The sequence below is a fragment of the Hylobates moloch genome, unplaced genomic scaffold (assembly GCF_009828535.3).
Source record: "Hylobates moloch isolate HMO894 unplaced genomic scaffold, HMol_V3 SCAFFOLD_5, whole genome shotgun sequence".
NCBI lineage: Eukaryota > Metazoa > Chordata > Mammalia > Primates > Hylobatidae > Hylobates > Hylobates moloch.
Window position 1 is genome coordinate 86,164,125 of NW_026652280.1, and position 68,989 is coordinate 86,233,113.

At 53.9% G+C, this 68,989-nt stretch overlaps 2 protein-coding genes across 7 annotated transcripts; both read left to right on the forward strand.

Annotated features, from left to right (window-relative positions):
- Positions 1–17,538: 17,538 nt before the first annotated feature.
- On the forward strand, positions 17,539–45,124 carry SYT12 (synaptotagmin 12). 6 transcript variants are annotated; one of them, XM_032153596.2, is made up of 9 exons: positions 17,539–17,892; positions 19,713–19,729; positions 24,508–24,558; positions 28,981–29,174; positions 34,028–34,420; positions 38,186–38,401; positions 39,128–39,248; positions 40,279–40,412; positions 40,815–41,045. In XM_032153596.2, the coding sequence occupies exons 3-9, from the start codon at positions 24,525–24,527 to the stop codon at positions 40,989–40,991; spliced, it is 1,269 nt and encodes a 422-aa protein (XP_032009487.1). In that variant the 5' UTR covers positions 17,539–17,892; positions 19,713–19,729; positions 24,508–24,524; the 3' UTR covers positions 40,992–41,045. The 6 variants fall into 6 exon arrangements, with proteins under 6 accessions (XP_032009487.1, XP_032009490.1, XP_032009486.1 ...); XM_032153599.2 differs by lacking the exons at positions 19,713–19,729; positions 40,815–41,045 and adding an exon at positions 42,826–45,124; XM_032153595.2 differs by lacking the exon at positions 19,713–19,729.
- Positions 45,125–50,633: 5,509 nt separating this feature from the next.
- Positions 50,634–65,357, forward strand: RHOD (ras homolog family member D). Its single transcript, XM_032153601.2, has 5 exons — positions 50,634–51,310; positions 59,914–60,001; positions 60,758–60,867; positions 63,746–63,880; positions 64,776–65,357. The coding sequence occupies exons 1-5, from the start codon at positions 51,179–51,181 to the stop codon at positions 64,941–64,943; spliced, it is 633 nt and encodes a 210-aa protein (XP_032009492.1). The 5' UTR covers positions 50,634–51,178; the 3' UTR covers positions 64,944–65,357.
- Positions 65,358–68,989: the final 3,632 nt, after the last annotated feature.

Below are 68,989 nucleotides of genomic sequence, written 5' to 3' on the forward strand. Positions count from 1 at the left end.
CTCAAGGAGAGAGGCAGGACCAGGCATGTAATTTGCAGGGCCTTGTGCCAAATGAAAACGCTGGACTCCCCTTTCAAAAATTATTGAGAATTTCAAGGCTGGGCACGGTGGTTCATGCCTGTAATCGTAGCACTTTGGGAAGCTGAGGCAGGAGGATCGCTTGAGCCTAGGAGTTTGAGACCAGCCTGAATAACATAGTGAGATCTCATCTCTACAAAAAATTTTTTAATTAGCAGGGTGTGGTGACACACACCTGTTGTCCCAGCTACTCAGGAGGCTGAGGCAGGAGGATCCCTTGAACCCAGGAGGTTGAGACTGCAATTGTCAGAGGTGTTTGAACCAGAGCAACTCTATCTTGAGTAGGGGTTTGGTAAAATAAGGCTGAGATCTACTGGGCTGCATTTGCAGGAGGTTAAGGCATTCTTAGTCACAGAATGAGACAGGAGGTCAGAAGGAGATACAGGTCATAAAGACCTTGCTGATAAAACAGGTTTCAGTAAAGAAGCCAGCGGAAACCCACCAAAACCAAGATGGCGATGAGAGCGGCCTCTGGTCGTCCTCACTGCTACACTCCCATCAGCGCCGTGACAGTTTACAAATGCCATGGCAATGCCAGGAAGTTACCCTATATGGTCTAAAAAGGGAAGCCATGAGTAATCCACCTCTTGTTTAGCATGTAATCAAGAAATAATCTCATGCCTGTAATCTCAGCACTTTGGGAGGCCGAGGCAGCCAGATCACTTGAGATCAGGAGTTCAAGACTAGCCTGGCCAACATGGTGAAACCCTGTTGCTACTGAAAATACAAGAAATTGGCCAGGTATGGTGGTGCACACCTGTAATCCAGCTACTCAGGAGGCTGAGACAGGAGAATTGCTTGAACCCGGGAGGCGGAGGTTGCAGTGAGCCGAGATCGTGACACTGCATTCTAGCCTGGAAGACATAGTGAGACTGCTTCTCCAAAAAAAAAAAAAAAAAAGGACCATAAAAATGGGCCACCAGCAGCCCTTGGGGCTGCTCTGCATATGAAGTAGCCATGCTTTTTTTCTTTACTTTCTTAATAAACTTGCTTTAACTTTATAGATTCGTCCCAAATTTTTTCTTGTGCAAGATCCAAGAGTGTTCTCTTGGGGTCTGGACTGGGACCCATTTCCGGTAACATCATGGGCAGTGATTGCGCCACTCAACTCTAGCCTAGAGCAACAAAGCTGGACCCTGTCTCGGAAAAAAAAAAAACAAAAAAGAGAGAGAGAGAGAATTTTAAGACAGCAACAGCAGAGCATTAACCATGTACTGGGCCCTGTATGCAAGCTCAGGTTTTACACCTGTGAAGCCAACCCTAAAGAGAGGTTCTGGATGGAGGCGTTGAACTAGATACGGAGGTCAGAGGTCTGTGCCTAATGCAAGCTGGAGTCCTCATGTGTGCTCATGCACAGAGGTAGGCACGCATACAACCAGTTCAAACAGCAAGCAGAATACAAGCAGAGAGGAAATCGAGTTGCAAAGGCAGAGAGATTACTTCCACAGGAAAAGTAAAGTGAAGAATGAGCAGCCATCAGAGATGCATTCTTAGCTGTCAATATCTCTCACTCTTCCCCTTGTCAAGGGGAGGTTTCGGCAGCCATGTTCATATGTATCACCTGACCCCCACTCTCTTGGGCATTGTGGGTTGGAGGAGGGCTGATCACCTGACCCAAGTCAGCCAATCAGAGCTCTCTCCTGACACTGGCTCAGGTTGAAGTTCTAGAAAATGTTAATTGGGGGAGCTGTGGCTGGCAGAGAAGGAAAAAGGAAGCTGAAGGGCACTTGGGCTCATAATGGTCTCTCCAACTCTGATCCTGCCCTTTATGGACATTTGGCAGCGCTGCTGCCTTGAGGTGCCTTGCAATGCTGGATCTTTTTGTTAAAGCCATCTCTGTTGCTTCAGCCAGCTTGAGTGGGTTTCTGTTACTTGCTAGGGGTTGGGAAGGCTTCACTGACGAGGGGAAAATGAGTCAGGTCCTGAAGGATGAGCAAGATACGGGAGTGGACCGCATGGTGAGGGAGTGGACTTCCTGGTGGGGTTAAGGGCGCCTGAACACCTGGGAGGCAAGTTGAGGCCAAGACCTGGGGTGATCGAGAGGCAGGGTAGGCTACCCAGTGAGTAGGCCAAAGGAACCACAGTAGGGCTCCAGATCTCCTGACCCAGAGGGGCTGGGATGGGAAGCCCAGAAGACACTCATCCCTAAGGGGAGCCTGACACTGAGGAACTCTCATGCCCTGCGTCAGGCTCACAGGCGAAGGGCCTTCTCAGGGACTGCACCATGGCCTGTCCCCAGCCTTACCCAGGGGCGTCTCAGGGTCTGCAGGACCCAGGGGTCACAGCTGTGTGGGGTGCTCCACTGAGCACTTCCTTCAAACTCCTTCAGGTTTGCTATTTTTATCTGCGGAGTTCTCAGTTCCTGAGTGGGAGGCAATAATAAAAGAGAGTGGGTGGGGAGGAGGAATTCGTATATTTCTTTTCTTTTTTTTTAATTTTTAAATTTATTTTTTGAGGCAGAGTTTCACTGTTGTTGCCCGGCGTTGGAGTGCAACAGGGCGGCCTCGGCTCACTGCAACCTCCGCCTCCCGGGTTCAAGCGATTCTCCTGCCTCAGCCTCCAGAGTAGCTGGGCTTACAGGCATGCGCCACCGTGCCCGGCTAATTTTGTATTTTTAGTAGAAATGGGGTTTCCCTACATTGGCCAGCCTGGTCTTGAACTCCTGAACTCAGGTCATCTGCCTGCCTCAGCCTCCCAAAGTGCTGGGATTACAGGTGTGAGCCACTGCACCCCGGCCTATTTTTTAAAAAGTGGATTTGGAAAGAGGGTTTTTTCCTTTTCATTTTTGACAAGAAGCACTTCCTTCCTGATCCTGAGGAAGCCCTTCCTTTTTTTTTTTTTTTTTTTTTTTTTTTAAGACAGAGTCTCGCCCTGTCACCCAGGCTGGAGTGCAATGGCCTGATCTCGGCTCAGTGCAACCTCCGCCTCCCGGGTTCAAGCGGTTCTCCTGCCTCAGCATCCCGAGTAGCTGGGACTAGAGGCACGTGCCACCACGCCCGGCTAATTTTTGTATTTTTGGTAGAGACGGGGTTTCGCCATGTTTGCCAGCCTGGTCTTGAGCTCCTGAACTCACGTGATCCGCCCACCTCAGCATCCCAAAGTGCTGAGATTGCAGGCTTGAGCCATCGCACCCGGCCAGGAAGCCCTTCTTAATCTGATTTTTCCTCCTTTCAGTTATTTTATTCACTGCTTATTCATCAACTCTTTACTATTACTTGTTACTATTGGTTTGAATCCCACCTCTGCCACCTGCTGGTGTTTATTCTTGGCTACATTTCTTCTTTTTTTTAGAGACAAGTTCTTGCTCTGTTGCCCAGGCTAAGTGCAGTGTCGTGCTCATAGCTCATTGCAGCCTCAACCTACCGTGCTCAAGTGATCCTCCCACCTTGGCCTCCAGAGTATCTAGGACTACAGGTGTGAGGTGGCTACATCTCTCTTTTTTTTTTCTTTTTGAGACAGAGTCTCTCCCTGTTGCCCAGGCTAGAGTGCAATGGCATGAGCTCGGCTCACTGCAACCTCCACCTCCTGGGTTCAAGCGATTCTCCCACCTCAGCCTCCCGAGTAGCTGGAATTACAGGCATGCGGCATCATGCCCGGCTAATTTTTGTATTTTTGTAGAGACAGGGTTTCAACCATGTTGGTCATGAACTCCTGACCTCAGGTGATCCGCCTGCCTCAGCCTCTCAAAGTGCTGGGATTGCAGGCATGAGCCACTGCACCCAGCCTGGCTACATTTCTTAACCTCTCTGTACCTCAGGTTCCAAATGTGTAACCTGTGGGCTGATAAAGGAACCTTGGTGATAAGAGTCCTGGGAGGATTGAATGAGCCAATATGTGTAATGCACTGAGAATGGTGCCAGGTATATAAGGACTTCATGCATGTGGGTTCTTGGGGCTTTTGTTGTTGTTGTTGTTGTTGTTGTTGTTGTTGTTGTTTTGAGACAAGGTCTGGCTCTGTCGCCCAGGCTAGAGTACAGTACATCTTGGCTCCCTGCAACCTCGCCCTCCCAGGCCCAAGTGATCCTCCACCTCAGCCTCCTGAGTAGCTGAGACCATAGGCGTGTGCTACCACGCCTAGCTAATTGCTGTATTTTTTGTAGAAATGGGGTCTCACTTTGTTGTCTAGGCTGGTCCCGAACTCCTGTGCTTAAGTGATCCCCTTGCTTTGGCCTCCTGAAGTGCTGGGGTTACAGGCGTGAGCCACTGTGCCCCGACCTTGATTGATTTTTTTTTTTTATAAAGGCTGGAGGGCAGTGGCTCGATCTTGGCTCTGCAACCTCTACCTCCCAGGCTCAAGCAATTCTCATGCCTCAGCCTCCCAAGTAGCTGGGACTACAGGTGTGCGCCCCCACACCTGGCTAATTTTTGTATTTTTAGTAGAGACTAGGTTTCGCCATGTTGGCCAGGCTGGTCTCGAACTCCTGGCCTAAAGCGATCCACCCACCTCAGCCTCCCAAAGTGCTGGGATTATAGGCGTGAGCCATTGTGCCCGGCCCCAGCCCTTGATTTTTAAATACTGACAAAACACCTGCTATATGCTGGGCCCGAAGGCTAGAGAGATGAATAAGACACCTCATCTCTGCTTCAAGTTCCCAGCATCTAGTAGGAACAGGCACAGGAACAAATAATTCCAGGACAGACACTATAAATGTTTTAGAGGGAGAGTCCAGCTGTTGTGGGAAAGGGGAGTGAGCGGCTTGCTGGAGCATTGTGGAAGTCTTCATGGGACAGAGTTTTTTTTTTGTTTTTTTTTTTTTTGAGACGGAGTCTTGCTCTGTCGCCCAGGCTGGAGTGCAGTGGCGCAATCTCGGCTCCATGGGAGAGAGTTTTAAAGGATGAAGAGTTTACATCCTCTGGAAAGAAGCAAATAGAAGGCATTCCAGGCAAAAGGAACTGCATTGAGTAAAAGCATGGAGGCAAGAAAGGGCTTGGTGTGTTTGAGAAACAGTGAGTAGGGCATGGTGGTGGCCGAATCTTAAAGTGTGTGGCCCATGGACAGTGACAGCAGGACAAGAAACTGAAGTGACAGGTGAGAAAACACTGAAACCATCTGACCTTTGATTTCTGGCTTTACGGAGACATGTAGAGAAAAGGTTTTGTCTCTCCCAGGCTAGAAGAAGGCAGAACTGAGTCCTAGGGATTACCCTGAAGCAGCATCTCCACTCATCCACTCTGCCCCACAGCAACATCTGTGCCATTTCTCTCCCAGACTCCCTCATGGTGAGGCGGGTGGTGACAATGTGACTTCTGGAGCTAGCCACCTTGCCCAGGTCCAGGCTCCAGCTCTAACATGCTGGGCCCCAAGGGCCGGGCAGGAGAGATTGCAGCCGAGACGGGTAGTGTCCAGACAGTGGACAGCATGATGTAGCCAAGCCCCAGTAGCCCTTGGGTCCCCCCCACCCCTCCCTGGGCTCTGTGCCCAACCCTGAGCTCATGCCTCTTCATCTTGCCAGGCCTGTTCCGGCTCCGTGTTAACTGGCTGCCCAGTACCCTGCTGGTGACACCTGCCACCACCTCCAAATGCCTTCTGTGGCTGCCCCGTATCCTGCTTATGCCAGTGAGGCCCTGGGACCTGTCGCTAGGCAGCCTGGGAAAGGGCAGCTTCCAGCTGTGGCTCAGAGCCTGGGGAGGGGTCAGGAGATGCGTTCCTGTGGTTCTTCTGGTTGTCCTGTGTTAACAGGCATATGTCGGTGATGGTGCCCACATCTTTTTTTGTCTCGACTCCTAGAACAAGTTGAACCAAAGGAATTCCAGACCTGGGAAAGCGGAGAAAGAATTTTGGGGTCAGAGCCATTTAAGACTTTGCCTAGGGCCTGGGTCTTCTTTCTCCTAAAGGCCTCATCCCACAGCACGCCACACAAACGTCACATAACACACAAACACACGTCGTATTTCACAGTAAGTAGAATTCTTTATCAGACTATGTTCAGGTGCAGTATTCTAGTTGACAACATATTTGTGCACGGTCAATATTAACTTTAGCTAGGTGCAGTAGAACCTACCTGTAGCCCCAGCTTCTTGGGAGGCTGAAGGGGAGGGTCATCTGAGCTCAAGAGTTTGAATCCAGCCTGGGCAACATAATGAGACCCCCATCTCTAACAAAATGAAATGAAATAATAAAGTGTATGTATATTAACTTTGATTTTCTTTTCTTTTTTTTTTTTGAGACGTACTTTTGGTCTTGTCACCCAGACTGGAATGCAATGGCACGATCTTGGCTCACTGCAATCTCCACCTCCTGGGTTCAAGCAATTCTCCTACCTCAACCTCTTGAGCAGCTGGGATTACAGGCACGTGCCACCATGTCTGGCTAATTTTTGTATTTTTAGTAGAGATGAGGTCTCACCATGTTGGCCAGGTTGATCTCGAACTCCTGACCTCAGGTGATCCTCCTGCCTGGGCCTCCCAAAGTGCTGGGATTATAGGCGTGAGCCACTGCGCCTGGCCTGATTTTCTTTTCTTATTTGGAAGCCAATCATTTTCCCCAGATGTCAGGCATTGTCGGCTCTTTCCACACTGGGTCTGAGGCAGCAGGCTATGGAAACTCTTCCACAGAGGCTCTTGGTATCTGCCCAGTTTCCTTTGCTTGGACTGTCTTTTCCCACCCATCTTGCCTGGCTGATGCCTGATCATCTTTCAGGTCTTGGTTTTGTTTTTTGTTTGTTGTTTGTTTTTTGGTTTTTTTTTTGAGACAGAGTCTTGCTCTTTCGCCCAGACTGGAGTGCAGTGGCACAATCTCAGTTCACTGCAACCTCTGCCTCCCGGGTTCAAGCGATTCTCCTGTCTCAGCCTCCCGAGTAGGTGGGATTAATGGCGCCCACCACCACGTCCAGCTAATTTTTGTATTTTTAGTAGAGACGGGGTTTCAACATGTTGGCCAGGCTGGTCTCAAACTCCTGACCTCATGATCCGCCCACCTCGGCCTCCCAAAGTGCTGGGATTACAGGCGTGAGCCACTGCGCCCAGGCCAGGTCTTGTTTTAAAAGTCACCTCCAGCCAGGCATGGTGTCTCACGCCTGTAATCCCAGCACTTTGGGAGGCCGAGGCGGGCGGATCACCTGAGGTCAGGAATTCGAGACCAGCCTGGCCAACGTGGCGAAACCTCGTCTCTACTAAAAATACAAAAATTAGCTAAGCGTGGTGGTGCGTGCCTGTAATCCCAGCTACTGGGGAGGCTGAGGCAGGAGAATCACTTGAACCTGGGAGGCGGAGGTTGCAGTGAGCTGAGATTGCACCACTGCACTCCAGCCTGGGTGACAGAGCGAGGCTCCGTCTCAAAAAATTTAAAATAAATAAATAAATAAATAAAAGTCACCTCCTCCAAGAAACCCTCTCTGAAGCCCTCCCACCTCAGACTGACTGAGCTACCCCATCTTTGTGCTGCCACATCACACTGCCTTGTAACTTCTTGGCTACGAGTTGGCCTCTTCATCAGATTATGAGTCCAAGAGGGTAGGGTCTGTCTCATTCATTGGCCCTCAGACCAGCATCCCTCTGAAAATGTAAGTGCTTATAAATATCAGCAGGGAAACAAGGCAAAAGGGCCTTGAAGTCAGCACTGGGGCTGGTTCTCTATCAACCTTAAAATGCTAAGAGCTGTCACTTTTCAGGGTCTCATTTCAGGGTCTCACTCATCTAGGAGGTTGGCACGGTTATTAACTACATTTTGCAGTTGAGGAAACTGAGGCACAGAGAAGGTAAGAAACTAATCCAAGACCACACAGTGACTAGTGTTCTTAATCACACGTGCTGTGTCAGAGATTTAGCGTGAAGTAACCACACACTGAAAGAGGGCTGTCGTGTTTCTTCCTTCAAACGGAGGGGACTGTGAAGAGAGAAGGCTTTTGAGACCTGGGGGGTCATCCTTTCCTTTGGGAGGAGGTTGGGAATCTGCCCATCATTCCTGAGTTCCGGGTCTCCAGGGGGTGAGTCCCTGTCCTCACAGGTGCAGGCCCCAGAGTCCAGAAGGAAAGTGGGTATAAGTGGCTTGAGCCGGATCAATTCAGTGTAATTGACACGCAGAGTGGGGAGGAGCAGCCCAGCCAGCCAATATGTAGTGTCTCAGGTTGCAAAGGGGTCTTCAGGGACCACCCATAACATAACTTAGTTGGGGCTAGGATCCCTACCAGGCACCTTTATTTACATATCTTCCTTGATGATGGGGAGCTTGCCCCAGCTCGGGGTCATTTTCACTGTGGGGGCCCTGGCCACGTAAGCTCTTGTGTCTGCCGAGCTGATACCTGCCTCCCTGCAGCTTCCTCAGGGTGCTGGTCCTCAGGGCGCTGGTGCTCAGGGCCTGGCAGGGTTGCACCTTCTCCCCTTTCTCCCTGCAGCCCTTCCAGGAGCTGAGTGAGCGTCTGGGCCTTTCTGGTCTTCAGCCAGGGCTCCTGCCTCTCTCCTCTTTGTCCCAGCCCCCAACCCTGACAGTCAAGGCCTCAGTCCTGGAGCCCATCCCATTCACCCTTTGAGGCTCCTGGCCCACAAGCCCCCTCCCTGGGCCTGGGTCCACAGCCAGTTACCTCGTTACTGAATGGATCCTCCCGTCTGTGTGTCTTCTCAGGAGGTTACAGGTCCCTGTCGAATGTGGCCCCCGGGGCAGGGCCTCCCTGCCCTCCACTCAGCTGCAGTCTGCTCAGCACCCTTAGCACAGGCTGGGGCTAATGCCATCTGCATTCCTTTCCTGGGGCTGCCATGACAAATTACTGCAAACTTGGCAGCTTACAAAACCAGAAATTAATTCTCTCACAGTTCTGGAGGCCAGAGCCCAGACTCAAGGTGTTGGCAGGGCTGGTTCCCTCCAGAGGCTGTCCGGGAGAATCCATCCCAGGCCTCTCCCAGCTTCTGGGGGCTGCCACCAACCCTTGATATTCCTTGGCTGAGAGTTTCATAACTCCAGCCCCTGCCTCCGTCTCCACGTGGACTTCTTCTCTCTGTGCCTTCGTGACTGAGATGTCCCTGTTTTCTTTCTTATAAGGACACCACCCAACGCATGTAGGACCCACTGTAAATCTAGAGTGATTACAGCTTGAGATCCTTCACTTAATTACATCTGCAAAGACCTTATTTTCAAAAAAGATGACATTCACAAGTGCTAGGTGTTAGGACTCAGATGTATCTTTTTGGGGGGTCACAAGTCAACTCGCTGCAACCATCGTATCAGCCTAGATGTGTATAGATGTGTCCGGGATCAGGGAGGGTGTTCCCTTCACCTCCACATCCCATGGAAAGTGCTCATTGGAAGGAGTGAAGATCTTGTTAATGGATTTGATTGGTAACCCAAGCAGTACGCCTGGGGAGCTGAATATGGGGGTGGGGAACAGGTGAGGACCCACCTTGGGCCCACAGATCCAAGGGCTGGCTTCCCTGACGCACCCAGCACCAGCTTCTCTGGAGAGGGTTGGAGAAGCGGCTCCTGCCAGGCTGCCCTCTGCCAGGCACTGAGGCCAGCCTGTGAGCCAGGCAGGGGACCCAGCAACTGGGAGCTCATGGGAGCTTGGGGCCTTGTGGGTGAGACCCAGACTGGACAATAAGGGGCTGAGGGATCATAGTGGGGGTGGGACTAGGGGTGGGGGTGGGGGTAGCAGGCAGGCCTCCAGGCTGTTTTGACTCATATGGAGGCAGCATTGAGGCATGGCATGGGGGTCTGAGAACCCAGAGGGGCCTAGGTGCCCTGGCTGGCTGTCCGTGGCCCGCAAACCTGGCTAGGTTCCCTGTCCTGCCCTCCAGGGCAGCGGGGATCTTCGTGGCCTCCTCACTGCCACTCTCGACGCTCCCTGGAGGCTGGTGGCAGTCAGGCTGCCTTGGGTGTATGCAGGGTGGCTAGAATGAAGTAAAAAAATAAATTATTTTTCACTGTAAAATATTCCTGTGTCACGTAGCTCCCGCCACAAACTACTTAAAAGACAGCTGCTTTCGTTGTCTAGTGCCAAACTTTCTAGATGCAAGTCCACTGAACCGGTGTACACCTTAAATAAACTCCCTACACCCCATTCGGTCTCTCTGGCCCCTTACTTTCCCGCAACAATGGGAGATCCCTGCCTTGCATCCAGAGCTGCGGCTCCTTCTTAAGCTTCCCCCAACCAAGGGGATCCCGGTGACAGGTGGAAAGGCAGCTCAGGTGTCTTGTGGAAGTAAAGACCAGTAGTCCCTGGGCAGGGGGTCGCAACAGGAGGGCAGGGCGGCCAAGGCCAGTGCTGGGAGAGCAAGTCCCTGCCACCCCTGCTGGCCTCAGCCTGGCCCCAGGAGTGCTGGCCCCCAATGCAGGCCCAGCTCCTCAGCATCCTCTCTGCACCCCACGGGCTGCTCTCCAGTGATCTGTGCTACGGACAGCTGCTTCCAGGGGCCACATCCTTACCCTGGCATGGAGGCAAGGGGGCCATCAGGCAGGTTGTGGCGTGATGACAGTCCCAGCTGCGAACAAAGGGAAGGGAAAGGGAAGCGCTTTCTCTCCTCGGGAGAGAAAGCGCTCAGGACTTGGAGCCAGGACTCATGGGCTACACATGGCCAGGCCCAGGGATTTTCACTGTCCTGGACGTGGATTCCTCCTTAGCAATAAGAGTTAAAGAAACAGCATCGCCTTCATGGCATCAAGGAGATAATAAATATGGAGAGGGTTTGGGACATGTGTGACACTTCCCAGCTGTTGTGGCTTTCACTGCTAAAATCCCTTCATATGGTAAACGCTGGGATCTTCGTAAAGCCAGAACCCATGTGAGTGCAGGAGGGTCCACAGCCTCTCCCTCCTCCCTTGCTGGAAAGGAGGACTCTGGATCTCAGGAGGCTGGGAGCAGGAGGAAGGGGGTTAGAGAAGCCAGAGGCCTGGCCAGGTCACACTGGGAAGGCCAGTGGGCTCATGCTAGAGAAAAATATCATACACGAAAAGATGATGGCAGGGCCAGGTGCGGTGGCTCACGCCTGTAATTCCAGCACTTTGGGAGGCTGAGGCGGGCAGATCACCTGAGGTCAGGAGTTCGAGACCAGCCTGACCAACATGGTGAAACCCCATCTTTACTAAAAATACAAAAATTAGCCGGGAGTGGTGGCACACACCTGTAATCCCAGCTACTTGGGAGGCTGAGGCATGAGAATAGCTTGAATCCAGGAGATGGAGGTTGCAGTGAGCCAAGCTCGCACCACTGCACTCCAGCCTGGGCGACAGAGTGAGATTTCTGTCTCATTAAAAAAAAAAAAAAATAAATAGAAGATGATGGGGGAGGGAAGTGGGCTGCTGAGAAGGCCTGAACTGAGGGCCTGGGAAGGAGCTTGGAGCTGGGGCAGAGAGAAATTTGGGGGGCAGCAGACATGGGTAAGAGACTATGGGAAGAAAGGATTCTTGCCAGGGGTTACGAATGCACTTCTTTGGCATTTTCTAGAGAGGCTTCAGAAAGATGTAAATCGCTTTTCAGCCAGTTTACATGCTAGACTGGTGTTTCTGTAAATATGCTAAAATAGAGCCTGAAAGTAGTGTATATTATCCAAAAAAAGAGTTTCCCAAAAACTTTCCAAGGTTGGCTTGTTCTGAAACCGTACGCCCTATTCTGTGAGCCTAGGAGTTGGCATGATGGGACACGGTGCTGCAAGACCCAGCTCTGGAACTGTGGGTCTCAGCTGAGGGTGTCTGGGAGCTATGCTCGTGTCCATGCAGCCATTCCCAAGAGGCCCTCAGCTATTCACACTTCCCCCTAGAAGCCAGCACTGCCCCAGAGGAACCTTCAGCTCTGCCTGGGAGCTCAAGAAAGTTCTCTGTGCCCAGCCTCAGTCGTCTCATAAAGTGGGATCATCTGCCCCAACAGCACCAGTGCTGTGAGGATTACATGAGGTCGTAAATAAGAAAGCACTTTGCACAATGTCAAATATTACATAAATTCTGTAATTATTGTTATTTCAAAGAAAAGATGTGAGGAGGGTCATAGCTGCAGCTCTCATTTGCTGATGACTTGCTATACACCAGGCATGAGCTCCTTTAATGGTCCTCCAACCTCATGAGTGAGAACAGCTTCATCCCCATTTTACAGATGAAAGGCATTTAGCTCAGGGAAGGAAAGCCATTGGTCCAGAATGGTAATTCAAGTTCATGTCTTCCTGACCCCATAGCATTAGGCTGAGCCTCTCTAAAAGTGAAAGAGTTGAGGCCAGGTATGGTGGCTCACACCTGTAATCCATATACTTTGGGAGGCAGAGGCAGAAAGATCATTTGAGCCCAGGAGTTCAAGACCAGCCCGGGTAACATAGGGAGACCCCATTTCTACAATTTTTTTTTTTTTTTTTTTTTTTTTGAGATGGAGTCTTGCTCTGTCGCCCAGGCTGGAGTGCAGTGGCGTGAACTAGGCTCACTGCAACCTCCGCCTCCTGGGTTCAAGTGATTCTTCTGTCTCAGCCTCCTGAGTAGCTGAGATTACAGATGCCTGCCACCACGCCCGGCTAATTTTTCATATTTTCAGTAGAGATGGGGTTTCCCCATGTTGGCCAGGCTGGTCTCGAACTCCTGACCTTGTGATCCACCTGCCTCAGCCTCCCAGAGTGCTGGGATTACAGGGGTGAGCCACCTTGCCCAGCCACAACAAAAAATTTTAAAGGCCAGGCGCAGTGGCTGACGCCTGTAATCCTAGCACTTTCGGAGGCCGAGGCGGGTGGATCACCTGAGGTCAGGAGTTCGAGACCAGCCTGGCCAACATGGTGAAACCCCGTCTCTACTAAAAATACAAAAATTAGCTGGGTGTGGTGGCAGGCGCCTGTAATCCCAGCTACTCCGGAGGCTGAGGCAGGAGAATCACTTGAACCCAGGAGGTGGAGGTTGCAGTGAGCTGAGATCACACCATTGCACTCCAGCCTGGGGTACAAGAGTGAGGCTACATTTCAAAAAAAAAAAAAAAAAATTTAAAAGACTGGGCACGGTGGCTCACACATGTAATCCTGGTGCTTTGGGAGGCTGAGGCGGGTGGATCACTTAAGGTCAGGAGTTCGAGACCAGCCTGGCCAACATGGTGAAACCCTGTCTCTACTAAAAAATACAAAAATTAGCCAGGCATGGTGGCACGTGCCTGTAATCCCAACTACTCGGGAGACTGAGGCAGGAGAATCTCTTGAATTTGGGAGGCAGAGGTTGCAGTGAGCCGAGATCATGCCACTGCACTCCAGCCTGGGGGACAAGAGCGAAACCACCAGCCTGGGCATGGTGACATGTGCCTGTAGTCCCAGCTATTTAGGAGGCTGAGGTGGAAGGATGGCTTGAGCCCTGTAATTCAAGTCTGCAATGAGCCATGATCTTACCACTACATTCCAGCCTGGGTGATGGAGCAAGACTCTATTTCTTGAAAAAGAAAACAAAAGTGAAAGAGTTGGGCCTGTGGGATGCACAGGGCAGACAAGTGGCTGCTGCCTCATGAGCTGAGCCAGGGCCTGGAAAGTGGAGAACTGAGGCCGAGTGCAGTGGCTCAACGCCTACCGTTCCAACTGTATTCATCCATTTTCATGCTGCTGATAAAGACATACCCAAGACTGGGCGATTTATAAAGAAAGAGAGGTTTAAAGGACTCACAGTTCCACATGGCTGGGGAGGCTTCACAATCATGGCAGAAGGTGAAAAGCACGTCTTACATGGTGGCAGACAAGAGAGAAAATGAGAGCCAAGCGAAAGGGGTTTCCCCTTATAAAATCATCAGATCGCCGGGCGTGGTGACTCATGCCTGTAATCCCAGCACTTTGGGAGGCTGAGGTGGGTGGATCACCTGAGGTCCGAAGCTTGAGACCAGCCTGATCAACATGGAGAAACCCCGCCTCTGCTAAAAATACAGAATTAGCCGGGTGTGGTGGTGCATACCTGTAATCCCAGCTACTTGGGAGATTCAGGCAGGAGAATCGCTTGAACCTGGGAGGCGGAGGTTGTAGTGAGCCAAGATCGTGCCATTGCACTCAGCCTGGGCAACAAGAGCGAAACTCCATCTAAAAAAAAAAAAAAAAAAAAAAATCAGATCTCATGAGTCTTACTACCACGAGAACAGTATGGGGGAAACCACCCCGCACAATTCAGTTATCTCCCACTGGGTCCCTCCTACAACACGTGGGAATTATGGGAACTACAATCCAAGATGAGATTTGGGTGAGGACACAGCCAAACCATATCACCAACATTTTGGGAGGCCGAGGAGGGGGGATCACTTGAGCCCAGGAGTTCATGACCAACCTGGGCAACGTGGCGAAACCCCGTCTCTACAAAAATACAAAAAATTAGCCATGCATGGTGGTGCGAGCCTGTAACCCGGCTACTCAGGAGGCTGAGGTGGGAGGATCACCTGAGCCTGGGTGGTCAAGGCTGCAGTAAGCCGTCTTTGTGCCACTGCACTCCAGCCTGGGTGACAGAGTGAGACCCTGTCTCAAAAAAAAAAGTGGCGAGCCGCTTGCTGGAGCACTGGTCTTGGGGCCCAGCTGTGTGGCCTTGGGCGCCTTTTCTTTCTAGTCTCTTCACCTTTAAGTGTCACTGACTCCATGCACAGCGTCTCTGTGGTGCTCAGACGGAGCATCCTTCAGGCCAGACCTCAGGGTGGGGCCTCCCCTGAGGTGCCCTGCTCTTCAGGAACTGGTCCCAAGGGTCCCAGAGGCCAAGGAAGAATGAGTAGGGGCTTTGCTCGGAGGAGGTGACCTCTGTAGGGTGTGATGCACAGAAGATGGAGGAAGCCGTTGGTGAGAGCAGGGAAAACACTCCAAGCACAGGGACCAGCAAGGGAGAGTGTCTGAGGCGGAAAATGGCTTGGCAGGCGTCAGGAAGGCCAGAAGGCCCAGGAGGCAGGAGCTCAGCAGGTGACAGGGATGGTGGCATGAAAGTTCAGAGAAGCCAGCAGGGTCTGTAGGCCCCAGAAAGGAGTTTGGCTTCCATTTCCAGTGCAGCATGCAGCCACGTGAGATGTTTTTGTTTTTGTAAATTGTACAGAAGCATATCACACATGCACAAAAGTGTACAAATCATCAGTGTACAATGCCATGAATTTTCACAAAGTGAACACACCCAGGAGATGGGCACTGAGATCAAAACCAGAATGTGACCAGCACCCCAGCATCCTCCCGTAGGCCCCTCTAGTCACCACCCCCATGGGGATCAGAGTCCCATGCACAGAGTAGTTTTGCTTGTCTTTGAACCTCCTATAAAGGGACCCATCAGCAGTGTTCTGTGTGTCCAGCTTCTTTTGCTCAGCAGTACATTTGTGAGATTCACCCACATTTTTTTTTTTAGAGTCTCTGTCGCCCAGGCTGGAGTGCAGTGGCGTAAGCTCAGCTCACTGCAACCTCCACCTCCTGGGTTCAAGCAGTTCTCCTGCCTCAGCCTCCCGAGTAGCTGGGGTTATAGGTGCATGCTACCATGCCCAGCTAATTTTGTATTTTTTAGTAGAGATGGCGTTTCACCATGTTGCCCAGGCTGGTCGCGAACTCCTGAGCTCAGGCAATCTACCCGCCTCGGCCTCCCAAAGTGCTAGGATTACAGGCTTGAGCCACTGCACCTGGTGGATTCACTCGCCTTTCATCAGTGGTTGTAGTTTTGCTTCTCTTCTTAGTGGCACAGTCTTCCACTGTGTCACTACACCATAATGCATCTATGCATTCGATTCATAATGGGCATTTGTGGTCTCCTGTTTGGGGCTACTGTCAACATTCTAGTCTTGTCTTTTGGTGCACCCGTGTACACTTTTCGATCATTGAAGGGTGTTCAACATGGAATTGACAAGATCTCATTTCAAGCTCACTCCTGCCCCTGCATCAGCTCCCCAGGGTGACACCAGAACTGGACCAGCCTCAACTTTGCTTTTTTTTTTTTTTTTGAGATGGAGTCTTGCTCTGCTGCCCAGGCCAATCTCGGCTCACTGCAGCCTCTGCTCCCAGGTTCAAGCAATTCTCTTCCCTCAGCCTCCTAAAGTGCTGGGATTACAGGCTTGAGCCACTGTGCCTGGCCTCAACTTTGTCTTTTGTTGCTTGGGTAGAATACCCTATTACAGTCTGGCCCCTTTTATGCCCTGATGATGTGTCTGACTCCCAACTCCCTTCCAAACCAGGAACTCGGCCATTCATTCCCCAGGCCTGGGTGTCCTGCGAAGAAAATGGACTCAAATGGACTCAATCGTACCAAAGCTGCAGCTGGCTGTGAAGGTTGAGTTAAATGGGAAATGGCAGTGAAAGCTCAGGGCCCATTACCCAGGCCCCCTGCTCCATAATAATGCCCTTTCTCTTTATTCTGGTCCAGGTCCAGGAAATGAAATGAAGACAAAAGCGCCCCCTGTGGGTGACGGTAAGATGCAGCTCGCTTTCTTTTTTTCTTTTCTTTCTTTCTTTTTTTTTTTTTTGAGACGGAATCGCCGAGATCTCACTGCAAGCTCCGCCTCCCGGGTTCACGCCATTCTCTTGCCTCAGCCTCCCGAGTAGCTGGGACTACAGGGGGACGCCACCACACCTGGTTAATTTTTTTGTATTGTTAGTAGAGATGGGGTTTCACCGTGTTAGCCAGATGCAACTCTCTTTCTAGGGCTCCCCAGTGTCCTGTCTTCTAGACCAAGGATGCCCGCACTGCACCAAGCCAGCACAGACCCAGCCTCCACTGAGAGGTCAGTGCCCACAGGCTGTCCTCAGCTCTAAAGGCCCAGAGTGTGGATGAGCCAGGAAGAACTGCCACCCTTGCACACTTGCTCCCCATCTAGGATCCTCGCCCCTCTTCCTTACCCCACCCTAGACTGTTGGAGAGGTCTCTCCAGGTGTCCACCCAGCCTGCTCCCCTGGTTACTGTGCCCACAACATGTGGCACCTTCCCCCGCACCCAGCCCCTCCCAGTGCAAGCCGTGCCTCACTGCCAGACTGCGCGGGCAGGAAGGGACCTGTCCCCTGTTCCCGGAAGATGGAAGATCGCCCACACCTGGCACTGTGCCCAGCCCCTGCGGGGGCGTCATAAATATCTCCTGAATGATTCATTCATTCCTTTGGGAGAGAAAGCACGACCCCTTAGTGGTTAAAGGTATGGAGTTTGAAGTCACACAGACCTGGGTTCAATTCTGGCTCTGACCTTTGGCTCTGTGACCTTGGTCACCTCTCTGAGCCTGTTTCTTCATGTAAAAAATGGAGTCACCACGACCAGATTAGGCCACGGCGAGGACTGAGATGATGTTGTATGGCACCAGCACAGAGCTGACCTACAGTTACAGCTCAATCGTGGTGGGAGGGAGTAATTATCCATTCAGAAAAGGGGAAACTTTCCGCTGCGCCTCCTGTCGCTGTTTTCTTTGGCTCCCGGAGGTGCGCAGTATCGGGTCCGTTTTTAAGGTAAAGAAACTGAGGCCTAGAAAGGGAACAGGATAACCCAGGGCGCGGAGGCTGGGGCTAGAACCCAGGCCAGCTGGCTCTGAGTCCAGTGCTTGGCCTACCTCTCAGAGGCCTGTGGGCACGTCCCCAGGCCTGGGAGCGAGGGGTTGGGCTTGGCCTCAGGGCGTCCCTGGATCCCGGACGCGCTTGGGGATCTCCGGCTCGGACCCCGGGAGCAGAGACAGCGCTCGAGCTTGTCACTTTAAATTAAAGAGGGATTGGGCGGGCGAGCGGACGAGCGCGAGGGAGCGCGCGGCGGGCTCCTGGGAGCGTGCCCGGACTGCGGCGCAGCTCCGGTCCGCCGCCCCGGCCCGGCCGAGCCCCCGGCCCGCGCCGCGCTCCTCGGAGGCGGGAGCCCGGCGACACTGCAGGGGTGGCGTTGCCGCCGGCGGCCGGGCTAGGCGCAGGTGCGTGCGCGCTGCGAGAGGCGGGCCGGCAGCTGCAGCCCAGCCGGAGCGGCGGCCCCTCCGCGGAGCCCGGGTGAGTACGTACCCCGCCGACCCCCGTGCGCGGCCGGGATCGCACCCTGATCGCGGACGCACGCAGCCCCCTCCTCGGGCCCTGGGCCCGGGACCCCAGAGCCCCGCGCACTCCGCGCGCCTGCACCTCCGCGCCGCCCTTGCACACGAAAGAATGCCGGGCACCGCGCACGCCGGGCACCCTTACCCGCCGGCCCGGCCACTCCGCGCAGTGCGCATCGCATCGCACGCCCCGCATGTGCACACACGCGGCTCACCCCGCCATTTACACGCCTCCCCGCGCCCACGCTGCACACACGCCCCTCACTTTCGCATTCAGCGCCCTGACTGTCCTCACTGTCCCTGCTCTGGCTTCACACCCCCTCCCGACACTCCGGTCCCCATACACCCTGGAGGTTCCCGAGGCGGAGCGCTGGGTCTGCAGGAACCGTCCCAATCTGGAGGGGAACGTTGCACCCCAGCCCGAGGAGGCCCTGGCTGTGTGAAGAGCCAGATATGACCCTCAGCCGCCGGTGGCACCAGCCTGAGTGGGGGGCTTTCCAGAGCTTAGGAGAGGGGTGTGGCGGGGCAGGGGAGGAAGCTTGCCCAGACTCAGGGCCTCAAGGCTGTAGATTTGGGCTGAAGTTGGGGGAGGGAGGTGGGGGGCCGGGAGCCTGGCCTGTGGGTGGAAGGCCCTGAGCTGGCCATCCTGGGAGCCCTCTTCCAGGGGCTGCAGAGAGACTGTGTGCGCCCTCCTCCATTCCCAAAAGCCTGGGAAAGCTGCACCATGGAATGTCAGCTCCTTCTCCCCGTCAGGGGGTGACAGTTTTAGAGAGCAGCAGCAATAGTACTTCCGATTAGAAATGGGGAAACTGAGGCTCAGAGAGGGCAGGAGACCCACCCAAGTTACCACAGCCAGTGTGAAGAAGGGTTAGGACAGGTCCCCAAGCCCCCAGCCTCTCTCCTCTGAAGTCTGAAAGCTTTCCCAAGCAGCTCTGCACAGTGGGGGCTCCCAGCCTGGGTTTCAAACCCGGACTCTGCCACTTGTCAGCTCTGGTGACTGACTGACAAATACACATCTGTAGGCTGGCAGTGCTGCCCACACTGCACCTCAGTTTCCTCCAGTACAAAGAGCAGGGTAGCAGCCCCCTCAGAGGGCTGCGGTGCTGAGATAACACAGGGCAAGTCACACAGTAGGTGCCCAAGAAATGCCAGCCAGCACCTCCCAGCCAGTCTGCCCTGCGGTTTCTGTGGGCTGTTTGGGGGATGGCAGCAGGATGTGGTTATCTCAGAAAGCGGAGGAGGGGTACTTGAAAAGGTTTCAACCTAAAGATCCTGAAGAGGCTCACAGCTTGAAGGGTGAGGCTCTCCTGGGCCCAACTCCCGCCCCTTCCCATTGCCTTGCTAGCCAGAGAATGATGTGAGGACACTGGGCAAGCAGGTGGGGTGGAGCAGAGGGCAGGGACAGAAGGCCCCTTTCCCCTGCCGAGGCACAACGTTCTTGGAAAGCCAATTCTCTGACAAGCCCAGGAGGGGCCTCTGCCATGGTCTGATTCCAGCAAAGCGGGGGGAAGTGGGGGGCTCTTCCAACTCCCCACCCCAAAAGACCTGCCTGATCAGGAGTCAGCATGGTGGCGAAGAGCCCAGGCCCAGATCCATTGCACCCTGGCACCAATCCCAGTGTTGCTACTTGTATGCTAGGTGACCTGGGGCCCCAGCTTCCTCATCTGTAAAAGGGGGATCCATTAATCCATTGAATCATCATGTCCACATTGTGTACCTACTACAACCAGGCACAGTGCTAAGCACTTAGCACTTACTATGTCCACATGCATGCAGCAGTAAGGAGATATTGCTAGGTAGGTATGATCGAGCTGGAATTTGAACCTAGAGCTGTTTTCAATGAGTAAGCACTATGCAGTTTAGGGTCTGGGGATTTGAGACTGAACGAACTGGTCAGATGGGGAGGGGTGTTGCAGGAGTGGAGATGTGCAGTCTGGGAGCTCAGTGAGGGTCTGGAGCCACTCTGGTCCCCCATGTTATGCTCTTTGCTGTGTGTCTGGACACCGTGGACACTCTGGTCACAGGTTGCCCTGGTCCCACTGTACCTCATCGCTATCCTCTTCTAGCCAAAGCCACAGTCCCTCTGCCTGGCAGACCTCCAGGCTGCCAGCGGGAGCCCACTGAGGTCATCCCAGGTGAGACAGAGTCAGGGGGTCTCGGGGATAGTGAGCAAAGCCGCTGAGAAGGGCACTGGCTGCCACAGCCAGCACTTGCGGCTTGGTCTCAGCTTCCTCCTCACTGGTTGGGTGACCTCAGGCCAATTCACTGCCCTTCTCTGAGCCTCCCTCTCCTCCTCTGTGGAGGAGGGGGTAGTAACAGGATTTGCCCCATGGGTCTTTCGGGTGATGGGGAAGATGGCATGAGGGTTGTCACTGCTAATGGAAGAGGGGCTGGACTGGGCTACACGAATGGCTGCCAGGACCAGCTCTACCACTGCTGGCTGTGTGGCTTTGGGCAAGTCACTTAACCTCTCTTAATCTCCCATAGCTTTGCTGGGCATGGTGAGATCGTGCCACTTCATTCCAGCCTGGGTGAAAGAGCGAAACTCCGTCTCAAAAAAAATAAATTAATTAAAAATAAAAAATAGTAGCTCATTCAAAGTCCACTGTACCAGGCTTATGAGCAGGGATGCTTCCAGGGCTCAACAGGTTCTAGCAGTGAATGGAAGGATGGGAGCAGCCAGGGAAGGGGCAAAGCCGACTTAGCTCCAACTCCTGTTAGAGTCAGGGGATGCAAACCCATTGTCCCCAAATCTTCTAACTTTCTTTTTTTTGGGGGGGGGGGATGGAGTTTTGCTCTTGTTGCCCAGGCTGGAGTGCAATGGCGCGATCTCGGCTCACTGCAACCTCCACCTCCTAGATTCAAGCGATTCTTCTGCCTCAGCCTTCCCAAGTAGCTGGGATTACAGGCATGCGCCACCAAGCCCGGCTAATTTTGTATTTTTAGTAGAGATGGGGTTTCTCCATGTGAGTCAGGCTGGTCTCGAACTCCCGACCTCAGGTGATCCGCCCACCTCAGCCTCCCAAAGTGCTGAGATTACAGGCCTGAGCCACCACGCCCGGCCAGATCTTCTAACTTTCTAAGGGAAGCTGGAAATCCTTTTTAAATCAATGTTTAATGGGAAATTCCGCCCCCCACACACGCTTTTTTTTTGAGGCACAGTCTCACTATGTTGTCCAGACTGGTTTTGAACTCTTGGGTTCAAGAGATCCTCCCACATCAGCCTCCCCAGTAGCTGGGACTATAGGCACGACCCACTGCACCCAGCTAAATTTTTCAATTTTAAAATGTTGGCAACTCACTTAAATGTAAGACAAATAAACACATCTGTAGGCTGGCAGTGCTGCCCACACTGCCCAGACTAGGGGTTAGGGGGCCTGTGTGGGCCATCACCAGGCTGCTAACCACAGCAACCAATATGTGCCAAGCCTGACTACACGTACCTTCTCATTTCACCCTCCTGGCAGCCTCACATCTGCTTTACAGATGGGGAACTGAGGCTCTAAGAGACTAAGAAAATTGCCCAAGTCCACTGCAGCTAGCCAGGGGCAGATATGGGACTCAGAGCTGGGTGCAGCTGACTACAAACCCTGTGCTCAGGATGACACCCTCTAGGAGCCTCTACCTCTCTCCCAGTTCTCTTCTCCCTCCACTCAGGCAGATGAGCTCTGCCTTCACAGGGCACCAGGCTGGAACATCTGTCTGGAGGCCAGGGGCGGTGACTCATGCCTGTAATCCTAGCACTTTGGGAGGCCAAGGTGGGAGGATCACTTGAGGTCAGGAGTTCGAGACCATCCTGGCCAACATGATGAAACCCCGTCTCTACTAAAAACACAAAAACTGGCTGAGCGTGGTGGCTCATGCCCCTAATCCCAGCTATTTGGGAGGCTGAGGCAGGAGAAGCGCTTGAACCCGGGAGGCAGAGGTTGCAGTGAGCTGAGATCGCGCCACTGCATTCAAACCTGGGTGACAGAGTGAGGCTCTCAAAAAAAGGAACTTCTGTCTGGGGTGTGCCTAGCAGTCATTCACACCCTCCCTGAAATCTCAGCTCCCTGGGTAAGGATGTCATGTTAAAGGGAGAGGAAAGAACAGACAGCGTGGGAGTCTGGGGTCTGAGCTGGGCCAGCCATGGAGGTGATGGGGCCCCCAACAGCCAGAGGCCTGATGCAGCTTGAGGCTTTGTCCCGTACCACGCCTGTTGTGCTGTGGGGTGTACTTTGCCATGCATACCTTGCTCGCCTGCTGCTGGCATTGGCTGTCCCAGCTTGGCCCCACTCTTGCAAAGTCAGCTTGTGCCAGGTAAGCAGGAAAAAGCCGATGGCTTATCTGATTCCCGGCAAGGCAGAAGCAGGCTGGGAGGTGCGTGTGTGCACATTAGCATGTGTTTCACCGTATCCAGACCAGCTTCCGCCAGGAGCTAGGCCCACCTTGGGCAGGTACACGGTGACCCATTTGACCTGCAGATTCTTAGGAAACTTTTTGGAAACCATATGCCCACTTGCTGTGAGATACAGTGGTTACGAGCATGGAGCCAGACAGCCTGGGTTGAACAGTTTATTAGCCGTGTGGCCTGGGGCAAATTACACCCTGGGACTCTCACCCGCAAACCAGAGATAATAATAGTACCTACCTCATGGGGCTGTTAGGAGAATTAAATGAGGTCAGATATATGCAAAGTGCTTAGAACGGCGCTTGATGTGTAAGAAGTGCTCGGCAAGGTTGTCGATCACTATCATTATCTCCAGTCCAGGCCCAGGAATGAGTTTCCACTCTAGTCAGGATGGGTGAAGCCCTTCTGGCTTAGCACCACCCTTCCATCACCATGACAACGCACATCTCCTTGTGGCAGTGGGGGCAGCATCAGGAGAACTGGGAGCCAGGAGCTGGCCGTGCACCTTACCCGACCTGCTTCTAGAAGCTCCTGGGCACCTCCAGGACTTAAGGGGGTGGACTAGGACTTATGGCACCCCAAATGTGCTGGATAACCCTGACTGGAAGATGGCACCCCAGCTTCTTGACTCCAAAGCCACAGATTGGGGAGAACCCCGGAGTTCCTGAAAATGTTGAGGGCCTTAGCTTTACCCTCTGATTCGACCTACAGGATGCTCCGAGGAGTTGGGAACTGGTGGGTCACACTCTCCGAGGACTTTTTATACGGTGCCTGAATGGCATTTGAATTTTTTGCAAATTGGTTGCTACCTTTAAAACTCAGGAAATGGCACATAAAAAATTCAGGTATCTGGTTTTTCTTTAAAGTGCCAGAATATCAAGCCACGGTGGTTGGCATTCCTGCTGGGGCAAAAATGCAGCTGCCCTTGGGCCAGGCCATCACTCTGCAGTTCTTACCTCCCCCTCCCCTTGCCCTACCACCCTGCACCAGGCCTGCAGGCTTACCATGTGTAACCACCTCTCTGAACTACAAGGGAATCCAGAAGTTGGGGTGGGCATTATCCTGGCCCTCTGTGCCCTTGACCTGAGATCAGTGCAGCCCATCCCAATTTCCTTTTTCCAGGACTCCCCACACACACCCATTTAGAACACATCTGTGAGCCAGATTTACTTCTTAGCACAATAATAAAACACTGAGCAGGTCACCTAGGTTCAGATAATGGGTTGTACAAGCTCCCAGACCTTTCTAGAACAACTTAAGCCTCAGTCGTTCCTAAAAGCTGGGGGTGGAGGATGGGGTGGGGAAGAAACCATGCCAAGCAGCGAAAGGACTGATAATAGAATACTGCAGACACGCAGCCTTTCCTTCCCAATCGAAATGGAAGCATTTGGAGGAAGGCTCTGGCTCAAGCCAGGGAGGCCTTGCTCTAATGAGTCACCTACCGCGTCGCCTCTGATCAGCCTGATGTTGTTAGGATGGAAATGAGCTGAGGTTGCCAGATTTGGCAAATACAAAAACAGGACACCCAGGAGCATTGACGTTTTGGATGAACAATGGAAAAGATTTTGGCGTAAGTATGTCCTATGGAATAGTTGGGACACACATATTAAAAACTTCTTTGAAATTTGGCCAGGCGTGGTGGCTTACACCTGTAATCTCAGCACTTTGGGAGACCAAGGCTGGTGGATCACCTGAGGCCACGAGTTCGAGATCAGCCTGGCCAACATGGTGAAACCCCATCTCTACAAAAAAATACAAAAATTAGCCGGGTGTGGTGGCACGTGCCTGTCATCCCAGCTACTTGGGAGGCTGAGGCAGGAGATCACTTGAACCCAGGAGGCAGAGGCTGCAGTGAGCTGAGATCGCGCCACTGCACTCTAGCCTGGGCAACAAAGAGAGACTCCATCTGAAAAAACAAAACAAAACAAAACAAAATCTGAAATTCACATGCCACTGGGCACCCTGTGTTTTATCTGGCAATCCTAAGAAGAGTCTTAGAATGCTTGAAAAGAGCTTTAAACATCATTTCTTAAAATGCCAAGCCTCCCTTTGGTGGCACTCCCCTTATAGCTGAGTGTAAGCTCTGGATGACTGGACGTGGGTGCCAGGAGGCCAGGACCTAGGAGCGGGACGCTGACTCTCTGCAGCCCTCTCCGCTCACTCTCTTTTCCCTTCCAATCACAGTCACTGCAGCAGACATCATGGCCGTGGATGTGGCAGAATACCATCTGAGCGGTGAGTGCCCAGGGCAAGCCCCTCCTGGATCACGCCTGCAAGACCCTTCCACCAGGCCTGGGTGGGAGGTGTCTGTGGGACATGAATAATTTGTCCTTGCCATTAATGCCTTCACTGTCAAGGACAGTCAGTGACTTGCCCAAGGTCAGACAGCCCTGGGGACATCAAGCTTGGCCCAGTCTGAGGTCTCCTCATCTTGCCACTCAAGTGGCTCCTTCCTGTTAAAGTGACTTTCTCTCTTTCATTTGAAAGGGTCCCTGGGGAGACGCTCATCCTGCTGCACCCTGGGGATGAGCCTGTGACTCGGAATCCACTCACCAAGGCCTTTTGTGGAGACTGTCAAGTAGCCAAGGGAAAATAAACCCAGGAAGGTCAATGTTAGATTCATGGGGCGTTAAATTCAAAGACCACCCAGTCCAGAGGCAGAGGTTATAGTGAGCTGAGATCACACCACTGCACTCCAGCTTTCCAGCCTGGGCGACAGAGTGAGACTCCGTCTCATTAGAAAAAAAAAGAGGCCACCCAGTCCAGGGTCATGGCTTCCACCGCACCCTGTGCCTCAGCAGGGAGATGGGAGGTGGCTGGGAGGTGCCTCGAGACTCCAGACATACTCCTGCAGCCCTCCTCATGGACGGCGGATGGGGTCAGAGCCGAAACATACCAGCCGTCTTTTCTCCCTTTGTTCCTCTCCTCATTCACAGATGGGAGAAATGAGGCTCAGAGAGTAACGGGGTCAGGACGTGCACTCAGGTCTCCTGACTCCCAGCCCCGTGCTCCCCATCACTCCAGCCCCTACCCTAATGCAGCCCCTGGGGAGCCCAGGGCTGATCTGAAGGGTGTGCCTGGGAATCACCTTTCCCATCACTTTTTCCTAAAAGTGAGCCAGGGAGCCTCACTTTTCACCCTCGGGCTCACAGTTCTTGCCCCCCGTGTGGCCTTGGGCAAGTGGTGAAACCCGAACTTCTACTTACTTATCTGTAAAATGCAAACGATGAGGCTTGCCTCAGGGCTGTCGGGAAGATGTAGAGAGCTGATGGATGTGCAGCACCCAGCACGGTGCAAACGCCACTCTCCCAGCGGCAGGGCTTTGCACATGCTGTTCTCCTGGCCTGGAGTCCTTCCCTGCCTCTGCCTCTGCCTGCCTGAGTCCTGGCACCTGGTGTCGGGGTTACAGGTGCAGATCTGGACCCAGTCTGTCTGGAGGCAGATCTCTTCTCCGTCCCTCAGCTTCCTTATCTGTAAAATGGGGAAAACAATAGAACCAACCTCACAGGATTGCTTTGACTCAATGGGTTAATATACGTGACATGCTTAGAACAGGGCCTGGAAAATCATAAATAGTAAGTGCTTCGTAAGAGGAGCTATTCCTCCTCCTCCTCGTCCCACTCGTTTCCAGTCTTAGCCTAGACCCCACTTCCAATATCACCCCAAGACTGGTATTCCGTAAAATCAACAAACAAATGAATGTGAATTGTCATTTCATGTCACCTTCCTGGGGCTTTTCCTTCTGTGCCCCCAGCCCTGCCCCCTTTTCTGCCACCTCGGGCATGGGCTCCACCCTTCAGCTCCCAAGAGCCTCAGGCACAGGGGAACCTGAACCTGCTTTGCCACCTGGCTGTGCCCACAACCTGCTCAGAGACCTTGGGCCTCTGGTCCTGCCCTCTGGCCAACCCCCAGCTACCACCCAGCTCTGCTGTGACCCTGTTCCCAGGACTCCCAGAATACGCCAAGCCTTGGCAGGGCGGGACCCGGAAGCCTCCATGGATCTCTTTGTTATGGGCATATGTAGCCCACAGCTGACATTCTGTCAACAGCAGCGGGAGGAAGGAGGGTTTCTTCACAGCCCTTCCACCGTCATTACCCATTCCTTCTGTTTTTCCCTGGTCTGCCCAGCCCGTGACTATGTGCTGCGTGACTTTTACACACGTCACAATTGCGTGATTAGACCATGTTGGGGATTCATTTTTTTCCTCTCTTAACAATGCCAGAAATGTGTCTCTGCATTGCCACAGTGCCATCCTAATGACCTCAATTGTGATCTCAAAGGCCAGTGACATTTCCTCCCAAGACAGAGCCACCAGCCCTCACTGGCCCCCTCGGTGGGACCTTCAGGCTGTTTCCAGATTTCTGCTGTTATAAATACAGCCTCGATGACTCATCCCAGACAAAAAACCTGTTGGGATTTTCCCTTTAGAATAAATTCACCAGAGTGGGACCGCTGGATGGGGGATGTTCTTGTCATCCGCATTTTCCAAATGGAGTATGAAGCCCAGAGGTGCTGGGTGACTTGCCTGGAAGCCAAGGTACCGGCGCCCGGCTCTGCCGTGTCTCACCGCTGGCCTTCAGTGGAGAAACAGATGTGCCCATTACCCTTCCTTGGTCTCAGTTTTCCTCTTTTAGAAAGTAGGGCCTTGGCCGGGCGCGGTGGCTCACACCTGTAATCCCAGCACTTTGGGAGGCCAAGGTGGGCGGATCACCTGAGGTCAGGAGTTTGAGACCAGCCTGGCCAACATGGTGAAACCCTGTCTCTACTAGAAATACAAAAAACTAGCCGGGTGTGGTGGTGGACGCCTGTAATTCCAGCTACTTGGGAGGCTGAGGCAGGAGAATCGTTTGAACCCGGGAGGCAGAGGTTGCAGTGAGCCGAGATCGTGCCACTGCACTCCAGCCTGGGCAACAAGAGTGAAACTCCATCTCAAAAAAAAAAAAAGAAAAGAAAGTAGAGCTTCACAGGGTGCTGAGTGCTGGGAGGGCGTCAGGGCTGGAGGCCAGTGAGTCAGTGCTGTGGACTCTGGCCAAAGGCAGCTCAGCAGAGAGCAGGGCAGGCTAGAGGGGCTGCCCCACTGTGTGATTCATTCCTGTGTGGCCGGGCTTCAGGGCAGCAGTGATGAGGAACTCCTCTAGCTCCAGGTCCCCTCCCTCCCTCCCCCAGCCACTCTGCCCACTCTGGGCTTTTTATACCCCTCTATTCTTCCCGCCCTTGACTTCCAGCTCCTGTTGCCGTGGCCTGGCACACTTCTTGCCCCTCCTCATATCTCAGCTTACATGTCCCTCCTCCGGGAGGCCTTCCCGGGCTGCTCCCATTCCCAGTACCCTGATCTGTCTATTTATTTGCCTGCCCCACCCCACCCCCTAGACTGCCAGCTACTTAAGGACAGGGACTTGGCCTGGGGCTGACTCAGCCCTGGCTACCCGTGCCTATAGGCTGCTGGCACACCAGGATGGGTGCTCAATGGATATGCAGTGATCAATCTCCAGCCCTGAGATGCCCTTTGCATCTCTCCTCACCTTGCTTCCAGGGAACTGTGCAGGGTCGAGGCCAGGTGGGGCAGTGGTTACCCCGCTTGCTTTGGGGTCTGGCTGCCAGAGTTGGAGTCCCAGCACCACCCCTTCTGGGCTCTGTGACCTTGGGCAAGTTCTTTAGCCTTTCTGTGGCTCAGTTTCCTCACTTGAATTGAGACAGACACAGTACTAAGGACAGTTTAGAGAACTGTATTTGCCAGCACCGTGACCTGCATGGTGAATCCCAGTGTCTCCTTGGCTTCCTTTGGGGAAGCAGAGCCAGGTTTCCTGGGAGAGGGAGGCAAAACCTTGGAACGTGTATGGTCCTGCCGTGTGCCAAGCACAGTGCTGGGGAGGACTCACCTGCTACAGTTGAGGGAGTTGTTAATTTCCGTTTTCGGGGGCAGTAAGGCTCAGAGAGGGAAGGTTATTGACTCATCAGCAGAGCAAAAGCCTCTGAGCATCTGGATTTGTCTCCAAGCCCTGCACAGCCTGCAGCCACCTCTCACTTGTGGCTGAGTTGTTTATTTGTTTTGGTAAGAGATTCACGGAGAGATAAGATTCACATACCAAGCAATTTACCCACTTAAAGTGTACAATTCAGTGGTTTTTAGTATATTGTGCAACCAACCACACAATCTATTTTTAGAATATTTTCATCATCCCCCAAAGAAACCCTATTTCTCCCAACTTTCCAGCCCCTGACAGTCACTAATCTACTGTATAGACTGGTGTCAATTCTGTCTACACAGATTTGCCTTTTCTGGATATTACGTACACAGGCTGATCATCCTAAATCCAAAAATCCAAAATCGAAAATCTGAAATTTTTTGCGGGCCGACATGATGCTGAAAGAAATGTCCACTGGAGCATTTTGGATTTCAGATTTTTGGATTAGGAATACTCAACCTATAAGTGTAACGTAAATATCCCCAAATCAGAAAAAATCTGAAACCCAAAACACTTCTGGTCCCAAGCAACACAGGAAAGTGTATGTCTTGTTCGACATGGGATCTCCAGCACCTAGCACATAGTAGGCATTCAATAAATATCCATTCAATGAAGAAGTCGGTGCTGCTCTCCGGGTGTGGGTCTGTATCCACTAGGAAGCCCTAATGAGAGGCTGCCCTTGCCTTGCAGTCATCAAGAGCCCCCCTGGCTGGGAGGTGGGTGTCTATGCTGCAGGGGCCCTGGCCCTGCTGGGAATTGCAGCTGTGAGCCTGTGGAAGCTCTGGACGTCGGGGAGCTTCCCCAGCCCCTCTCCGTTCCCCAATTACGACTACAGGTACCTTCAGCAGAAGTACGGCGAGAGCTGCGCAGAGGCCAGGGAGAAGGTGAGGCTTCTGCTCCTGCAGGTGCACAGCAAGTGCAACCCCATGCCCCTACCATCCACTCAGGTCAGCCTTCAGCCCCTCTCCCTCCATCACCGCCTCCTCCTGGTTAATGTCCTCCTTTGAATGGGGAGTAGACCTCCCTCTTCCCCTTTCACATCTTCAACTTTTGTTTGTTTGTTTGTTTGTTTGTTTTGAGATAGAGTTTCCCTCTTGTTGCCCAGGCTGGAGTGCAATGGCGTGATCTGGGCTCACTGCAACCTCTGCCTCCTGGGTTCAAGCGATTATCCTGCCTCAGCCTCCCAAGTAGCTGGGATTATAGGCGTGCACCGCCATGCCGGGCCAATTTCATATTTTTAGTAGAGACGGGGTTTCACCATGTTGGTCAGGCTGGTGTCGAACTCCTGACCTCAGGTGATCCATCTGCCTCGACCTCCCAAAGTGCTGGCGTGAGTCACCACACGTGGCCTGCTTTTTAACTAATAACGTTTTCTTTCTTTCTTTTTTTTCAAAATGCTCCTTGCAGAGCAGAGCTACCCCATAGGCCAAGTGCCCAGAGTAACCTGATATATTTATTTCTTCTTACTTTCTTTTTTTTCTTTTTCTTTTTTTTTTGAGACAGAGTCTTGCTCTGTCGCCCAGGCTGGAGTGCAGTGGCACGATCTCGGCTCACTGCAAGTTCCGCCTCCCAGGTTCACACCATTCTCCTGCCTCAGCCTCCCGAGCAGCTGGGACTACAGGCATCCGCCACCACGCCCGGCTAATTTTTTGTATTTTTAGTAGAGACGGGGTTTCACCATGTTAACCAGGATGGTCTCGATCTCCTGACCTCGTGATCTGCCCGCCTCGGCCTCCCAAAGTGCTGGGATTACAGGCGTGAGCCACTGTGCCTGGCCCTTTCTTTCTTCCTTTCTTTCTTTCTTTCTTTCTTTCTTTCTTTCTTTCTTTCTTTCTTTCTTCCTTCCTTCCTTCCTTCCTTCCTTCCTTCCTTCCTTCCTTCCTTTCTTTCTTTAAGACAGGGTCTCACTCTGTCACCCAGGCTGGAGTGCTCTGACACAATCTCAGTTCACTGCAACCTACACCTCCTGGGCTCAAGCGATCCTCCCACCTCAGCCTCCCGAGTAGCTGGGATTACAGGCCCAAGCCACGATGCCTAGCTAATTTTTTTTAATTTTTTGTAGAGATGGGGTTTCACCATGTTGGCCAGGCTGGCCTCGAACTCCTGGGCTCAAGAGATTTGCCCGCCTTGGCCTCCCAAAGTGCTAGGATTACAGTTCTTTCTCTTTTCACCTCCCTTGTAGCTGAAGCATTTTGACATACTGTTGAACACACATCATAAACATTCTTTTAATGGCTGTATGAGATTCCTTTTTGTACGTGTGCCATGATTGACTAAATGTCATGATAAATAATGCAGTGGATGTTCTGTATGTAAAACTTTGTCTTCATTTGGGATAGTGTACTTTGGATGGATGTCTAGATGTGGAACTGCTGTATCGGGGGCACACACACTTAGGGCTCTCACTATACCTTGCTGAATCATTTAACACATGGCAGAGAATTTTCTGAATGTCATGTAGAGTTCCAGAGAGCACAGCCGAAATCTATTACCAGATTAGAGTCCCTCATGTTCACTCACTTAGGGTGTCTGGGGGGACTATCACACACGCTGTTGGGGGAGTGTAAATTTGAAAAAATTTTTCCAGGCCTGGCGTGGTGGGTCACGCCTGTAATCCCAGCACTTTGGGAGGCCAAGGCGGGCAAATCACTTGAGGTCAGGAGTTCAAGACCAGCCTGGCCAACATGGTGAAACCCTGTCTCTACTAAAAAAATATAAAAATTGGCCGGGCACAGTGGCTCATGCCTGTAATCCCAGCACTTTGAGAGGCTAAGACTGGTGGATCACCTGAGGTCGTGAGTTCGAGACCAGCCTGACCAACATGGAGAAACCCTGTCTCTACTAAAAATACAAAATTAGCCAAGTGTGGTGGTGCATGCCTGTAATTCCAGCTACTCGGGAGGCTGAGGCAGGAGAATCGCTTGAACCCAGAAGGTGGAGGTTGTGGTGAGCTGAGATCTCTCCATTGCACTCCAGCCTGGGCAACAAGAGCAAAACTCCGTCTCAAACAAAACAAAACAAAAAAATTAGCTGTGCATGGTGGCAGGCACTTGTAATCCCAGCTACTCAGAAGGCTGAGACACAAGAATTGCTTGAACCTAGGAGCCAAGATCATGGCAGTGCACTCCAGCCTGGGCAACAGAGTGAGACTCAATCAAAAACAAAAACAAAACACCTTCAAGGGACTGTGTCCTCTGAGCCAGGATTTTAAGAAAGCTATTCAGTACTGCAGTATTTGTATTTCTGAAAAAGTGGAAACAACATAAATGTCCAACAGTGGGGAAGAGTAAATTAAATTATGATTATCTGCTCAATGGAAAATTGGGGAACCATGAAAATTATGGTAAGCAGCCAGGTGCAGTGGCTCATGTCTGTGATCCCAGCACTTTGGGTAGCCGAGGCAGAAGGATCGCTTGAGCCCAGGAGTTGGAGACCAGCCTGGGCAACAAAGCAAGATCTCATCTCTACCAAAATAAATAAATAAATAAATAAATAAATAAATAAATAAATAAAATTAGCCAGGTGTGGCTAGGCGTGGTGCTCACGCCTGTAATCTCAGCACTTTGGGAAGCTGAGGTGGGCAGATCACCTGAGGTTGGGAGGTCGAGACCAGCCTGACCGACATGGAGAAATGCTGTCTCTGCTAAAAATACAAAAAATTAGCTGGGCGTGGTGGTGCGTACCTGTAATCCCAGCTACTCAGGAGGCTGAAGCAGGAGCATTGCTTGAACCCAGGAGGTGGAGATTGCAGTGAGCAGAGATCGCGCCACTGTACTCCAGCCTGGGTGACAGAGCGAGGCTCCATCTCAAAAAAAAAAAGAAAAAGAAAGAAAAAAAAGGCCAGGTGTAGTAGCTCACACCTGTGGTCCCAGACACTTGGGAGAGTGAGATGGTAGGATTACTTGGGCCCAGAAAGTTGAGGCTGCAGAGAGCTGTGATCGCACTCCACCCTGGGCAAGTGAGACCCTATCTCAAAAAAAAAAAAAAAAAAAAATATGGTAATGAAGGCATGGAAGATGCTTATGGTTTAAAAGGTTCTTGTTTTCTCAAATCCCAAGGTCAATTTAGGGAAAATAAAAATATTTATTTATTTATTTATTTATTTATTTATTTTTGAGACAGAGTCTCACCCTGTCACCCAGCCTGGAGTGCAGTGGCACAATCTCAGCTCACTGCAACCTCCGCCTCCTGGGTTCAAGCAGTTCTCCTGCCTCAGCCTCCTGAGTAGCTGAGATTACAGGTGCATGCCGCCACACCGGCTAATTTTTGTAGTTTTAGTAGAGACAAGGTTTCACCATGTTGGCCAGGCTGGTCTTGAACTCCTGACCTCAGGCGATCCGCCACCTCAGCATCCCAAAGTGCTGGTATTACAGGTGTGAGCCACCGTGCCTGGCCGAGGGAAAAAAAAAATTAATATTTGGGTGAGTGTCACCCAACATGAAAGCTTCCTGTGTTGTAAACTTCCCTTGTGGCTGCTTCATCACCTCTTGAGTGGCTGGCTCCTGGTATTCTTACCCGTTCTTCTTCTAGGACACTTCGATTGCTAGCTGCTTTTCCTTTTTCTAAACATCACTGCAATCGACAACTTGATGTATGGAATTCTGTCCCTACAAATATATATATTAAGAAAAAGTTGAGGGGCTGGGCACGGTGGCTCACGCCTGTAATCTCAGCACTTTGGGAGGCCGAGGCAGGCGGATCACAAGGTCAGGAGTTCAAGACGAGCCTGGCCAACATAGTGAAACCCCGTCTCTACTAAAAATACAAAAATTAGCTGGGTGTGGTGGCGGGCACCTGTAGTCCCAGCTACTTGGGAGGGTGAGGCAGGAGAATTGCTTGAACCCAGGAGGCAGAGGTTGCAGTGAGCCAAGATCGTGCCACTGCACTCCAGGCTGGGCAAGGCAGCGAGACTCTGTCTCAAAAAATAAATAAATAAATAAATAAATATTTGGTCAGGCGTGGTGGCTCACACCTGTAATCCCAGCACTTCGGGAGGCCGAGGTGAGCAGATCGCTTGAGGTCGGGAGTTCCAGACCAGCCTGGCCAACGTGCAGAAACCCCATCTCTACTAAAAATACAAAATTAGCTGGGTGTGGTGGTGCGTGCCTGTAATCCCAGGTCCTCAGGAGGCTGAGGCAGGAGAATTGCTTGAACCCGGGAGGTGGAGGTTGTAATGAATCAAGATCGTGCCATTGCACTCCAGCCTGGCGACAGAGTGAGATTCTCTCAAAAAAAAAAAAATCTCATGTACCCCTAGGCTGGGCACAGTGGCTCACGCCTGTAATCCCAGCACTTTGGGAGGCCGAGGTAGGTGGGCAGATCACCTGAGGTTGGGAGTTCGAGACCAGCCTGACCAGCATGGAGAGATCCCATCTCTACTAAAAATACAAAATTAGCCAGGCATGGTGGCACGCCCCTGTAATCCCAGCTACTCAGGAGGCTGAGGCAGGAGAATCACTTGAACCCTGGAGGCAGAGGTTGCAGTGAGCCGAGATCGTGCCATTGCACTCCAGCCTGGGCAACAAGAGCAAAACTCCGTCTCAAAAAATACATAAATAAATAAGTGACATGAAATAATATTAAACAAGAACCTTCCTAGCTAAGGGATGCAGGGCTTCTGTGAAAGGGGAACTTGGAGATCTGAGAATGAACAGGCCTTACTCATCTCTTTGCCGTCTCCCAGTGACCTTGCCTATGGCCCCCATGATGCTCCCACGTCCCTCTTTCTCACCCCTAGAGAGTGCCTGTCTGGAACGCCCAGAGGGCCAGCATGCGGGGACCACCCAGCCGCAAAGGCAGTCTCAGCATTGAGGACACCTTTGAGAGCATCAGTGAACTGGGGCCTCTGGAACTGATGGGCCGGGAGTTGGACCTGGCCCCCTATGGGACCCTCCGGAAGTCCCAGTCGGCTGACTCCCTGAACTCCATCTCCTCCGTGAGCAACACCTTTGGGCAGGACTTCACACTGGGCCAGGTGGAGGTGAGCATGGAGTACAACACTGCCTCCCACACGCTGCACGTGGCAGTGATGCAGGGCAAGGACCTCTTGGAGCGGGAGGAGGCCAGCTTCGAGTCCTGCTTCATGCGCGTCAGCCTGCTGCCCGATGAGCAGATCGTGGGCATTTCTCGGGTAAGTGGGGCTCAGGGCGGGGCAGAAGGGTGCTCTGGGCTCACTAGACGCCTCCCAGGCAGGCAGGGCGATGGGCCCGGCAGGATCCCAGAAAGGCACTAGAGTGTAAGTATAGATGCTGACCCCAGAGCTGAAGCTTCAGACTATAGAGAGAGCTCTGTACAGAGCTGGGAGGTCGGGGGCTCCACCTGAAGGCTCTCACTGTGTGGAGTTCTTAGCTCTCCCGCCAAGTGAATACAGAATGTGGCAACTGTCCCTGTCCACATCTACCCTGTGTCAACATGGGGTCCCGGCAGAAAAGCGATGACACACTCAAGAAGGCTAATTTGGGGAGGGCTTAATAACAGGACTGGGGCTGGACGCGGTGGCTCACGCCTGTAATCCCAACATTTTGGGAGGCCGAGGTGGGCGGATCATGAGGTCAGGAGATCGAGACCATCCTGGCTAACATGGTGAAACCCCATCTCTACTAAAACACAAAAAATTAGCCGAGCATGGTGGCAGGCACCTGTAGTCCCAGCTACTCGGGAGGCTGAGGCAGGAGAATGGCGTGAACCGGGGAGACGGAGCTTGCAGTGAGCCGAAATCACACCACTGCACTCCAGCCTGGGCAACAGAGCGAGACTCTGTTTAAAAAAAAAATAAAAATAAAAAAATAACAGGACTGTCCAGGTACAGTGACTCATGCCTGTAATCCCAGCATTTTGGGAGGCCAAGGTGGGAGGATTGCTTGAGCCCAACCAGGAGTTCAAGGCCAGCCTAGGCAACATGGCAAAACTCCTTCTCTATCAAAAAAAAAAAAAAAAAAAAAAATTAGCTGGGTGTGGTAGTGCCAGCTAATTTATAGTCCCAGCTACTTGGGAGGCTGAGATGGGAGGATCACTTGAGCCCAGGAGGTTGAGGCTGCAATGAGCCACGATTGTACCACTGCACTCCAGCCTGGGTGACAAAATGAGACCCTATCTCAAAAAATAAAAATAGGGCCGGGTGCAGCAGCTCACACCTGTAATCCCAGCCCTTTGGAGGCTGAGGCAGGTGGATCACCTGAGGTCAGGTGTTTGAGACCAGCCTGGCCAACATGGTGAAACCCCGTCTCTACTAAAAATACAAAAATTAGCCGGACATGGTGGTGCACACCTATAATCCCAGCTATTCGGGTGGCTGAGGCAGGAGAATTGCATGAACTTAGGAGGCGGAGGTTGCAATGAGCCGAGATCACACCACTGCACTCCAGCCTGGGTGACAGAACGACTCCACCTCAAAAATAATAAATAAATAAATTTTAAAAATGAAAATAACAGCCGGGCGTGGTGGCTCATGCCTGTAATCCCAGCACTTTGAGAGGCCGAGGCGGGTGGATCACGAGGTCAGGAGATCGAGACCATCCTGGCTAACACTGTGAAACCCTGTCTCTACTAAAAAATACAAAAAATTAGCCGGGCACGGTGGTGGGCGCCTGTAGTCCCAGCTACTTGGGAGGCTGAGGCAGGAGAATGGCGTGAACCCGGGAGGCGGAGCTTGCAGTGAGCCGAGATCATGCCACTGCACTCCAGCCTGGGGACAGAGTGAGACTCCATCTCAAAAAAAGAAAAGAAAAGAAAAAAAAGAAAATAGCAAGACCATTCAGAATGGCACGGATGGGGTGTGGGGCAACCTCAGGGATGGCATGGTACTCTGGAGGGGCGTAACAGGAGGGGCGGTCCCACTCTAGATCTGAAGGGGTGAGGGGAAGGTGAGGTTACTGAGCCCAAAAGCATAGAGGGCCACCTTGTGTGGAGAGGGCTACCTTGGTGGGAGCTCTGCCCTTTGGCCAAGGGACATGGTCATCCCGCAGCAATACTGCAGAGAAGGACTTCCCTCCCCCTCCATTTCCTTCTGGTGACCTCCACTGGCTGACCCAACCAGAAGCCAAAGGCCAAGGGAACCTGTTGACACAGCCCATGGAGGCCAACTCTCAGGGCCCGAGCAGAGTGGGGAAGGGTGGAGAATAAAGCGTGAGGGGCAGGGAAGGCACCCAGTCCTTTAGGCTACCCTCCACACATCCCTGTAACTCACAGAACCAAGCCAATAGAGCCACATCTGGGCTGAAGGGTGGGGATAGCCTGTGACCAGAGTGCGAGGAGGGAGTGTTTAGGGCATCAAGTTGGGGTGGCCCAGCTTCTGAGAGGCAGTATAGTGGGCGATTAGGAACAGGACCCTGGAGCCTGACTGCCTGGGTTCAAATCCTGGTTCCACCTCTTCCTAGCAGTATGACCTTGGATAAGTCAGTTTAGTACCCCATGACTCAGTTTCCCCATCTGTCAAATGGGCATCATGGTTATTGAGGAAGAGATGGGTTAATGTATGTGAAGTTCTTAGCCCACCCGGGGTCAGTGCCTAGCAGGTTGGCTCTCAGGACCGTGCAGAGCTCCTGTCGTGCCCAGCCATGCTGCCTGTGGTTTGGGCTGCCTAGAGGACTCTGGGTGGTTCAGGACGCATTCCTTGAGGAGAGACATTGGCAGACAGCAGCCACCACAACCTGATGTGTGCTGAGAACCTGGTTCACAGAGCCCAGCACATCCATGATTCTCTCATTAGCCCCTGATGCCAACAGGACGGATCGTTAGGGCATCTTACAGATGAGGAAACTGGGGCTCGGGAAAGTGTTTTGCCCACGACAACCCCAGTAAGGAAGCAGGAAGTCCGGGACTCAAACCCCGGGTTCCATCTTCCTCCAGCCATGTGCGCATAAAGCACACGCTCAGAGAATGGCTGGTTGGGGAGCCCAGGCCCCCTTGAGCAGGGGACAGCTGAGAGGCTAATTTAGCTGAAGGAGGGAGAGGTGGAGCCAGATCATAAAGAGCCTGAATGCCGAGGTCAGGAGGTCAGGAGGCCAGTTGGGCTTTATCCCTTGGGGGCAAGGAGCCCTTCAAGAGCAAGGGATTGTGTAGGGAACGTGAGCACTGTGAGAGGAGCCTTCCCATGCCCAGGCAGTGACAGAAGAGTGCGGTCATGGTGGCTGGTGGCGCTGGGGGATTTATTCCGGGGAAGGCAAGCTTCCCAGCATAACAGCCTGGGCAATCCCACCAGGGGGTGCTGCCCCCAGGCTAGGCAGCCCCCCAGCCTCAGGCAGCGTCCAGGGATGACAGCGCCTTTCTTTAAATATCGCCAGGCAGTGACTAAAGCATCCCCCTTATTCCCCAGAGACAGTGCCCGCAATGCACCTTCCCAGGGGGCCTGCCCACAACTTCCTGGGAGGAGGCCAGTGGCACCCACCAGGCAGGACTGGGCTTGGAAACCGAGTTGGCCCAACCTCACCTAGTCCTCCCTTCCATCCACCCATCCAGCCTACGGTGTTCAAACAGTCCTGGGCCAGGCTCTGCAGGAACCTGGGACATCAGTGGCTTGTGACTCCACAGGCAACTCTCCCACTCCACTGCTTGCCTGGCCTAGGGCTAGACTCGAGTAGACACAAGAAAGATGGAGACCAGCTCGTCCAGGGCATCTTGAGGGTTCTGGGGTGCCACAGGCACTGAGGACGGAAATTAGTTGGGATCAGATTGTGGGAGATTCAAATGCCAGGCCACTAGATTGGCCACCACTGAGGAGAGGACAGGAGGCTTTTAAACCTTCCAGGCTGAGCCACCAAAGGAAAGATTGGCATTGAGGGTGTCATGACGACAAAGCCAGGACTCTAGCCTGGGCCTCTGGCCTCCCTGTCCAGTGCTATCTCCCTGCTGTGGCCTCTCAGGCCCCTAGCGCCCTCCATGGCCTTTTCTCCTGCAGATCCAGAGAAATGCCTACTCCATCTTCTTCGATGAGAAGTTCTCCATCCCCCTGGATCCCACAGCCCTGGAGGAGAAGAGCCTGCGGTTTTCTGTATTTGGTATTGATGAGGATGAGCACAACGTCAGCACGGGGGTGGTGGAGCTGAAGCTTTCTGTGCTCGACCTCCCACTGCAGCCCTTCAGCGGCTGGCTCTATTTACAGGACCAGAACAAGGTAAGTGACTCACCTGCTCGTCCACCTCGGAAGAGCATGCACACATATACTTCCAGGAAGGGACTCCATCATCCTCTGCGACAGCCTCAGCCCCATCATCATTAGGAGAGCAGAGAAGAAGCCCTGAGCCACATCCAAGGAAACTGCTGCAGGCAAATTTCAAAAACATCCCGACCACTGTTTACAGCTCGTCTGCTGCTTTGCCACCAAAGCTTCAGAGGTTCTACCCTACTGAGCTTCTGCTAGAGAAACATTCCTCTAGCCTTAGAGGGGATGATTTCAGACAGAGGCCAAGCTGCACTTGAGTTTTATAATTGTAGGAATGCTCACAGAACATCATTGTTGTTTAAGCAAAGAATCTAATTCCATTCCACTCTGATCGCTGTGTATTACTACCACAGTGTTTTCCTTGGCCCGCAATGAGGGAACAAAACTATGTTTGATAGCTACATTTGACAGGCTGCCTCTGACCCTCCACCCCAGGCAGGGTCCACACCCGGTGGAAGGGAGGAGTGGGGCATGCTCCATGCAGTGGCGGGGGGGTGGGTGGCTGTCCCTTTCTCCAGGTTGTCCCTGCCTGCCTGGATCCCTGTGGTAAGAGGCCCCCAGTGCAGCCACTTCTCTATGGAGAAGGAAGCCCCAGCCTTTCCCTGGCAACCAAGGCTTTCCCTGGACCCCTCAAGTCGGGTGGGGAGAAGCCCTCTGAGCCACCTCTCTGTCCCCCAGGCCGCCGATGCTGTGGGGGAGATCCTGCTCTCCCTCAGCTACCTCCCCACAGCCGAGCGCCTCACCGTGGTCGTGGTTAAGGCCAAGAACCTCATCTGGACCAATGACAAGACCACAGCGGGTAAGGCCCAGCCGGCAGCCCGGCTCCTCCATGTGACTCAGTGGAAGCTGTGGCCCAGCTGCTGTGCTGTGGGCACCTGGAAGCATCAGCAGGTGTGGGACACAGTGCCAAGGTCCCCCTCAGCTTTGCTGAGCCCAGAAGTCGTGCAGATGGGTAGGGGGTGGCATGGGGACAATTAATCCAGCCGGGGAAACATGAGATCCCTGGAGGGTGGCAGGGGCCCCTGTGAGGGCAGAGTGAAGGGGGTCAGAGTGATGGGGGGTCTCAGGGCAGGAGGCAGCACTCAGGGCTGGGGGCGCTGGGCAGGGAACCAAGGTGGGCATCTGTTCCCTGGAACTGGAATTCATGGTGGAGGCTCCATTCCCAGAGACAGGGCAGTATCCCAGACTCCAAAAAGGGACCAGGGCCAGAGGGTTGGGGTGGGTGCCAGGCAGGACCTGATGCCTTAGGTCTGCAGGAGTCCTCAGTCCCTCTCAAAGCAGTGACCTTGGAGGCAGCTGTATTCTAGAGAACTGAAGACTAGGGGCTGGGGGAGCTTGATCTATTGGGAGTTGCAAGCCTTGGGGTGGGGGTAGGTGGCGGGGGCCAGCTCCAGGCAGGTGTGGCAAGGACACCCCGTGGGCAATAGGTGATGGGCAGATGGCAAGTTGTTATTTCAGAGCCGCACACGGTTGAGTCAGGCTCTGCTGTGCGGGCGCCCGGTGACTCAGGGCTGACGTCTGCACTCGGGCCATTTATAGAAGGAACACGGTGGGGCTGCTGAGTTCCCCAGAGCATCCTAGGAGGGGAGCACGTGGGCTGTGAGGCAGCTGCCTGAGCACAAAGCCCAGCCCTCACCTGACGTGCTGTGTGAGCCTCAGTTTTCTCATCTGTGAAATGGGAAAAATAATAGAGGACCAAGGGCAGGGCTGCAGGAGTTCACAGCAACAGCAAAGCACTGGGGAGTTTGGAGTCAGTGGGTGGAGCCAGACTGGGCAGGGCTGTGGCGAGTGAGTGTGACGCTGGCCCTCACCTGTCCACCTGCCCACAGACCCCTTCGTCAAGGTATACCTGCTGCAGGATGGGAGGAAGATGAGCAAAAAGAAGACAGCCGTGAAGAGGGACGACCCCAATCCGGTGTTCAACGAAGCCATGATCTTCTCGGTGCCAGCCATTGTGCTCCAGGTGAGGGGGCTGGGGGACGGGAAGGGGTCAGGTCACCCCAGGGCTCTGGGGCTGCCGCATCTCTCCACCTTCACTTCTCAGGGCCCCTGCAGGGGTAGTAGTTTGCCTCCAGCCATCACTTTCTAGCAGTTATTGAGTGCCACTGGGGCCAGCCCTAGGGTGGGTGCTGGGGACACAGGCATGACTTTCTTGGTGCTCACAAGGGACAGGCAGGAGAGTCCCTAATCCGCTAAGAGTGTCCTAGACTCCCGAGGTCAGGTGAGGGGGGATTTCTGCAGAAGGGAATACCCAGCTCTGAGGGAGGACCATTCCCAGTGGAGGGAACTGCAGAGGGCTGGAGAGGAGCCGGGGTGACCCAGGCACCCAGAGTTCCTGCTCTGAATCTCCCAGGCTCTATTTCAGGGTTCTGCTGAACTCCCCAAGCTCCCGTGGTCTTCAGAAGGTGACATGCTCCAGGGAGACCTCTCCCAGCAGGGACATCACAGACCACGGGTAGGGGGACTGCAGAAGATAGGGCTTGGGCCCTGCTTGCATGCCTCGGAGGATGGGGCTCGCATCACCTTCCCTCACTATCTCTAGCCCTCCTCGGCACTCCTGACAATGAGAAAGTCCTTTGCGCCTTGAGCCAAAACCTGCCTCCATAGCCCCAGGGCTGTACAGAACCCGCCTAATCTCCCCCAACCTGGGGACCCCGCCTGCATGTAAAGGCCCAGAACTCTGCCTCACTCTGAGTGTTCCTAACCCAGGCACATCCCAGCATCTCTGGCCCATCCTGGGTATGGTAGCCTTCGCCTGCCACCCTCATGGGACAGGCTGCCCATGTGTCCTCTGCCTCTCCCTGGGTGTCACAGTGCCACTTCTCCACAGCCTCTAAAAGCGAGAGACTTCTTGGGACCATGGGGGAAGTCGGGGAGGAGAGAGATCGGGCTGGATTTGAGTTTCAGCTCCCGCTCTCATCTCAAGCATGGTCTCTCCCGTCCTCGGTTGTGATATTAGTAATAGCAACGCAACCTCTAGCATGTTCTGACTGTGTGCAGGTGCCGTTCTACACAGTTCACTCATTTTGTTCTTGAAACAGCCCTATGAGATAGAAACCAATTTTTTTTTTTTTTTTTTTTTTTTTTTTTTTTTTTTTTTTTTTTTTTTTTTTTTTTTGAGACGGAGTCTTGCTCTGTTGCCCAACTGGAGTGCAATGGCGCGAACTCAGCTCACTGCAACCTCTGCCTCCTGGGTTCAAGTGATTCTTCTGCCTCAGCTTCCCGAGTAGCTGGGATTACAGGCACCTGCCACCACACCTGGCTAATTTTTGTATTTTTAGTAGAAATGGGGTTTCACCACACTGGCTAGGCTGGTCTTGAACTCCCAACCTTAGGCGATCTGCCCACTTCGGCCTCCCAAAGTGCTGGGATTACAGGCGTGAGCCACCGCGCCCGGCCCCAATTTTTTTTTTTTTTCTGAGACACAGTCTTGCTCTGTCACCCAGGCTGGAGTGCAGTGGTGTAATCTTGGCTCACTGCAACCTCCACTTCCCAGGTTCAAGTGATTCTCCTGCCTCACCCTCCCAAGTAGCTGGGATTACAGGCAAGCACCATCATGCCCGGCTAATTTTTGTATTTTTGGTAGAGACAGGGTTTCACCATGTTGGCCAGGCTGGTCTCGAACTCCTGATTTCAGGTGATCTGCCCGCCTCAGCCTCCCAAAGTGCTTGGATTACAGATGTGAGCCACCATGCCCAGCCAGAACAAATATTATCATCACCATTTCACAGATGGAGAAGCTGAGGTAGCAAGAGCCCAAGTCACTGCCCAAGGTCACACAGCGCAGTGGCTCACGCCTGTAATGCCAGCACTTTGGGAGGCTGAGGTGGGAGGATCACCTGAGGTCAGGAGTTCAAGACCAGCCTGGCCAACATGGTGAAACACCCATCTCTACTAAAAATACAAAAATTAGCCGGGCATGGTGGCAGTCGCCTGTAATCCCAGCTACTTGGGAGGCCGAAGCAGGAGAACTGCTTGAACGTGGGAGGCAGAGGTTGCAGTGAGCCAAGATCGTGCCCCTGTACTCCAGCCTGGGCGACAGAGTGAGACTGTCTCAAAAAAAAAAAAAAAAAAAAAAAGGATCGGGGGAAGTGGGGAGGCCAGTATTTGAAACCTGGCAGGCAGGTGCTGCCGCTGTGGCGGGAGGCAGCAAGAGAAACCTGAGGGCCTAGGCAGGCCTAGTTCAAACTCTTGCCTGCCATTTATTTGCTGAGTGACCTGCGGCAAGTCTCCTCACCTCTTAGATCAGAGGTGAGGATTCAGGGAGCTGTGCCTGGCACCCCACTGGGGCCTTACATTTGTAACCTTGAACCCAGAGGCCAAGAAGTACCTCTGGCTGCTCCTGGTCCTCAGCACCCATGTTGCATCTTCCTCAGGACCTGTCTCTCCGCGTGACGGTGGCTGAGAGCAGCAGCGACGGCCGTGGGGACAACGTGGGCCATGTCATCATTGGGCCGTCAGCCAGTGGCATGGGAACCACACATTGGAACCAGATGTTGGCCACGCTGCGCAGGCCCGTGTCCATGTGGCACGCTGTCCGGCGAAACTAGCAACCAGGGCGGGCCAGGTGGGCAATGGAGCTGCTGGAGCCCGGTACCCACTCAGCTCTGTCTGATGCCCTCTCCATAGCCCAGCTGGAGCCGTGAACACTGGGGTCCCCTGGCAGAGTCCTCATGAGCCATCCTGGTCTCTGTCCAGATTGCAGCAGAGGAGTGGGCGTGGCTCTGTGTCCAGGGCCCCAGAGTCTTCTCCTGCTGAGGACCAGCTGTGGCTGGGCCAGGACAGAGGGAGGGTGCTGAGCACTGGATGGCTGTGCTCCAACTCAAGCTCACTCACTCAACCCTGCTCCTCCTGGGAGGCCAGCTGCTGAGCCAGGCTATATTCTGGAACCCAGCGAATCTTGGGGGCCAGGCACTGTGCTAGGCACCAGCAGGGGTAACACGAAGAAGACCTGGCCCTTGGGACATCAGGAAGACTAGCTCCCCTGCCCCGGAGGATCTGCTCAGTGCTGATGGCAGCCCAGCTGTGTGGACTCAGGGGGCTCTGAGGGCTAGGGAGACAGGAAGGGTCTCTTTGACAAGGTAGGAGCTGCGCTTGGAGGGGCAGGAAAAGAACTGAGCGTGTCGCAGGCAGCAGGCCCAACCTGAGCAATGGCAGGATGTGAACTTCCCCATCACAAATGCAGTCTTCAGCCCACTGCAGTGGATACAAGGAAGGGCCTTTCTTGGGGCCGGAGAAGAGACCAAGAGACCAGGCCCAGGCGGCAGCCTGCCGGCCATGTGGAACACTGGCTCCGGAGTTATTCTCTGTGAAATCTACTCCCTGGACCTCAACCATGGCAAGAACCAGAGGTCCAAAGAGGCCCAGACCCAGGTCCTTGTGCTCAGTCCTGCGCAAACCAGGCCCGGGCTCTGCAAGCATTTGTTGATGCCCTTCCAGGCCCACTGGGAGAAAGATGCCTCAGGCAGGTCTCAGCCTAGGGGGTGGCAGGGGTGGGGCAGAGAGAACACTGACAGCAGAGGTCTTGGTGGGCTGTAGGTGCCTGGGCAGATGTGGTGGACAAGGAGGCTCTTGGGCTGGGCCTTGGATGGGTGGCAGTGGAAGGACAGCCCAGGTGGCTGAGGCCTGATGGGAAGCCGGGGGAGGCCAGGGTGGAAGGGCGGCTTGAGGGACGCCAGGAGAAGACTGAATGCCAGGCTAGGAAGGAGGCAGCTCTCGATCACGGGGAGGTGCCCCCGACACTGGGTCTCCTAGCTCGAGTTCCCTAGAAGCGAAATCTGAGAGGGGGATTCTTGGGCAAGTAGCTTCTTGCAGGTGAGTGTTCTCAGAGAAACTTATCAGAGCAAGAAAGGGAGCTCAGGCTGGAGGGAGGAAGCCACGCAAGTGTGGCTTCAAGATCCATTGCCTTGGCCTGATCGCTGTGGGGGCAGGGGCCTGGAGTGCGAGGGGCACCCTGGGGGCTCCCACCCAGAAGCAGAGGGGCTGGGCTGTTGCGCCTCTACTGGCATCAGTCTTTGGTTACCCCCCTAGCCCAGTAGGAGGAGAGCAGGCAGAGCTTGTCATCCGCAGTCTGGCCTCCGGCAGTCCCAGGAAGCTGCTTCTTGCCTTCATGGCTGAGTGCTGGGAAGGGCTGAGCTCACCCAGGCCAGCAGGTGGTGTATCATCTGCTCGGTGGGGCTACCTACAGGTGACAGCATGGACCCTCAGGCTGGCTGCCCCTGTTCCTTGGTCCATAACTGGTGAGCTATGGAGACCCAGGCCAACAAGTTATCCCCAATGATATGGGGGGGGAAGGGGCTAGAACAAGGGCCCAGGGGACTGGAGGCAGGATGGTGGCTTTCCCCACCTGACACAGCCATGGCCCAGCCCCAAGGCCAGGCTGTCTACCCTGTGGCCACAGCAGGAGGTCAGCCCAGGGCCAGGAGACACATGGCTGGACAAGGCTTTGCAGCCTGGGAGACCCTGACTCTCTCTAACCCAGTGGCTGTGCAGTGCAGGTCACTGACTTCCCCCCACCCTCTCCCCTCTCTCCCTCCGCCTAACTGCATGACTTGTTAACTGTGTGCCGAGGATGGCCGTGATGGGGACAGGGTATGCCTACTGGAATGAATCTAGAACCAAAATAAAGCTGGGGCAGGAAGAGGGGACTTCCAGGGAGCCCTGCTCGGCCCTGAATCACCTTCGTCTCTTCTTTAGGAATCAGGGACTCAGGCCTCCTATGGGTTACTGTGCACCCTCCTTCCTGCTACCGGGTGCCCAGAGGGGAGTGAGGCCCCTGTCTGCTGCGGAGACCATCACAGGGACCAATGCATGCTGGGCATGGTGGCTCACACCTGTAATTCAAGCACTTTAGGAGGCTAAGGTGGGCAGATCACTTGAGGTCAGGAGTTCGAGACCAGCCTGGCCAACATGGTGAAACCCCATCTCTGCTAAAAATACAAAAATTAGCCAGGTGTGGTGGCGCGCGCCTGTAATCTCAGCTACTCGGTAGGCTGAGGCAGGAGAATCGCTTGAACCTGGGAGGCAGGGGTTGCAGTGAGTTGAAATCGCAACACTGCACTCAAGCCTGGGCGACAGAGCAAGACTCCAAAAAAGGTCTCAAAAAAGAAAAAAAAGGAAGGACCAATGCATCAGACTCCTTGGGAAGCTCAGAGGAGGGGCCACTGAGCCAGCTCTGGCAGGAGAGAGTAGGATGATTGGGAGTATCAAGGCTTCCTGGTGGTGACACTCAGCTGAGGCTTCAGGGCCAGAAGGAGGAGATCAGGTAGACACAGCAAGAGAAGCATTCCTGGCAGGGAACCCCATATACAAAAGGGCACAAGGGGGCGAAAACTTGGCCAGTGTATCCATTTGGCCAGAACAAAGTGAGGGATGGTGGAGGGAGTGAGCGTGGTGGGAAGAAGGGAGCCAAGGGGAAGTTCTGAAGGGGAGAAGGGCCTTCCACATTCAGCGAATGCTGGTGTTCAGCCTGCAACACTTCAAAGTAAGTGCTGCTGCCATCCCCTTTTTTGCAGATGTGGAAAAGAGCTCAGAGAGGTTAGGTAACTAGCCCAAGACCACACAGCCAGAAAGTCACAGAACTGGGACTCAAGCTCAGCCTCTCTTTGCTACAGAGCCAGTGCTCTGGATCACTCAGCAACAACGCCCCCTTCCCCAGCTCCTCGAAGGTAGGGCTGAGGGCATAAGAGAAACCTCCCTGGGTCCCAGGCTAATGCCTTCCCCTTCCCACCCCTGGAAGATCACAAGCGTGGGACATCCAGCATGGATAAGGATGAGCTGATGGAGAATTCCCAGCAGCTCCCAGGAGGCCTGTCCACTGCAGGGACTGACTCCGAAGAGCTTCTGAGGCAACCAATGAGACAGGCTGTGGCAGGAGCCTGTAAGAGGGGCAGAGACCAGGGAGGGCTTCCTGGAGGAGGTAGAAGCATGAGAGCTGGCTTTGCAGCAGGGGGACTGTACACATGGAGGAGGGAGAGGGGTCTCAAACTGCCTGAGCAAAGGTGTCACAGTGTCTGGGGAGACACAGCTGGGCTGAGGCTTGAGAGGCCAGGTGGGGTTGGGCTGTGGAGGCTGTGTGTCCAAGCTCAGGGAGAAGCTCCTTGTCCTGCTGGCAGTGGGGAGCCATGGTGGGGTCTTGAGCGGGAGTAGGTCCAAAGGAGGGAGGGGTCACTCTAAGAAGCTTTGGAGGTGACACAGAGGGACATCAGTAGATGTTACCCTCGCCAGTGAGTGGCAGGAGGGGCAGGCAGGAGGCCTCTGAGCTGCCTTTAGGTTTCGGTTCATTCAGCAGGACTCAAACCGAGGTGCCTTCCTGGAGAGAAGCTGGGACAACCCAGGCTCTGAGAAGCTGTCTTGCCTCCTTCTTCTCTCTTGTTATCTTCCCAACCTGTTTCCCTCCTTTCTCAGGCCACCCCACCTCCAGGGTCCCATCCCTCCCCACCCCTTCATCTCCCCTCCTCCAGCCCTGGGCCCAAGGACACGCCTCCAGGGTCCCAGGCCCCCTCTGTCTGGGAGCCCCACCGAAGAGGACAGGTGTGGAGGTCTCCGACCTGCCCAGCAGCATTGCCTAGGCCAGGCCTGCATGTGGGAGAAGCAGAGCAAGCCACTGCATCACGGTCAGCAGCAGCTCTAAGCTCCAAACTTCCCTTCCTCTCTCCCATCTGTCTGTGCCTGCAGACCCCCAAAGGGACAAATCAAAAGCCTAAATAAGCACCAAGATGGGGCCACCAGACTTCCTCTCTCTCCACCCCTCCCACCCTATTATCAGCCCTCCCGTCCCACCCTGAAAGATCAATAATGGTTTGGCAGGGAGAGGAGGCCAGGGCAGGAGGGCACGTCCCCGTGGCCCGGGGCCCCAGTTAGGTGGCAGCCAGGCTGGAGTTGTCTGGGCAGGCTAGACAAAAGGAAACTTGGGAGCAGAGGCCCTCTGGGTTCCACCTGGCGTAGAGCTGAGTCTGCTGCTCACTTACTGTGTAAGTTCCTTCCTTTCTCAGGCCACAGTTTCCCCATCTGAAGAATGGGGGTGTTGGATAAGATGGCCTCTAAAGAGCCCTGTATCTCTGACTTTTGGAGATTCTGTGTGTATGGACTCCAGAGCCCAAGGGCCTGGGTCCAAATCCCAGCTTCTCTGCTTACTAGCTGCGGGACCTTGGGCAAATTATCCAACGTCTTTGGGCCTCAGTTTTCTCACTTGTCAAAGGATAAGAATTGAACATACTTCATAGGATGGCATGAAATGACATGCGCCAAGTGTCCGGCACAGGTAGGTGCTCAGTAAATGTGAGGTCAAGGCTTTGGGTGGAGGAGTTCAGGCTGAGGGCAAAGGCTCTTGGGATCCGGTATTTCAGATGAAAGTGGGCCGGGGCTGGGCGCGGCGGCTCACGCCTATAATCCCAGCACTGTGGGAGGCCGAGGCAGGTGGATCACCTGAGGTCAGGAGTTTGAGACCAGCCTGGCCAACATGGTGAAACCCCGTCTCTACTAAAAATACAAAAATTAGCTGGACGTGGTGGCAGGTGCCTCTAATACCAGCTACTCAGGAGGCTAAGACAGAAGAATCGCTTGAACCTGGAAGGCGGAGGTTGCGGTGAGCCGAGATCGCATCACTGCCCTCCATCCTGGGCAAGACTCTCCATGGAAAAAAAAAGAGAGAGAGAGAGCAGAGGACGGGGGATGCACACAGAACCAAGAGCTTCGGGAGCTACACACCAGGGCCCATGCACCCTGCCAAGCCACTCCAAAGGGAAAGACTGTATCTCTCCCCTTCATTCAGCCATCCACAAACACCCTACACCTGCAAGCCAGGAATCCCAAGCAGGGAGGCGGCCCCAGGTGATGACTGTGCAGGGAGCTGAGCAACCACATGAGGGCAGTGGAGACGCGATCAGGACCGCACAGGATTTGGCCTTAGGATAGGGGTGGGATGTGAGAAAATGGGGAGAGGGGTGGGGCCAGAGGGCCTTGGAGTAGGCAGAGGCTGGAGAGTGGTTGCCTGTCCACAGACTCCCCATTCATGTCACATGTGGTATTTGTCATCCATGCAAGCATTTGTTCCTTTATTCATTTCTTCAGTTTGTTTATTCTTGTAAGCCAGCCCCTCTTCCGTCCATCCTTCCTTCTTTCCTTCCTCTCTTCCTCATTCTGTTTTTTTCCTTCTTGTCCCTTTGGTTTGTCTGGCCAGGTGATCAACTGCACATACCGTCCTAAGCCACAGCTGGGTGCCAGCCTGAGAGAGGCACGCCTCTAGGGGGTACGGTGAGCCTTGGCCCCTTCCCTTGAAGGGTTCAGGGCAGTAGGCCACGGTGCTGGGCTCCCCACAGATCTGGGCCTGGGGTTGGTGGGGTCTCGAGGGGCCTAAGTCTCCCACAGGCTGCAAGTCCTGAGAAGCCTCAGTAAACACTAAAACAGTAAACAGTACCCTGGCCAGGCAGACTGTGTGACCTGGGCCACCACTCTAAAAATAAATTCCAGGAAAACAGTATGGTCCCAGGTCCAGCAATGTCTGAGATTCAGGGACATTCCCTGCCGACCAGAGCTGATTTCTGTGGCCTGGTGACTAAGCTCCCTCTTGCAGGAACGTAAGCATGGCGGGGAAGCGGAGGCTGGGGCTTGACGTCAGGAGATTGAATCCTGGCTGTGTCCTGCTGGTCTAAGACACCCCTCTGCCTCTCTCTGAGGCTCAGTTCCCAAATCTGTAAAATGGGGGGAAGCAGGTCATCTGCTTGGTCCACCTCATGGTCTGAGAGCTGAATCAAATTGCAATTATGCAGATGAAGAGTGATGGAGGGAGACCACCTGGCTTTGGGGTCATGCCTGGATCCAAATTCTAGTTCAGCCTCTTACTAGCTGTGGATGTTAGTCAACGACTTAGCCTCTCTGGGCCTCAGGCTCCTCATCTGTGAAACGGAGCTAAGAGTCCTTACCTCCTAGGGAACAGTGCCTACACGTGGCTTGCAATCCATTAATGGGTGTTGTTATTATTAGGAAATGCTCAGTGAAACTGTACAGCATGACAAACATCAAGTGTGTCATTACAGAGATTATCCCTAAAGCAACCAAGGCCAAACGCCTCTGCCTGACTCTCGGCTCCCTCCACCCCCAGTCTGGCCCCACCTGCCTTCCAGCCTTGCCACCCAAGGCCTGATGACAGCAGCAGTGGGGAGGAAGATGCTGACAGCTGATCCGAGGGTGTGGGGCCCCTCTCACCACTCCTTGGGGCGGGGAGCCCTGCTCAGGAGCTACCTGCCCAGCCCAGTGTCAAGTCACTGCCGAGCCCTATGGCAGTTTCGGGGAGGAAGGGGCACCTGGAAGGCAGAGCTGTGCTGGGGAGGCTCCTTCCCTCCAAGTGGGGCTCCATCCAGCCTGCAGACCACAGCCCGGAGCGGGAGCCGGGCAGAGGAGCCAAGGAGCTGGGCTCTGCCTCTCCACCTAGTGACTCCTGCCCTGGCTGCCTCTTTAGACCACAGTGAGTTTAAAGGAGGTTGAAGGTGCTTTTTCACCTGCCTGACTTGGAACTCCATGAGGAGTGATGTCATGACCAGCATAAATTGGGGGGAACCTAATGACGTCTGCCCCTTGTTCTTTTAAGCTTCAATAGAAACACTCAGTCCAAGATCTGGGAAGACCCTTGTGCCCATTTTTAAAAGATTACAACTCTGGCCATTAGGAGAATTGGAGAGATCAGGTGACAATGAGTTCCCAGTTCAATGCTGGATTTACTGCTGGCATCCAAAGTGCTCCACTGGGCAAGCACCAGCTCCTCTTGCTGCACCACTGTGCAAGGGATCCTCACCCTCCGCGGGGGCGGGATGGGGGGGCAGCATTCCGCTCCGGCCTCCGCAGCTTCGCACTTGCCGCTCTCTCCTGTAGAACACCTTTTCCCTCCCCCATCTGACTGTGTCTCACTTTTTCCTCAAGACTCTGAAAGGTTTCCTGACTCCCTCAACCTGGGCGAGGAGCTCCTTTCCCCTACTCCCGTCCCGCTGCCTGTCCCTACTCCCGTTGTAGTTCTGATCACACTGATGTCCTGCGTGTCTACCATTCTAAGCTGTGGGCTTTCAAGGCAGGGCCTGGATTTTGTCTTAAACAGTTCAGGGTCCCCAGGCCCTTGGGCACCAGGGGGACATCTCATGGTGCAATAATAAGAAACACTCACACTTTACAGAGGGAAGGTTCCATCGCTTTCCCTAGATCGTGGCCAGCCAGGGTGTCAGGTGGCTGCCCACCTGCGGCAGAGCTTCCTGGTGCTGGCGGAGGGGGGCAGGCCAGGCCTGGTGGGGCCAGTGAAGGGGGTCATCCCCTTCCCACCTGGCATGAAACGCCTGTGTTGTGCTGCGTCCTAAGACCCCTGGGGAAATGCACCATTCATTCATTCATTCAGTAAAGGTCACTGGCTCCTGCCTGGGATCTGGGACCTAGCCCCTGAGCACACCCCCGCCCGCACTGTCGTGGTCCCGCTGTTTGTCTTCTCCCTTCCGACCTCCCGTGGCCCCAGCGCGGCCCGCTCACAGTAGGTGCTCGGGCAGCGTTTCTTCAGGGGCCTAGACGGCCTGGAGAGGAAGGGCCCCAGCCCAGCCGCCCGGGCCTCTCACCTGGCTCTCGGGGCGTCCGGCTCGCACTTCCTCCCGCCGCCCCGCCCCTTCCACATTCCTGCCCCGCCGGGCCTGCCCCGCGCAGTCTGGGTCTCTGCGCCGCAGCCTCCCGCCCGCCCGCTCCGCGCCCGGCCCCGGGATGACGGCGGCCCAGGCCGCGGGTGAGGAGGCGCCACCAGGCGTGCGGTCCGTCAAGGTGGTCCTGGTGGGCGACGGCGGCTGCGGGAAGACGTCGCTGCTGATGGTCTTCGCCGATGGGGCCTTCCCCGAGGTGAGTGCGCCGCGCCTCCGCCTCGCCCGGTTCCGCTCGCGCGCCCGGGTGTACAGGTCCGTGCCGGAGCGGCCCAGGCTGTGCGCCTACCCCGGCCTCCGAGGGGTCTCCCAGCGGGGCCTGGGGTCCAGGGCAGAGTTCTTCCGCCCCAGCCTTTGGGAATGAAGGCCTCAGTGTTATTATCTGTAAAGCCGGAGGAATGGCATCTACCGGGGAGGGGTGTCACAAGAACTGAGTGAGGCGACCCGGGTGCACACAAGATCCTAAGACAGCACTTGGCCGCACAATTCCGCCAAGAGGGCCTGAGAGCTTGGAAGCCAGACTGCCTAGGTTCAAATTATGGCTTTGCCACTTATAGCTGTGTGCCCTTGGGCAAGTCCCCTAACCCCGCTGTGCCTATATCCCTAACTACATCACAGGTGAGTGACAGTGCCCACAGCACAGGGTCAGTGTGACAGCGAGTTAATAGACGTCAAGCACTCAGCCCCGGCCTGCGCACAGGAAGGACTCACGGAGAGTTGGCACATGTCGCTCCTGGGAAACATTGTCTCCCCTCCAGCTCTTGCGGCTGGAATGCACATGCCATGGGCTCTGCCTTGGAGGGTGGGAGCACGCCAGCTGTAGCCTCAGCTGCTGGGCCCGCGTCTCTGCTCTCCTCTTATGAGCCCCGTGTCCTTTTGTAACGTGCTTAGCTTCTCTGAGCCTCAGTTTCCTCACAACAACCCCATAGGGTAGAGGGACTGTAGGGCAGTGGTGAGGTGGAGCCTAGGGGAGGCTGATAGGCAGCTCCCATGCGGTACCTGGCATGTCCTTGGTGCTGTAGGCATGCCCACTGTTAATCCTTCCGACATGCTCACTGACTGCCCAGGCAGACTCCACAGGCACCAGGCGGTCCCTGCTCTGCTGGCTCTCAGCCCTGTTGTCCTGGGAGTCCATGGAGTTGCTTCCAGCATCTCTTCTTCTTCTTCTTCTTTTTTTTTTTTTTTTTGAGAAGAGTCTCACTCTGTCACCCAGGCTGGAGTGATATTGGCACAATCTCAGCTCACTGCAACCTCCGCCTCCCGGGTTCAAGCAATTCTCTTGCCTGGCTAATTTTTTTAATTATTTTATTTGATTTTTATTTTATGTTATGTTATTTTATTTTATTTTATTATTTTTGAGACGGAGTCTCGTTCTGTCGCTAGGCTAGAGTGCAGTGGCACAATCTCGGCTCACTGCAACCTCTGCCTCCCAGGTTCAAGCAATTCTCCTGCCTCAGCCTCCTGAGTAGTTGGGACTACAGGTGAGTGCCACCATGCTAATTTTTGTATATTTTTAGTAGAGACAGGGTTTCGCCATGTTGGCCAGAATGGTCTCGATCTCTTGACCTCGTGATCCGCCCGTCCCGGCCTCCCAAAATGCTGGAATTACAGGCGTGAGCCACCACACCCGGCCAATTTTTTTATTTTTAGTAGAGATGGGGTTTTGCCATGTTGGTCACGCTGGTCTCGAACTCCTGGCCTCAAGCGATCTGCCCGCCTCGGCCTCCCAAAGTGCTGGGATTACTGGCGTGAGCCACCGCAACTGGCATTCCTCCTTTTCTTCCCAGCATCCTCTAAGCCCCTGGGGTTGTACAGGTGCTGGGGCATCTGAGCACAAGCAGGATGGGTCGGGCCTACCCCATTCTTATCACACTGTAGTTCTTATCACAATGATGTCTGTCTGCCTGTCTCCCACCCTTGGCCCATGTGGTTTCTGCTGCAGTGGCACTGAGCCACTTTTGTTTAGTAGCTTGTGGAGCTGGTGTCATCTCCTTTGACCAGTGATACTTCTTTTTAAGTGGGGGGAAACATGTTTCTGGGCCCCTAGATGCTGCCCATGGGAACCCAACAATGAGGGCACCTGGGGAAAAGCACCACACAGGGACAGGTGGCCCAGGCCCAGGGGAAGGCACCTGATGGGTGGGGGCTGGAGGGCTGATGCCTCACCACCAGCTCTGAGATGTCCTTGATGATGAGACCATCCCAACTTCAGAGCAGTTATGACGTGGAAATGGGCCTCTTACAGTTGATAAGATGTGAATGCTTTGAGGGACATGCTGGGGCTGGCCAGAAATGGGGGGAGGGCATGCTTATCACCAGGAAAATGGGCCAGAATTGTCCAGGCTCTTCCTCTGTCTGGGGGTCCCAGGTTCCCTAGAGCAGGAGAGTCCTCTTCATTTAAAGAACCCACAATGGGCCGGGTGTAGTGGCCCACACCTGTAATCCCAGCTCTCTGGGAGGCCAAGGCGGGTGGATCACCTGAGGTCAGGAGTTCGAGACCAGCCTGGCCAACATGGTGAAACCCCATGTCTACCGAAAATACAAAAAAAATTACCCGGGCATAGTGGCACGTGCCTGTAATCCCAGCTACTCGGGAAGCTGAGGCAGGAGAATCGCTTGAACTCGGGAGGCGGAGGTTGCAGTGAACCGAGATCGCGCCATTGCACTCCAGCTCGGGGACAACAGAGCGAGACTCTGTCTCAAAAAATATATATATATATGTAATTAAATAAATAAAGTAAAAGAACCCACAATGTGTAAGAGTTGGAAGGGCTTCATTTTGCAGACGAGAAAACTGAGTCCAGAGCCCAGAGGCTTGCCTGGGGGCACATGGCCCAGCAGTGGCAGCACTGATCTAGAGCCCAGGTCTTCCCACTCCTGACCAGGGCCTTCTCCACAGCCGCCAGTGCTCTGCCTGCTGGACCCGGCCTTCTCCTGCCCCTGTCCCTAGCACCAGACTCTTCCTCCAGGCAGCCCTTGAAGCCCAAGGGGCCAGCAGCCAGGAGGCTGGAGTCCCATCTCCCAGACTTCCTGCACACAGCAAAGGGCTGAGAGCAGCCTGAGGATTTGGAGGGACCTCAGTGACCCTCATCCGGCTGTGGCCCAACCCTGGATTCAGGGCAGCAGGGGAGGGCAAGGTGGAGAGAGCTCCTAGGACAGGGGGGAGCCCCAGGCTGGGGTGCCAGCCTCTGCCCAGTCCTGGCTGGCATTTGGGGCTGCAACCATTCCCACAGGTTCAAAGCCTAGCAGCCCCCACACCAGCATGGGGATAGGAGGTGGCAGGGAGCACCCAGCCCTGCTGACTAGAGCCCCCTGAGTCCTTCCTGGTTCGCACTTGGACTCCCATGGGTGTCCTAACCAGGGATACCCTGACATTCCCTCTTGAGCCAGGTCCCCCATCTTGGTAATGATCCATTTTCTGTCTGTGAGCCCCTGGAGGGCAGACCTGAGCCTGAGTCATCTCTGTCCTTGTCCAGCACAGGCCCAGCCCTTCTTTTCTGGCTGAGGACGGCTTAACAGATAAGATTAGGTGCCATTGGTCCCATGGACAGAGGGTGACCCTGCCTGGGGGTCAAAGAACAACACAACAAAAGGTACAGACAGAGTCTCTAGGATGACGTCCCCAGTGGGGGAAAGGGCTGTGACAGTTACAAGCCAGAGGGGAAACCCAGCCCCTTTCCGTCTCCAGGAACTGGAGTTGGTAACCTCAGGAAAGGCAGGTGGCTGAGGACAGGGCCTGGTCTCTGCAGCCAGAAAGACCTGGCTCTGTCACTAGCCAGCTGTTCACTGTGTCACCTTGAACAAGTCATTTCCTCTCTCTGGGCATCATCAGAAAGTGAAGGTTGTACTGACGTTCCGAGCTTGCAAGGATCGAAGATGGTGCCAGTACACCGCCACACACAGAAGATCCTTAGAGAATGGTGGGTGACGGTGTCATTACCATGGGCATTTGCAAAGCACTGAAACATGTCTCCCAAGAGATTTCCAGCAGGCTGCCCTGCAGCTCAGATCAAGAAGGTGACTGAGTGGGTGGTCAAGCTGGGAGCTCAGATGCAAGGGCACCAATGCCCTTCACAATAACAGGCCCCTACTCTAGGACAAAGGTCAGAGGCTGCCGAGGGGCTGGGGATATTAGTCCATTTTCACATTGCTATAAAGAACTACCCGAGACTGGATAATTTATAAAGAAAAGAGGTTTAATTGACTCACAGTTCTGCATGGCTGGGGAGGCCTCAGGAAACTTACAATCACGGTGGAAGGTGAAGTGGAAGCAAGGCACTTCTTATGTGGCAGCAGGAGAGAGAAAGAGAAGGGGGAAGCACCACACTTTTAAACCATCAGGTCTCCTGAGAACTTCCTCACTATTGGCCAGGAGTGGTGGCTCATACCTGTAATCCCTGCTCTTTGGGAGGCCAAGGTGTGCAGATCACTTGAGGTCAGGAGTTCGAGTCCAGCCTGGCCAACATTGTAAAACCCCATCTCTATTAAAAGTACAAAAATTAGGCTGGGCACAGTAGCTCACGCCTATAATCCCAGCACTTCCAGAGGCCGACGTGGGTGGATCACCTGAGGTCGGAAGTTCGAGACCAGCCTGACCAACATGGAGAAACCCCATCTCTACTAAAAATACAAAACTAGCCACGCGTGGTAGCACATACCTGTAATCCCAGTTACTCAGGAGGCTGAGGCAGGAGAATCGTTTGAACCTGGGAGGCAGAGGTTGCGGTGAGCTGAGATCGTGCCATTGCACTCCAGCCTGGGCAACAAGAGCGAAACTCTGTCTCAAAAAAAAAAAAAATTAGCCAGGTGTGGTGACACACCTGTAATCCCAGCTACTCAGGAGGCTGAGGCAGGAGAATCACTTGAACCCAGGAGGCAGAGGCTGCAGTGAGCAAGATCGCACTACTGCACTCCAGCCTGACTCTGTCAAAAGAAAAAAAAAAATCTCCCTCACTATCACAAGAACAGCATGGAGGAAACTGCCTTCATGATTCAATCACCTCCAACCAGGTCCTTCCTTTGACACATGGGGATTACAATTCGAGATGAGATTTGCGCGGGGACACACAGCCAATCCATATCACTGGAGAAAGTGTCACCACCTGGAAGGATGGACGGGGCCTTGTGTGGACACTGCCCCTGGCCACCAGCTTTCCCAGTGGTGAGCATTTATGCTGGGGCCTCACCTGCCAGTCCATCCTCCCTCCCACATCATGGCGTGACACTCTCCCCCTTTAACCAGTGAGGAGACTGTCCTAAGGACACATAGCTGGTGAGTGCCGGAGGTGGGTCTTAAGCCAGGCACATCTAAACCTAAAGCTAGTGCTCCTAGCTACCAGGTCACACTGCCCTGGCAAAGGCAAAGGGCCTGAGGGAGGGCACCCTGAGCAGGCAAGGGGGGATGGAGAGGTAGGTGAGGCCCTTGTCTGTGCCTGTTGGTCCTCTTGGTAGAGGGAGTGACAGCATGTCTAGAGTCTGGGGTGGAGCCGGCCCTTACCTCAAGGCTATCCCGACTTCTCCATCTTCCTCAGCTGCCCACTCTGGGACCTGCCTTTCTCCCCACCCCACTCCCTGCAGCTTCCCTGGAGGACGGTGCTGACCCACTGCTCAGGTGCTGCCCCTCCCAGCTGGCCAGGGCCTGACTCAGAGGGCCAGCGGGCAGGCAGGCATGAAATTCTCCTGAGTCATGGGCAGGTGTGGGCCCCACCTGGCATGGGAAGGGAAGAGGATAGGGGCCCCCCAGACTGTGGCCCCATCAACCAGCCCTGAGCAGGCAGTAGAGGCTTAGGGACCCAAGAGCAGGTAGCCCAGCATGCCCCTCAGAGCAGAGGGCACAGGTTGTGGCAGAGTTTTGCAAACCCATCTTGCAAAAGCTCCCTCTTCATTCCTGCATTTTCATCTGTGTACAAAACCTGGCCTGCTGCCCGTTCATCTCACCTTCATAGAAAGGCAGCAGTGAGCTTAGGCTGGGCAGGGCTGGAGTAAGGGGTCTCTGTCCTGGGTGACCTCCTCCCAAGCCCAGGCAGGACAAAGAAGAAAGGCCCAAACATGGGGCACTGGGCTGGGCGTGGTGGCTTACACCTGTAATCCCAGCACTTTGGGAGGCCAAGGCAGGTGGATCGTGTGAGTCCAGGAATTCAAGACCAGCCTGGGCAACATAGCAAGACCCCATCTCTACAAAAAATACAAAAAATTACTTTGGAGCTGGGCGTGGTGGCTCACGCCTGTAATTCCAGCACTTTGGGAGGCTGAGGCAGGTGGATCACCTGAGGTCAGGAGTTCGAGACCAGCCTTAACATGGAGAAAACCCGTCTCTATTAAAAATACAAAAAATTAGCTGGGCGTGGTGGTGCATGCCTGTAATCCCAGCTACTCGGGAGGCTGAGGCAGGAGAATTGCTTGAACCTGGGAGGCAGAGGTTGTGGTGAACCGAGATCATGCCATTGCACTCCAGCCTGGGCAACAAGAGCGAAACTCCGTCTCAAAAAAAAAAAAAAATTACTTTGGGAGGCCAAGGTGGATGGATTGCTTGAGTTCAGGAGTTCGAGACCAGCCTGGGCAACATGGCAAAACCCTGTCTCTACAAAAAAAGAAAAAGAAAAATTAGCCAGGCATGGTGGCCCACACCTGTAATCCCAGCTACTCGGGAGGCTGAGGTAGGAGAATCACTTGAGCCTGGGAGACAGAGGTTGCAGTGAGTCAAGATCGCACCACTGCACTCAGGCCTGGGTGACAGAGTGAGACCCTATCTTAAAAAGGCCAGGCCTGGTGGCTCATGCCTGTAATCCCAGCACTTTAGGAGGCCGAGGCGGGTGGATCACTTGAGGTCAGGAGTTCAAGACCAGCCTGGGTAATATGGTGAAACCCCATCTCTACTAAAAGTAGAAAAATTAGCTGGGTGTGCTGGCGTGTGCTTGTAATCCCAGCTACTCACAAGGCTGAGGCAGAAGAATCACTTGAACCCAGGAGGCAGTCGTTGCATTGACCAAGAGATCACACCATTGCACTCCAGCCTGGGTGACAGAGCAGGACTCTCTCTCAAAAAATAAATAAATAAATAAAAAAGCCCGGGCACGGTGGGTCATGCCTGTAATCCCAGCACTTTGGGAGGGCGAGGTGGGCAGATCACGAGGTCAGGAATTCGAGACCAGCCTGACCAACATGGTGAAACTCCGTCTCTGCTAAAAATATAAAAATTAGCCAGGTATGGTGGCGCGTGTCTGTAATGCCAGCTATTCGGGAGGCTGAGGCAGGAGAATCCCTTGAACCCGGGAGGCGGAGGTTGCAGTGAGCCAAGATCACACCATTGCACTGCAGCCTGGGTGACAGAGTGAGACTCCGTCTCAAAAAAAAAAAGAAAAGAAAAAAAAAAGGTGGAGGGCGCATTGGGGCATTCTGGTAAGGGATCAGGAAAGGCATCCCAGAAAGGTGAAGGTAGCATTTAATAGCAGTCTTGTTTGGATTGTGAGAGGTGAGAGGCAAAGGAGGAACCCCAAAAGCTGTGAGTTCCCCAGGACAGGGATTGAGTCTTTTTTTTGTTTTTTTTTGAGACAGAGTCTCGCTCTGTCGCCCAGCCTGGAGTGCAGTGGCGCAATCTCGGCTCACTGCAAGCTCCACCTCCCGGGTTCACGCCATTCTCCTGCCTCAGCCTCTCCGAGTAGCTGGGACTACAGGCACCCGCCACCACGCCCGGCTAATTTTTTGTATTTTTTAGTAGAGACAGGGTTTCACCGTGGTCTCGATCTCCTGCCCGCCTCGGCCTCCCAAAGTGCTGGGATTACAAGAGGGATTGAGTCTTTTGGTGCCTGCTTCCCAGTGTCCAGAACTGGACCTAGAGAAGGTGCTAATGCTGCTGAATGAGTAGATGAATGAACAAATGAACAAAGCAAGGAATGAATAAACATGTAAGTTAATGTTGTTCTAGGAAGGGGGGACAACATGAATGAAGGCTCAGAAATGGGAGTCCCAGCAGCGTGTGCCTGTGGTCCCAGCTCTTGGGAGGCAGAGGCAGGAGGATTGCTTGAGCCCAGGAGTTTGGGGTTGCAGTGAGCTGTGGTGCCTGTGAATAGCTGCTGCACTCCAGCCTGGGAAACACAGGGAGACCCTGTCTGAAAAAAAGGAAAAATGGGAGTCCCCTGCCCCCATCCAGAGGGCAATGATAAAAATAACAGTAGCTGGCATGTAGATGTGCTTATTTTATGCCAGGCCCTGGGCTAAGGGCTCCGCATGGAATATCTCACTGAATCCTTACAGCGGCACTGTGGTAGGGACTTTTTTTTTTTTTTTTTTTTTTGAGGCGGAGTCTCACTCTGTCACCCAGGCTGGAGTGCAATGGTGCGATCTCAGCTCACTGCAATGTCCACCTCCTGGGTTCAAGCTATTCCCCTGCCTCAGCCTCCCAAGTAGCTAGGATTACAGGCATGTGCCACCACGCCTGGCTAATTTTTGTATTTTTAGTAGAGACAGGGTTTCACCATGTTGGCCAGGCTGGTCTCGAACTCCTGGCCTCAAGGCCCACCTCAGCCTCTTAAAGTGCTGGGATTACAGTGTGAGCCATGGCGCCTGACTGGTAGGGACTTTTAATATTCCCATTTCACAACTGAGAACAAAGCTGGGGAGGTTCAGGACTTTGCAAAAGCAGACAGGCTCTAGGCCGCCACCCCTGGCAGGCCAAGGAGGAGGCTTCTCACAAACAACTACACTCCACTGACCCCCAAGGAGGGAGCAGCGCTGTGGACAGACCAAGTCCCCCATGCCTCTCCGAAGCCTCCTCACAGCCTCCCCCGCCCTGCTTCTCCTCAGAGCTACACCCCCACGGTGTTTGAGCGGTACATGGTCAACCTGCAAGTGAAAGGCAAACCTGTGCACCTCCACGTCTGGGACACAGCAGGTGGGTGTGCATGGGCGGGGGTAGGATGGGAGGGGCTTCCCTGGGCCCCAGATGCCTGGGACAGATTCTGCTCTGCTTCCTTCTGAACCAGGGAGGCCGGCCAGTCTCCAAGGGACAGGTGCGGGCCAGGAGTGGGCCCAGGAGTCTGAGCCCTCCTTGCCTCTGCAGCAGTGTCACCTGCACCCCCAGCACCCCAGGGCCACCTGCTACGTCCTGGAGGCAAGCGGGAGTCCAGCACTTTCCTTTCAGGAATGTTCCTGGCCTTCTGAGCACTCCACCCTGCTTTTAGTTTCTGTAGGATCTGTCTGGCCATGGCCTCTGCCCTCCAGCCTCCTGACCTTGCCTATACCAGGGTGAGCTCTAAGCTAAACTCAGGGCCTCCCAGCAGCCCTCTTAGTTGGACGGGCTAAGATGTCTTTGCCAGGTTCCCACCTACCCCTTATTTCTCACTCCTAAGCTCAGAGCAAAGCTGGCTTCTGAGCAATTGGCCCCAGTTCCTCCAGGTGGTGCCAGGCCTGGCCTCTGCCTTGCCCGCCATCCCTTCCAGACATCCCACAGGCAGAGGTGAGCACTGCCCCCAAGGGGGCATTCACATGGAGTAGCCACCTCAGAGCCAAATTTGTGCCAGACTCTGAGGCAAAAAACTAGGCCCTGTCCCCAGAAGCTCCCCATCTGACGAGGTGACCTCCTGACATTGAGGCGGTGCTGACAGGGGCCAGGAGCCCTGAAGGCAGTGACCACCCCCACTCTGCCCAGGGCAAGACGACTATGACCGCCTGCGGCCCCTGTTCTACCCTGATGCCAGCATCCTGCTGCTTTGCTTCGATGTCACCAGCCCGAACAGCTTTGACAACGTCTTTAACCGGGTAGGTACTGGGGGGCAGGGAGGCATAGCCCCCATAGCCAGGCCACTCCATTCTGCCACCCACCCTTGACCCAGCTGACGGTCAGAGCTTGGCAGGCCCGAAATGATATTGATTCCAGAGCCTTTGGCGTATATATGGGGAAACTGAGGCCCAGAGTGGGGCAGTGGCTTGCCCAGAGTCGCTGGCACAGGGATTTGGTGGCAGCGTCTGCCCTTCTGACGCCCAGTACAGTGCTCCTTGCCTACCCTATGCTGCAGACTCCGAACACGGTGGCTCTTCCCACTGCGGCTCTGCCTGAGGTTGCTGGGTGAGCCAGAGGCTCCTGCATCTCCCCAGCCTGTGCCTGCCCGAGGTGCATGAACCGTCGAGTCAGAGTTCAACAGCTCTGCGTGGCTGCTGGTTCTCAGAGGCTGCTCATGGGCATCGGGGATGTAGCCCCTTGAATTCCTCTGCTCCAGCTGCCTTTAGCCATGGCACAGCCCCTCACCCATTGCTGCCAGGGCCTCCGAGGTTCCGCAGGGTACAGTCCATGACAGTATTTGCAACAACAATAACAATGGCGACCATTTTAAGGACTGACCACGTGCCCGGCAGTGTTCTTCGTACTTGCATGTATTTACTCATTTACTCCCCCGGCCAACCTTATGGAGTATTATTCCCGGATCCAGTCACTCGTCCAGAGATACACATCTATTAAAGTGGTAACACTGGGATTTGAACCCAGGCAGGCTGCTCCGCCCATTCATTCAGAAGGAATGATTGAGCACATATGTTCTGGTGCTGTTCTGGGCATTGGGGACCAGGAGAGATGGTGGTGCCTGGGACCAGGGTGCTAGCAGTGGGGGTGACAAGAAGGGGGTTGATTCTGAATCGGTCTAGAAGGCGGAGTTTGCTGATGATTGGGGTTTCTTGTTGGATTGGATGTGGGTGGGAGGGAGGAGTTTTTACCAGAGCAGCTGGAAAGTGGAGTTGCCCTTGGCCAGGATGAGAAGGAGCAAGCTGGGTTCGGGAGTGGGACATCCTAGTGGAGGTGTCCGGCAGGCAGTGCGAGGCATGCGTCTGCAGTTCCTCCGAGCAGGCAGTCCGGCTGGGCAGCCTAAATGCAGCCGCACATTTAGAAGCTACGGGTGCAGTAAAGCCTGGGGGAGGCTGCCCGGGGAGGGAGAGCAGCTAGAGGAGAGGAAAGACCACAGGTTGAACCCCAGGGAGAGGAGGAGGAGGGCAAGGCCCCATAAGACCTAGGACAGCCAGGAGAGTGGGGTCCTGGGATGAAGTGCAGGCTCAGTCAGGTAGGAGGGAGTGATGCCCAGGGTCAGGGCTATCGAGGGATGGGTAGGAGCAGGGCTAAGGATTCACTGGTGGTGGCTGGGTGCGGTAGCTCATGCCTTGTAATCCCAGCACTTCGGGAGGCTGAGGAGGGTGGATCATTTGAGGTCAGGAGTTTGAGACCAGCCTGACCAACATGGTGAAACCCCGTCGCTGCTAAAAATACAAAAATTAGCCGGGCGTGGTGGCACATGCCTATAACCCAGCTACTTGGGAGGCTGAGGCAGGAGAATTGCTTGAACCCGGGAGGCGGAGGTTGCAGTGAGCTGAGATCGCACCACTGCACTCCAGTCTGGGCGACAGAGCAAGACTCTGTCTCAAAAAAGAGAGGATTCACTGCTGGGTTCAGTGGGAGCCACCAAGGAAACCTTTCTCATGGGCAGTTTTGGTGGATGGGGGGGTGGGGAGAATCTGCCAGGGACCCCACAGAGGCTTCCAGGGACCTCCATTTGCTTCCAGGAATGAGGTCGTTTGATGCCAATGTTTTTGTTTGTTTGTTTGTTTTGAGACGGAGTCTCATTCTGTCTCCCAGGCTGGAGTGCAGTGGTACAATCTGGGCTCACTGCAACCTCCGCCTCCTGGGTTCAAGCGATTCTCCTGCCTCAGCCTCCAGAGTAGCTGGGACTACAGGCACCCGCCACCATGCCCAGCTAATTTTTGTATTTTTAGTAGAGACGGGGTTTTATCACGTTGGCCAGGCTGGTCTCGAACTCCTGACCTCAGGTGATCTGCCTGCCTCAGCCTCCCAAAGTGCTGGGATTACAGGCGTGTGCCACCGAGCCCGGCCTGGATTGATTGATTTATTTTATCTTATTTATTTATTTATTTATTTATTTGAGATGGAGTTTCACTCTGTCGCCTAGGCTGGAATGCAGTGGCATGATCTCAGCCCACTGCAACCTCCGCCTCCCGGGTTCACGCCATTCTCCTGCCTCAGCCTCCTGAGCAGCTGGGATTACAGGCACCCGCCATCATGCCCACCTAAATTTTGTATTTTTACTAGAGACGGGGTTTCACTGTGTTGGTCAGGCTGGTCTTGAACTCCTGACCTCAGGTGCTCCACCCGCCTCAGGCTCCCATAGTGCTGGGATTACAGGCGTGAGCCACCACACTTGGCCCAGATTTGTTTTTAAAGGATCCTTTACTTCCTTATATGTTTTGCTCAGTTTGGTGGGTGTCCATGAGGGCCCTTACCCTGCAGAGAGGAAGGATTCTAGAAGAGCAGGAGCAGGGCTCTGAGCCCCACCCCCAGGCTCAAATCCTGCCATTTCCAGCCAAGGCCAAGTTACATCGCTTCTCTGTGCCTCAGTTACCGCACCTGTACAGTGGGATTCGTTGTGAACTTGCTGCTGGGGCCTTGGGGAATTAATGGGTCCATACGTGTAAATTCTTAGATGAGAGTCTGGTACCAAATAGTTTCTCCCTAGATGCTGGCTGTGCTGATTATCAATATCAGAGCTCGGGCTGGGGAGCAAGAAAGTGGTCCACTGAGAGGGCCAGGACTCTCCAGGGCTCACACATGCCCCCCACACGCCCCCTCGCCCCCCTGCAGTGGTACCCAGAAGTGAATCATTTCTGCAAGAAGGTACCCATCATCGTCGTGGGCTGCAAGACTGACCTGCGCAAGGACAAATCACTGGTTAACAAGCTCCGAAGAAATGGATTGGAGCCTGTGACCTACCACAGGGTAGGAAACCCAGCCCGAGGTGGGAGTTGGGGAGGACTGGGTGAGGGGACCTCTGGATGCCTCTCAGTGGCACCAGGCGTCCAGAACGCTCAGGGTGTAGGTCAGAGCTGGGGTGGTCTTAGAGGCTGTCAGAGGTCAGAAACTTCCAGCACTTGCAAATGGTCCCTAGAATATGCTGGGAGCCTCCACCTGCAAAAGAGAGAACAAGGAAGTAGGCATATCAGAGTCAGTTCCACCACCAATCTGAGACCCAGAGAGGGGGCCCAGGCAGGCACCCACATATTCAGACTGTGGGTCCCTCTCCGCTACATGCCTGGGTTCATGGGAAGTTCATTTCTTGGTGCCTTGAGAGGCAAAGAGGCCCAGAATGGAAGTTAAAAACACAACGAAGGCTGGCTGGGCGCAGGGGCTCACGCCTGTAATCCCAGCACTTGGGAGGCCGAGGTGGGTGGATCACTTGAAGTCAGGAGTTCGAGACCAGCCAGGGCAAAATAGCAAGAGCCTGTCTCTACCAAAAATACAAAAAATTAGCCAGGTGGTGTGGTGGCGGGTGCCTGTAGCCCCAGCTACTCTGAAGGCAGAGGGAGGAGAATCACTTGAACCCAGTTGGAGGAGCTGCAGTGAGCTGAGATCGCACCACTGTACTCCAGCCTGGACGACAGAGCAAGACTCCGTCTCAAAAAAAAAAAAAAAAGAAAGAAAGAAAAAAAGGAAAGAAAAGAAAAAGAAACATGATGAAGTGCGAAGTGCATGAGGGCGCTTGGGCAAGCAGGGGTACGGGAGCCGTGGGTGCTCTGCACACCCCACCTTCCACTCTTGTCCGGGGGAAGGAAGCGAGGACGTGAGGCCTGCCCAGTGCCCCCTTCACGGCAGCCCCATCCACCTCTCTCTCTAGGGCCAAGAGATGGCGAGGTCCGTGGGCGCGGTGGCCTACCTCGAGTGCTCGGCTCGGCTCCATGACAACGTCCACGCCGTCTTCCAGGAGGCGGCTGAGGTGGCCCTCAGCAGCCGCGGTCGCAACTTTTGGCGGCGGATTACCCAGGGCTTTTGCGTGGTGACCTGAGCGGCTCGGGCCGACCGAGTGACGCGGGAAGGGGCAGGGCGCTGACCTGCTGCTGAGCTGGCTGGGCTGGACCCGGTCCCTAGGCTGTGACTGCCGAACTGCACCGCAACAGATGGGCGCCACCAAGGCCAGGCCCTGAGGCCTGGGAGTCCTGGACTGAGAAAGGGGGTTCCTGGGCCCACCTGCTCTGTGTAGGGCTCGTCCTGCGGTGCCCGAGAATCACTCACTAACCCCTACGCCCGGTCCCGGACCGACATCCTGGAGCCGCCTGTGCAGCCTGATGCCCCCTCGTGGCTGCTCCCAGGGCTGCACCTGCCAGGACCTAATGTTCTCAGGTCCCTCCTGCCAGAACCCGCACCCGGCCCCTTCCCACCTGTCATACTGGTAACTGTAACAAGGAAAACGACATCACTTGTCATTTGTGTCGTGCCTCTTGTTTCTTTTTTCTTTTTTTTTTTTTGAGACGGAGTCTCCTTCTGTCGCCCAGGCTGGAGTGCAGTGGTGCATTTCAGCTCACTGCAACCTGTGCCTCCTGGGTTCAAGCGATTCTCCTGCCTCAGCTTCCTGAGTAGCTGGGATTACAGGCGCCTGCCACCACACCTGGCTAATTTTTGTATTTTTTTTAGTAGAGATGGGGTTTCACCATGTTAGGCTGGTCTCGAACTCCTGACCTCATGATCCACCCGCCTCGGCCTCCCAAAGTGCTGGGATTACAGCCGTCAGCCACCACGCCCGGCCTATGCCTCTTGTTTCAAGGTGGTTTTACACACACGTTCCAAGGCAGGTAAAAGCCCACCCCATCTAGGCACTGGGATAGGACTGCTTGGATCCAAACCAGCTTTATTGCTTCCATGACCTTGGGCAAGTTCTTCTGGGCCTCAGCTTCCTCACCTGTGAAATGGGTCACAGACTAAGCCATGGAGCTTTTGGATGAGTAAGAGGGTCATGAGGGCCAACACATGCAAAGAGCTTAGTAGGTGCCTAGCACGCAGTAAGTGCTCACAAACAGTTTGGCCAGGGCCGAGCAGTGACTCATGCCTGTAATCCCAGCACTTTGGGAGGCCAACGTGGGCAGATTACAAGGTCAGGAATTTGAGACCAGCCTGACCAACATGGTGAAACCCCCGTCTCTACTAAAAATACAAAAATTAGCCAGGCGTGGTGGCCCACACCTGTAATCCCAGCTACTCCAGAGGCTGAGGCAGGAGAATAGGTTGCAGTGAGCAGAGATTGCACCACTGCACTCCAGCCCAGACAACACAGCGAGACTCCTTCTCAAAAAAAAAAAAAAAAAAGGTGTAGCCAGGTGCTGTCGCACACCTGTCCCAGCCACAATTGTACCAGTGCACTCCAGCTTGAGCTACAAAGCAGGAAAAAAAAAAAAAGAAAAAAAAAGTGGCCGGGTGTGTTGGCTTACGCCTGTAATTCCAACACTTTGGGAGGCTGGGGCGGATGGATCACCTGAGGTCAGGAGTTCGAGACCAGCCTGGTGGTCACATGGTGAAACCCAGTCGCTACTAAAAATATAAAAATTAGTTGGATGTGGTGGTACGCCCCTGTAATCTCAGCTACTCGGGAGGCTGAGGCTGGAGAATCACTTGAATCCGGGAGGTGGAAGTTGCAGTGAGCTGAGATCATGCCACTGCACTCCAGCCTGGGTGACAGAGCAAGACTATGTCAAAAAAAAAAAAAAGGATCTTGACTTCTGACTTCAGAGCAGTTGAGGCTCGTGCAAGAAGAAAAATCTGCAAGAAGTCTGCATAAAAAACGTAACAGCAAAAAACCCATCAAGGGTTCCAGGAACACAGGGAGGTTACAGAGGAGAGCTGTCTGAGCTAGGTTAAGCTCACTAGGCTTGGGGAGAATAGGGAAGAATATTCTGGGTGCAGGGTATGCTTAGGGGAAGAGCAATCAGGCCAGAAATGGAGGCTGGGAAAAGTTGTTTCCCATCCCTGAGCAGGTTAGATTAAAAATTCAGTGGGACCTGGTGTGGTGGCTCACGCCTGTAATCCCAGCACGTTGGGAGGCTGAGAAGGGTAGATCACCTGAGGTCAGGAGTTCAAGACCAGCCTGGACAACATGCTGAAACCCAATCTCTACTAAAAATACAAAAAAATTAGCTGGGCATGGTGGTTGGCAACTGTAATCCCAGCTACTTGGGAGGCTGAGAAAGGAGAATCACTTGAACCCGGGAGGCGGAGGTTGCAGTGAGCTGAGATCACACCACTGCACTCCAGCCTGGGCAACAAGAGCAAAACTCTGTCTCAAAAAATAACCATAACAATAAATTAATAAATAATAATTTAAGGCCGGGCGCGGTGGCTCACGCTTGTAATCCCAGCACTTTGGGAGGCTGAGGTGGGTGGATCACGAGGTCAGGAGATCGAGACCACAGTGAAACCCCGTCTCTACTAAAAATACAAAAACATTAGCCGGGCTTGGTGGCGGGCGCCTGTAGTCCCAGCTACTCAGAGAGGCTGAGGCAGGAGAATGGCGTGAACCCGGGAGGCGGAGCTTGCAGTGAGCCGAGATTGCGCCACTGCACTCCAGCCTGGGCGACAGAGCGAGACTCCGTCTCAAAAATAATAATAATAATAATAATAATATAAAATATATAAATAATTAAAAATTAAAAAAAAAAAACTCACAGTGGGGACTGGAATCCAGGTAGGGTTTTCCACGTTGGCCCCTAACACTATTTCACTTGCTGCAGCTCGGCCCTGTAATCTGAGCTGTGAGGCCCCACGTTGCTGAAGCAGTCCCCCACCTGGAGCTGTTTCTGATGAAACTTCCGGGACAGGTGTCAGCAGCTGGTTCTCATTAAGGATCATGTGTATCAGTGCAAAAGAAATGGTCCAGTTCGGCTGGGCGCGGTGGCTCACACCTGTAATCCCAACACTTTGGGAGGCCAAGGCAGGTGGATTGCTTGAGGCCAGGAGTTCAAGACCAGCCTGGCTAACATGGTGATAACCCCGTCTCTATAAAAAACACAAAAATTAGCCAGGTGTGGTAGCACACACCTGTAGTCCCAGCTACTCAGGAGGCTGAGGCAGGAGAATTGTCTGAATCCGGGACGCAGGGGTTACAGTGAGCTGAGAACACACCACTACCCTCCAGCCTGGATGACAGAGTGAGACTCCAACTCAAAAAAAAGAAAATATATGTTTGGTTTTGGAACTTCCCAAGAGCTTTAATTAGGCTCACAGTACGGTTGGAGAATATTTGGGTTTGAGTCCAGAGCACATGGCCATAGAGTAGATTAGTGCAGCTTTGGCTGCTGGTTCATAGTTTGGTTCAGATTGAGCCTCTGAGCATAAGAAAGTTACTTATTCAGGCCAGAAATGAAGCTGTGGCAGGGGGGGTCGTAAGTGCCCTGCTCACCTTGTGGCTTGGCCAGATGGGTAGACTGCATCTGATTCAGCACACTCCAAGATCCCTCTTAGGAATGACCTTCCCCTCAAGCCCCAGCAGGATTCTTTTTTTTTTTTTTTTTTTTTCCACAGACAGGGTCTTGCTCTGTTGCCCAGGCTAGAGTGCAGTGGTGCAATCATAGCTCACTGCAGCCTCAACCTCCTGGGCTCAAGCAATCCTCCTGCCTCAGCCTCCTGAGTAGCTGGGACTACAGTTGCATACCACACCTGGCTAATCCCCCTGCAGGGTTCTAAGTGCTATAGAGGAGAGCAGATCATGGAGTGGGCTTGTCACTGAATTGGTTTTAATAAGTTCACATTGACTTAAGACTCACTGAGGCCGGGCGTGGCAGCTCATGCCTGTAATCCCAGAACTTTGGGAGGCCAAGGCAGGTGGATCACCTGAGGTCAGGAGTTCAAGACCAGCCTGGCCCATATGGTGAAACCCCATCTCTACTAAAAATACAAAAATAAGCTGTGTGTGGTGGCAGGTGCCTGTAATCCCAGCTTCTAGGGAGGCTGAGGCACGAGAATTGCTTCAATCCGGGAGGTGGAGGTTGCAGTGAGCCAGGATCACGCCATTGCACTCCAGCCTGGGCAACAGAGCGAGACTCTGTCTCAAAAGGAAAAAAAAAA

Coding starts and splice junctions, on each gene's coding strand:
- SYT12 (XM_032153596.2), top strand. CDS start 24,525: ATGGCCGTGGATGTGGCAGAATACCATCTGAGCG. Junction 29,175..34,027: donor GCGCAGAGGCCAGGGAGAAG/GTGAGGCTTCTG, acceptor TCTCACCCCTAG/AGAGTGCCTGTCTGGAACGC. Junction 38,402..39,127: donor ATTTACAGGACCAGAACAAG/GTAAGTGACTCA, acceptor TCTGTCCCCCAG/GCCGCCGATGCTGTGGGGGA.
- RHOD (XM_032153601.2), top strand. CDS start 51,179: ATGACGGCGGCCCAGGCCGCGGGTGAGGAGGCGCCACCAGGCGTGCGG. Junction 51,311..59,913: donor CCGATGGGGCCTTCCCCGAG/GTGAGTGCGCCG, acceptor GCTTCTCCTCAG/AGCTACACCCCCACGGTGTT. Junction 60,868..63,745: donor TTGACAACGTCTTTAACCGG/GTAGGTACTGGG, acceptor GCCCCCCTGCAG/TGGTACCCAGAAGTGAATCA.